The following is a 71,406-nucleotide window of genomic DNA, read 5'->3' on the forward strand; positions in this document are numbered from 1 at the left end:
TTACAGTTGGTAGATCCATTCTTGAGTTCCCAGTTTACAGTTGATGGATCCACTCTCGAGTTCCCAGTTTACAGTTCATAGATCCACTCTCGATTCCCCAGTTTACAGTTTGTAGATCCACTCTCAAGCTCACAGTTTGCAGTTGGTAGATCCACTCTCGAATCGCTCAGTTTACAGTTGGTAGATCCACTCTCAAGATCACAGTTTACAACCAGTAGATCAACTCCCGAGATTCCAATTTTCAGTTGGTGGATCCACTCCCAAGATCACAGTTTACAGTTGGTAGATCCACTCTCAGGATCACAGTTTACATTTGGTAGATCCACTCTCGAGGTCTCAGTTTACAGTTGGTAGATCCACTCTCAAGATCATAGTTTACAGTTGGTAGATCCACTCTCAAGATCACAGTTTACAGTTGGTAGATCCACTCTCAAGATCATAGTTTACAGTTGATAGATCTACTCTCAAGATCACAGTTTACAGTTGGTAGATCCACTCTCAAATCCCCAGTTTACAGTTGGTAGATCCACTCTCAAGATCATAGTTTACAGATGGTAGATCCACTCTCAAGCTCACAGTTTGCAGTTGGTAGATCCATTCGTGAATCCCCATAGGTCCACTCTCGAGTTCCCAGTTTATAGTTCGTAGATCCACTCTCGATTCCCCAGTTTACAGTTTGTCAGTCCACTCTCAAGATCTCAGTTTACAGTTGGTCGATCCACTCTCAAGCTCACAGTTTGCAGTTGGTAGATCCACTCGTGAATCCCCATAGGTCCACTCTCGAGTTCCCAGTTTATAGTTCGTAGATCCACTCTCGATTCCCCAGTTTACAGTTTGTCAGTCCACTCCCAAGATCTCATTTTACAGTTGGTAGATCCACTCACAGGATCACAGTTTACAGTTGGTAGATCCACTCTCAAGGTCACAGTTTACAGTTGGTAGATCCAATCTCAAATCCCCAGTTTATAGTTGGTAGATCCACTCTGAAGATCACAGTTTACAGTTAGTTGACCCACTCTCAAGATCATAGTTTGCAGTTGGTAGATCCACTCGTGAATCCCCATAGATCCACTCCCGAGATCCCAGTTTACAGTTGGTAGATCCACTCTGAAGATCACAGTTTGCAGTTGTTAGATCCACTCTCAAATCCCCAGTTTACAGTTGGTAGATCCACTCTCAAGATCATAGTTTACAGTTGGTAGATCCACTCTCAAGCTCACAGTTTGCAGTTGGTAGATCCACTCGTGAATCCCCATAGGTCCACTCTCGAGTTCCCAGTTTATAGTTTGTAGATCCACTCTCGATTCCCCAGTTTACAGTTTGTCAGTCCACTCCCAAGATCTCAGTTTACAGTTGGTAGATCCACTTCCAAGCTCACAGTTTGTAGTTGGTAGATCCACTCGTGAATCCACGTAGCTCCACTCCCAAGTTCCCAGTTTACAGTTGGTAGATCCACTCTCGATTCCCCAGTTTACAGTTTGTACATCCACTCTCGAGACCCAGTTTGCAGTGGGTAGGTCCACTCTTGAGAACCTAGTTTACAGTTGGTAGATCCATTCTTGAGTTCCCAGTTTACAGTTGGTAGATCCACTCTGAAGATCTTAGTTTACAGTTGGTAGATCCACTCTCAAGGTCACAGTTGACAGCTAGTAGATCCACTCACAAGATCCCAGTCTACAGTTGGTAGATCCACTTTCGAAACCTCAGTTAACAGTTGGTGGATCCTCTCTCGATTCCCCAGTCTGCAGTTGGTAGATCCACTCTCAATTCCCCAGTTTACAGTTGGTGGATCCACTCTCGAGTTCCCAGTTTATAGTTGGTAGATCCACTCTCGTGATCCCAGTTTACAGTTGGTAGATGCATTTTCGATTCCACAGTCTGCAGTTGGTAGATCCACTTTCAAGGTCACGGTTGACAGCTGGTGGATCCACTCTCAAGATCCCGTTTGCAGGTGGTAGATCCACTCTCAAGATCACAGTTTACAGTTGTAGATCGACTCTCAAGATCCCAATTTTTAGTTGGTAGATCCACTCACAGGATCACCGTTTACAGTTGGTAGATCCACTCTCAACGTCACAGTTTACAGTTGGTAGATCCAATCTCGAATCCCCAGTTTATAGTTGGTAGATCCACTCTGAAGATCACAGTTTACAGTTAGTAGACCCACTCTCAAGATCATAGTTTGCAGTTGGTAGATCCACTCGTGAATCCCCATAGATCCACTCCCGAGATCCCAGTTTACAGTTGGTAGATCCACTCTCAAGGTCACAGTTGACAGCTGGTAGATCCACTCTCAATATCCCAGTCTACAGTTGGTAGATCCACTCTCAAGACCAAGTTTGCAGTTGGTAGATCCACTCTCGAGATCATAGTTCACAGTTGATAGATCCATTCTTGAGTTCCCAGTTTACAGTTGGTGGATGCCCTCTCGAATCCCCAGTTTATAGTTGGTAGATCCACTCTCAAGATCATAGTTTACAGTTGGTAGATCAACTCTCAAGCTCACAGTCTGCAGTTGGTAGATCCACTCGTGAATCCCCATAGATCCACTCTCGAGTTCCCAGTTCACAGTTCGTAGATCCACTCTCGATTCCCCAGTTTACAGTTTGTCGGTCCACTCCCGAGATCCCAGTCTACAGTTGGTAGATCCACTTTCGAAACCTCAGTTAACAGTTGGTGGATCCACTCTCGATTCCCCAGTCTGCAGTTGGTAGATCCACTCTCAATTCCCCAGTTTACAGTTGGTGGATCCACTCTCGAGTTCCCAGTTTATAGTTGGTAGATCCACTCTCGTGATCCCAGTTTACAGTTGGTAGATGCATTTTCGATTCCACAGTCTGCAGTTGGTAGATCCACTTTCAAGGTCACGGTTGACAGCTGGTGGATCCACTCTCAAGATCCCGTTTGCAGGTGGTAGATCCACTCTCAAGATCACAGTTTACAGTTGTAGATCGACTCTCAAGATCCCAATTTTTAGTTGGTAGATCCACTCACAGGATCACAGTTTACAGTTGGTAGATCCACTCTCAACGTCACAGTTTACAGTTGGTAGATCCAATCTCGAATCCCCAGTTTATAGTTGGTAGATCCACTCTGAAGATCACAGTTTACAGTTAGTAGACCCACTCTCAAGATCATAGTTTGCAGTTGGTAGATCCACTCGTGAATCCCCATAGATCCACTCCCGAGATCCCAGTTTACAGTTGGTAGATCCACTCTCAAGGTCACAGTTGACAGCTGGTAGATCCACTCTCAATATCCCAGTCTACAGTTGGTAGATCCACTCTCAAAATTGCAGTTTACAGCTGGTAGATCCACTCTCAAGCTCACAGTTTACAATTGGTAGATCCACTCTCAAGCTCACAGTTTACAGTTGGTCGATCCACTCATGAATCCCCAGTAGATCCACTCCCAATATCCTAGTTTACAGTTGGTAGATACACCCTTGATTCCCCAGTTTACAGTTGATAGATCCACTCTCGAGATCCCAGTTAACTGTTGGTAGATCCACTCTTGAGATCCTAATTTACAGTTGGTAGATCCACTCTTGAGATCCTAGTTTACAGTTGGTAGATCCACTCTCGAATCCCCACTTTACAGTTGGTAGATCCACTCGTGAGATCCCAGTTTACAGTTGGTAGATCCACTCTTGAGATCCCAGTTTACAGTTGGTGGATCCACTCTTGAGATCCCAGTTTACAGTTGGTAGATCCACCCTCGATTCCCCAGTTTACAGTTGGTAGATCCAAGATCACAGTTGACAGTTGGTAGATCCACTCTCGTGAGCTCAGTTTGCAGTTGGTGGATCCACTCTTGAGATCCCAGTTTACAGTTGGTAGATCCACTCTCGAATCCCCACTTTACAGTTGTTAGATCCACTCGTGAGATCCCAGTTTACAGTTGGTAGATCCACTCTCAAGTCCCCAGTTTACAGTTGGCAGAACCCCTCTCTAATCCCCACTTTACAGTTGGTAGATCCACTCTTGCGATCTCAGTTTACAGTTAGTAGATGCACTCTTGAGATCCCAGTTTACGGTTGGTGGATCCACTCTTGAATCCGCAGTTTACAGTTGGTGGATCCACTCGCTAGATTCTAGTTTACTGTTAGTAGATCAACTCTCGAATATCCAGTTTACAGTTGGTAGATCCACTCTCGAGATCGCAGTTTACAGTTGGTAGATCCACTCCAAATCCCCAGTTTACAGTTAGTAGATCCACTCTCAAGATCCCAGTTTACAGTGAGAGGATCCACTCTCAAAACCCCAGTTTACAGTTGGTGGCTCCACTCCTGAGATCAAAGTTTAGAGTTGATAGATCCACTCTTTGAGACCTCAGTTTACAGTTGGTAGATACACTCTCAAATTCCCAATTTATGGTTGGTAGATCCACTCTCGATTCCCCAGTTTACTGTTGGTATATCCACTCTCAAGATCACAGTTTACAGTTGGTAGATCCACTCTCGAGGTCCCAGTTTACAGTTGGTAGATCCAATCTCGAATCCCCAGTTTATAGTTGGTAGATCCACTCTGAAGATCACAGTTTACAGTTGGTAGATCCACTCTCAAGATCATAGTTTACAGTTGGTAGATCCACTCTCAAGCTCACAGTTTGCAGTTGGTAGGTCCACTGGTGAATCCCCATAGGTCCACTCTGGAGTTCCCCGTTTACAGTTCGTAGATCCACTCTCGATTCCCCAGTTTACAGTTTGTCGGTCCACTCCCGAGATCTCAGTTTACAGTTGGTAGATCCACACTCAAGATCACAGTTTACAGTTGGTAGATCCACTCTTGAGATCCTAGTTTACAGTTGGTAGATCCACTCTCAAGACCCCAGTTCACCAGTTGGTAGATCCACGCTCGAGATCCCAGTTTACAGTTGGTAGATCCACTCTCAAGACCCCAGTTCACCAGTTGGTAGATCCACTCTCGAGATGCTTGTATCGATGCTGTCTGGGCTTTTGCAGAATTTAATACACAGTAACTTGCACCTGCTAGTTTCTGCCTCTGTTGGCTGAATTTCCCTGCAGCCTTTGCTGTTCTCCATTTTGCGTAGGGAGTTGGCCAACCCAGGTGGCTACAGGAAGCGCTGCAACCGAGGCCTCATGTCATTAAGGTCCTTGTGGATAATGTGGACCAGGGGCCTGTGATCCATCTCGACTGTGAATGTCGGCAGGCCGTAGGCATAGTCACGAAACTTGAGAATGCCAGTGAGAAGGCCCAGGTAATCCTTCTTGATTTGTGCATACCTTTGTTCGGTGGGCGTCATTGCCCTTGATGCGTAGGCAACCGGTGCCCAGGATGAGGTGTCATCGCATTGCAGCAGGACCGCACTGATGCCATCCTGGCTCGCAACTGTCGAGATTTTTGTTTCCCTGTCTGGGTCACAAAATTCCAAAGCGGGTGTGGTGGTGATCTTGGCTTTCAGCTCCAACCATTCTGCCTGATGGGCCGCCTTCCACTCGAAGGCAGTGGACTTCTTCACTGGGTTTTGTAGGTCTGTGGTGTGTGAGGCCATGTTTGGGATGAACTTGCCCAGAAAATTGACCATGCCCAGGAAGCGCAATACGGCCTTTTTGTCTTCCGGTACCTTCATGGCTGCGATGGCCTTGACCTTGTCTGTGTCGGGGCACACGCCCTGCTGACAGATCTGATTGCCAAAGCAACATTTGGCTCTGTTCAGCTTCAGGCCATTGGCGTGGACACGGCGGAATACCTGCTGGAGATGGGAAACATGCTCCTCAGGGGTCGTGGACCATATGATGATGTCGTCCACGTACACACAAATCCCTTCAATGCCCTCCATCGTCTGCTCCATGATGCGATGAAATATCTCCGATGCCGAGACGATGCCGAACGGCATATGGTTATAGCAGTACCTGCCAAATGGTGTGTTGAAGGTGCAGAGCCTTCCGCTGACTCATCCAGCCGGATTTGCCAAAATCCATGTGACGCATCTAACTTCATGAAAAACCTTGCGTGTGCCATCTCACTGGTGAGCTCCTCCCACTTTGGGATGGGGTAGTGTTCACGCATTATATTCTTATTGAGATCCTTGGGATCAATGCAGGTGAGCAGGTCTCCAGAGGGTTTTTAAACCACCACCATCGAGCTGACCCAGTCAGTCGGTTCGGTTACCCTGGAAATGATCCCCTGCTGCTGCAGCTCCTTGAGCTGTTCCTTCAGGCGCTCCGGGATCCGGCGTGGTGCATGGACCACTGGCTTGGCATCAGGTCGCAGTAAGATCTTGTACCGATATGGCAAAGTGCCTATCCCGTTAAACACATCTGGATACTGAGCAAGGATGTCGGCAATGCCAGCTTGAAGATCCACATTGGAGGATGTCGTTGAATAAACCCGCTGCACCAGGTTTAGCTTTTTGCAGGCATGCGCGCACAGTAGGAATGCCCTGTCCGGCTTGACAATTTCAAACCTTAGCCATGCGTGGGTGCTCCGGTTGGAGACGAGTAGATGGCAGGACCCCAGTGCCGTGATGGCATTACCGTTATAGTCCAGGAGCTGGCAGACTGCTGGAAGGACCTTGGGGGGCTTCTTGATGCGTTTGAAGTCTGCCTGTAAGAGGAGGTTGGCAGGAGCACCTGTGTCCAGCTTGAACCGGGTAGAGCAGCGGTTGACCTGCATCACCGCACGCCATTCGTCCTCCGAATCCACAGCGAGGATGGACTGAATGCGCGATGAGTTAGGTGTGGCATGTTCACGTGTGGTAATGATGCCCACTCGGTAGGCGGACTCCAGGCACTCGTCCTCTGGATCCGTTGTACTGCCAGGATCAGAATCCTGTAATCGTCGTTGCACATTCTGAACGCGCCGTCGTCGGAATTGTGAGCGCTGGCCCCTGACTGGTGTTGCAGACCTGCACAAGGCTGCTTAGTGTCCAGGCTTCCCACAGTTTAAACATCGCCTGCCTCTTGCAGGGCAGTGTCCCTTTAAGTGGGCGTTGCCGCAGTTCGGGCACGTCATGACGTCGGCGTCGTGGCGCTGTGTCCGTTGTCGCACATGCACATTGCGGTCGGCAGACGTCTGCACCTACGCAGTGTGGGTGTCGGCCGCTTCGTTATCCCGTTCGCATCGCGTATGCGTGGGGCTCCGGGAAAAGCGCGTGAGATGGCCGCTGTCTTCAATGCTGAGGCGCTCCATCCGGGAGATGGCCTGCACACTCTCTGCCTCGTGGGAGGCAAGTTTCTCATTTTCAGCCGATTTATATTGGGAATACCGAATTTTTGCGTGCTTGTGCACTGTACATGTTTCAATCGCGACTGGCAGCGTCATATGCTTGATTTTTAAGAGCTGCTCTCTCAGAGGATCAGAGTGAACTCCAAACACGATTTGGTCTCTGATCATGGAGTTAGCAATAACACCAAAGTTGCAGGACCACGCTAGCAGGGGGAGGCGAGTTAAGAAGGCACTGAAAGATTCATCTTTACCTTGAAGACGTTGTTTGAATATGTAGCACTCAAAGATTTCATTGGTGTCCACTTCACAGTGGCATGTCCAGGATGGTCTGAAACTTTGTCTTGTCGTGGCCTTCGGTGAAGTTAAACGAGTTGAAGAGTTCGATGGCTTGATCACCCGCTGTTGAGAGGAGAAGCGCGATCTTTCTTGCATCAGACGCACCCTCGAGGTCTGAGGCTGCGATGTACAGCAGAAACTTTTGCTTGAATATCTGCCAGTTGGCACTGAGCTTGCCGGAGGTCCTGAGTTGGTGAGGAGCCTGAATCTTCTCCATGGTGCCGGGATACATTTGCTGGTTGTCACGGAATGGACTGAGGTAAGCCACCTTAAATTAGTAGTCTCCTGGCATCATGTCGTGTTAGGTACACTGGTCTAACACTGACTGCAGCTGGATGCAGCTTAGATCAAAAAGATACGCCAGACCTTGAAGTTAGTTCACCATTGTGAAACCTGATTGTTTATTGAACTAGTAGCACAGTTAGCACAGTTCTCTGTGAGTTCGACTCTCTGCTAACTTAAGTGTGGTTACTCTGTCTGACTGAACCAGACTAGCTCTCAGCCACATGGTGGGGGTGTGAGATTGTAACAACACCCTTGACTGACTCTCTAGATGTTCATCAGTGGAAAGAGGCGGAGTGTGAGTGCCTCGTGTCTTTTATAGTCAGATCCCACCCCTGAGTGTCCTGCCTGCTTATTCGTCATGTCCTGTTCTCTGTGTCCATTAGCTGCTTGTCTGTCTATCATTATGCGTATGACTGCATATCATGACAGCAACGAGATATTATAGCGCAGTTATCCACTGAGATAAAAGCAAAAGTCAAAGTGGAGCAAGAAAAACCAGATGAGGAGATGGAGGAGCCAAAGGAAATTCCAGAATTCTGCTTGACAGTCTTCAAAAATGAGGATTTACTCAGTGACATAAACAAGAGCATGATGAGCCTATCCTAAAGTATCTACAAGATGTAAACCCAAAATTTTCAGATCCTGGACCGCCAATGAGCTTTACTCTAGAGTTCAAGTTTGAGCCAAATGAGTATTTCACAAACGAGATAGTGACAAAAACATACCAGATGGAGTCGCAGCTTGATGAGTCAGACTTGTTCATCTTTGAAATCAAGGGCTGTACAGGGTGCCAGATCGACTGGAAGAAAGTAAAAAACATCACATTGAAAACCATTGAAACAAAGCAGAACCATAAGGGTGGGGGCAGTAGGAGAACAGTTACGTAAACTGTACCAAATGACTCTTTCTTCAATTCCTTCTGTCCTCCTGGAATTCCAGAGCATGCAGAGTTGAGTGAAGGTTCTGCAGCAAGATTCGCTGCTGACCTGGGAATTGTTCACTTCTTACATGAACACATAATTCCATGAGCAGTGTTATACTTCAAGGAAAATGCCATTGCAGGCGACAATGATGATTACGATGATGCTGATTACAATGATGATCAATACGACGACGATAATTACGACAACCATGATTACGATGAGGAAAGTGAAGACTCAGGTGATGAGCCAGAAGGGGGTGACTATGAAATGCTATTCAGTTGGTTTGGCGGCAGTGACGAGGTGATCACAAGGGGCACTCAATCTGCGCAAGACAACGATAAGTGTGAAAACTCTAAGATGACGTGTGTAGAGGCTGAAAGTGAGATTGCAGCAGCAGATACATCAGTTAAGAGCAAATTAACTGCACAGCCAATTGGTAACGGGAGACATAATCTCCATTTGGGGGAAATTGGCTCCAGAGCAGTATGGTGAACCTTTCTATGCCCACGGAATTGCTCCTGCAGTGGATTACCCAATATTTGAGGCCAGTCCACCAAGAGAGTTGAAGGAAGAACACATGGATACATCTTTGTCCAGTTCCCCAACGAAAGATGGAGCATGTATCGTTATATCAGATGAGGATGAGCCGCTAATTGAGGCTAACATACAAAATGAAGAAGCCATGCCTAATGTTGAGGACGTTGGTCCAGCTAAGACACCGGAATGCGAGGGTGTGCAGGTCATTCCTGACGTCGCAGACTTGCCTGCAACTGTGAAAGCGTCCAGAAATATGCGGACAGTGGATGCCTCACCAGTTGAAGGGCATGTAGCACAGTATTCGAGCGCAAGCACCATGAATCAACCAAACCTCCTCAATCCAGCAATGGCCCCAGAATCAGCTATTGTGACAGGAGAGCCAGAAACAACTCCAGCAGCAAGGAGGATGCCACTAGGGTCAGAAAGGAAATGAGACGCAATCAGTGAATCATTCAAATGAGAAGGAAGGGGAAGAAAAGAAGAGTTGAGGACACAGTTGGTCTACCGGGTAGCACCCGCGACAGTGAAGACACAAGCACTGGCAATACAGCTGATAAGCAAGAAAACACGCAGAGACGGAGTTGGAAGCATAGCTTCAAAGGGTTAAAAAAGCTGGTAACGCAAAAAAGACCAGCCAGAAAACCGGTCTTCCGAAAATTGAAGCGAGACCGAGTATCTATTCAAGGTTCAGAAGACCAACGGGACGATGTCGTTTCGAACGTGTAATAAGCTGTGCACAAGGAACACGTTTAAAATTTTCAGGCACATAATGTTTTATAAAGCACAGTTACATTTGTACATCTGACCTATTTGAAACTATTACCCAGATCATATTTTGTAAAGCACAGTTACATTCGTATGTAAATTTTTAACACTTCCAAAGGAAGGGGAATGTGGTGATGAGCTTGTGCACAGTTTTGTATTTAGTTGTCGACCAATGTATATAGTTATCGATGCAACCTCCACCCAGCTGGTTGCGATAGAGATCTCGAGACATCCGGCAGTTGGTAGTAAGTCGTACAAGGGGGTAGTCACACTCGAAGTAGCTTCAGGAGAATTTACTGAATTCATTTATTCGTTACTGTTTGTATCATAGTCCGTTAGTTGTCTTTCCACGTGATCATCGTATTAATAAATCATCCTCAATTCCGGGTCGCGGCGATGCGGAGCTAAGCCGCGTGAGTCGGCAGCTCCCGCAGAAACGGACTTTTGGGCCCGCTAACGGAGCCCCAACGGACCTGTAAAAAAAAAAAGCAACCCGTGGGGAAGAACGGAGGAAGCCCCCTACAGCCCTGCATGGACCGGACCCGCAGTGAAATGGCAAGGAAAGCGGCCCTGGAGCAGCGGGAGAAGAAAGAAGAAAAAAACAAAATGGCGGCGCCCACGGACAGAGAGGAGATGAAAGAGTTCATCAAGTGCTGCTTCGAGGAGCTGCGTAAGGAGATTGTGGCGCCTATACTGGCAATGGTGGAAAAACTTGGAGCAACCCAGAAAGCCCAAGAGGTGAAGATTCAGGAGATCCAGGAAAAAGTGAGTGAGAACGGCGACGAGCTCGTGGGTCTGGCGGAGAGAGTGGAGCGGCACGAGGCGCTGCACAAGACGTGGGCGGGAAGACTCGAAGACCTGGAGAACAGATCAAGGAGAAACAACTTGAGGATCCTGGGTCTCCCAGAAGGAGTGGAGGGGGCCGATGCCGCGGCATATGCGGGCACAATGACCGGGACGCTGATGGGCGCGGAGGCAGGTGTCAGCTGACTTACGAGAGGGATATGGGGGGAGCAAAAAAGCTAGACGGGGATCTAGCGGGAGGGGGGGGAAGGGGGGGAGAGGAGGGAGGGGGGGAGAGGAGAGAGATGGGGAAGGGGGGGGGGGGAAAGGGTTGCTGCTGCACTGGCCGAAAGAGAACGGGACACAGAAGAGGTGGCTGGGACGGGGGTCCCCCAGCTGGGGGACTGGAGAGTGAGGGAGACGCGGACAAGGGACTGGCCCGGAAAACGGGGGGGTGAGAGTCCCTCCAATCCGGCTGATAACGTGGAACGTGAGGGGCCTGAATGGGCCGGTGAAGAGGGCTCGCGTGTTCGCGCACTTGAAGGGACTGAAGGCAGATGTGGCAATGCTCCAAGAGACACACCTGAAGGTGTCGGACCAGGTCAGGTTAAGAAACGGATGGGTAGGACAGGTATTTCACTCGGGATTGGACGCAAAAAATAGAGGGGTGGCAATTCTGGTGGGAAAGCATGTGTCATTTGAGGCCAAGACTATCGTAGCGGATAATGGAGGGAGGTATGTGATAGTGAGCGGTAGGTTGCAGGGGACGTGGGTGGTGTTGGTAAATGTATACGCCCCGAACTGGGATGATGCAGGATTCATGAAGCGCATGTTGGGGCGCATTCCGGACCTGGAGATAGGAGGACTAATAATGGGAGGGGACTTCAATACAGTGTTGGACCCAGCACTGGACCGCTCCAGATCAAGGGCGGGAAAGAGGCCGGCGGCGGCCAAGGTACTTAGCGGGTTTATGGATCAGATGGGGGGAGTGGACCCATGGAGGTTTGCAAGGCCGCAGGCCAGGGAATTTTCTTTTTTCTCCCACGTGCATAAGGCTTACTCCCGGATAGATTTCTTTGTTCTGGGCAGGGTGCTCATCCCGAGGGTGGAGGGGACGGAGTATTCGGCCATAGCCGTTTCGGACCATGCCCCGCACTGGGTGGAACTGGAGCTGGGAGAGGAGAGGGACCAACGCCCGCTGTGGCGGCTGGATGTGGGACTGCTGGCGGACGAGGTGGTGTGTGGGAAGGTGAGGGGGTGTATCGAAAGGTACTGGGAGGCCAACGACAACGGGGAGGTGCGAGTGGGGGTGGTATGGGAGGCGTTGAAGGCGGTGATCAGGGGAGAGCTGATCTCCGTCAGGGCTCATAGGGAGAAGATAGAGGGAATGGAAAGGGAGAGGTTAGTGGGGGAAATCTTGCGAGTGGACAGGAGATACACAGAGGCCCCGGAGGAAAGATTAATTGGGGAAAGGCGACGGCTCCAGGTGGAGTTTGACCTGCTGACCACGGGCAAGGTGGAGGCACAGTGGAGGAAGGCGCAAGGGGCGACTTACGAGTACGGGGAAAAGGCTAGTCGGATGCTGGCGCACCAGCTCCGTAAGAGGGCGGCAGCGAGGGAAATAGGGGGAATCAAAGATGGAAGGGGAGCCACGGTTCGAAGTGCAACGAAAATAAATAATGTATTTAAGGACTTTTATGAAGAGCTGTTGGGGGGGAAGGGGGGATGAGGCGATTCCTGGACCAGCTAGGGTTCCTGAGGGTGGAGGAGCAGGAGGCGGTTGGTTTGGGGGCACCAATTGGGCTGGAGGAGTTGAGTAAGGGTTTGAGGAGCATGCAGGCGGGGAAGGCCCCGGGGCCAGACGGGTTCCCGGTAGAATTCTACAGAAAATGTGTGGACCTGCTGACCCCGCTACTAGTGAGGACCTTCAACGAGGCAAGAGAGGAGGGGACCCTGCCCCAGACAATGTCGGAGGCGACAATCTCCCTGATCCTAAAGCGAGACAAGGATCCACTGCAATGTGGATCGTACAGGCCGATTTCGCTCCTCAATGTGGATGCTAAGCTATTGGCGAAGGTACTGGCCACTAGGATTGAGGACTGTGTCCCGGGGGTGATTCACGAGGACCAAACGGGATTCATAAATGGCAGGCAGTTAAATACCAATGTGCGGCGGCTCTTAAACGTGATAACGATGACATCGGAGGAGGGAGAGGCGGAGATAGTGGCAGCTATGGACGCGGAAAAAGCCTTTGACCGAGTAGAGTGGGAGTACCTCTGGGAGGTATTGCGCAGGTTTGGGTTCGGGGGAGGGTTTATTAGATGGGTTAAGCTCCTTTACAGCGCCCCGGTGGCGAGTGTAGTGACGAACCGGCGGAGGTCGGAGTACTTTCGGCTGTACCGAGGAACGAGGCAGGGGTGCCCCCTGTCCCCCCTGTTGTTTGCATTGGCGATCAAACCCTTGGCCATATCACTTAGGGAGTCTAATAAATGGAGGGGGATAGTCCACGGGGGAGAAGAGCATCGGGTATCGCTATATGCGGATGACCTGCTGCTATACGTGGCGGAACCAATGGAGGGAATGGTGGAGGTCATGCAGACTCTGAAGGAGTTTGGAGAGTTTCCGGGCTACAAGCTTAATGTAGGGAAGAGCGAGCTTTTTGTATTACAGGCAGGGGACCAAGAAAGAGGGATAGGGGACCTACCGCTGAGGAGGGCGGAGAGGAGTTTTCGGTATCTGGGGATCCAGATAGCCAGAAGTTGGGGGGCCCTACATAAACTGAATTTGACGAGGGTGGTGGAGCAAATGGAGGAGGATTTTAAAAGATGGGACATGCTCCCGCTCTCGTTGGCGGGTAGGGTGCAGTCGGTCAAAATGGTGGTCCTTCCGAGGTTTTTGTTTGTGTTTCAGTGCCTCCCCATCGTGATCACCAAGGGCTTTTTCAAGAGAGTAGTAGGAGTATTATGGGGTATGTGTGGGCAAATAAGACCCCGAGGGTTAGGAGAAGGTTCTTGGAACGCAACAGGGACCGAGGAGGGTTGGCTTTGCCAAACCTAGAGAGTTACTACTGGGCAGCAAATGTGGCGATGATCCGTAAGTGGGTTATGGAATGAGAGGGGGCAGCATGGTAGAGGATGGAGATGGCGTCCTGTAAAGGAACGAGCCTGGGGGGCGTTGGTAACGGCACCGCTGCTGCTCTCGCCGACAAAATACACCACAAGCCCGGTGGTAGCGGCAACACTAAAGATCTGGGGCCAGTGGAGAAGACACAGGGGTGCAATGGGAGCATCGGTGTGGTCCCCGATCAGGGGTAACCACCGGTTTGTCCCGGAGAAGATGGACGGGGGGTTCCAAGGCTGGCATCGGGCGGGGATAAGAAGAATGGGGGACCTGTTCATTGACGGGACATTTGCGAGCCTAGGGGCACTGGAGGAGACATTTGAGTTACCCCCGGGAAATGCATTTAGATATATGCAGGTGAGGGCTTTTGTGAGGCGACAGGTGAGAGAATTTCCGTTCCTCCCGGCACAAGAAGTTCAAGATAGGGTGATCTCGGGGGTATGGGTCGGGGAGGGCAAGGTATCGGAAATATACCAAGAGATGAAAGAAGAGGGGGAAGCGCTAGTAGAAGAACTGAAAGGTAAATGGGAGGAGGAGCTGGGGGAGGAGATTGAGGAAGGGCTATGGGTCGACGCCCTGGGTAGGGCTAATACCTCCTCCTCGTATGCCAGGCTCAGTCTGATACAATTTAAGGTGGTTCACAGAGCGCATCTGACGAGGGCGAGGCTGAGTAGGTTCTTTGGGGTAGAGGACAGATGTGAAAGATGTTCAGGGAGCCCGGCGAACCATGTCCATATGTTTTGGTCATGCCCGGCATTGGAGGGGTTCTGGAGAGGAGTGGCGGGAGTAATATCCCAGGTGGTGAAAGTCCGGGTCAAGCCAAGCTGGGGACTAGCAATATTTGGAGTAGTGGATGAGCCGGGAGTGCAGGAGGCGAAAGAGGCCGGCATTCTGGCCTTTGCGTCCCTAGTAGCCCGGCGAAGGGTCTTGCTATTGTGGAAGGAGGCGAAGCCCCCTAGCCTGGAGGCCTGGATTAACGACATGGCGGGGTTCATAAAATTGGAGAGAATTAAGTTTGCTTTGAGAGGGTCTGCACAGGGGTTTTACAGGCGGTGGCAACCGTTCCTAGAATATCTCGCGGAGCGTTAGAAGAAGGTCGATCAGCAACAGCAACCCTGTGGGGGGGGGAAACGAGAGACTGTCTGAGGGGATGGTCGAGCGGGAGATAGCATGGAGGGTGGGGGGAAACGGTACGCGCGGCCAAGAGCCAGTGTATAAAGCTATGTAAATATACCATCTTGCCATGTATATATCTTGCTCAGGGAGAATTTGCGTTATTTTGTTACAGGGGGGGGGTTATTGTTTGTAAGGGGAAAAAATTGTGTTGTTAAAAAACCTTAATAAAAATATTTTTTTTTAAAAATTAATAAATCATCTTGCTAGTCAAAGAACGAGATGTTCTGTGTTGATCTTTACCACGGCTATAACACAGAACATAACTACTCAGTGTGGCTTTTATGGAGTTTGATACTACTTCCCTTTTCGCACTCACAATTCCTCATACCAACCCAATTCCTCAACTGTGACTAATGTTGCAGAAAAGTTCGAACCGGCAAAAGGGAGTTTCCCCATTTGCGGAATTGAATAAAACTGAGCTGCAGTTCTATGAGATTCATAAATTGAATCTCGAGTCCAGGGAGTTTTCCAGAACGATACTTCTCCAGGGACTGCTCCAGACAGACTGCTCCAGAGAGAGACTGCTCCAGACAGACTGCTCCAGAGAGACTGCTCCAGACAGATTGTTCCAGACAGATTGCTCCAGACAGAGACTGCTCCAGAGAGAGACTGCTCCAGAGAGAGACTGCTCCAGAGAGAGACTGCTCCAGACCGACTTCTCCAGACAGAGACTGCTCCAGAGAGACTGATCCAGAGAGACTGCTCCAGAGAGAGACTGCTCCAGAGAGAGACTGCTCCAGACCGACTTCTCCAGACAGAGACTGCTCCAGAGAGACTGATCCAGAGAGACTGCTCCAGACAGACTGCTCCAGACAGACTGCTCCAGACAGAGACTGATCCAGAGAGATTGCTCCAGAGAGAGACTGCTCCAGACAGAGACTGCTCCAGACAGAGACTACACCAGACAGAGACTGTACCAGACAGAGACTGCTCCGGACAGAGATTCAACCAGACAGAGACTGATCCAGACAGACTGCTCCTGACAGAGACTGCTCCAGACAGACTGCTCCAGACAGCGACTGCTCCAGACAGAGACTGCTCCATAGAGACTGCTCCAGACAGACTGCTCCAGACAGAGACTGCTCCAGACAGACTGCTCCAGACAGAGACTGCTCCAGACAGCGACTGTTCCAGAGAGAGACTGCTCCAGACAGAGACTGCTCCAGACAGAGACTACACCAGACAGAGACTGCACCAGACAGAGACTGCTCCAGACAGAGATTCAACCAGACAGACTGCTCCTGACAGAGACTGCTCCAGACAGACTGCTCCAGACAGCGACTGCTCCAGACAGAGACTGCTCCAGACAGCGACTGCTCCAGACAGAGACTGCTCCAGAGAGACTGCTCCAGAGAGACTGCTCCAGACAGACTGCTCCAGACAGAGACTGCTCCAGACAGAGACTGCTCCAGAGAGACTGCTGCAGACAGACTGCTCCAGACAGAGACTGCTCCAGACAGACTGCTCCAGACAGAGACTGCTCTTGACAGACTGCTCCAGACAGTGGTGGCATGGATATTCTGTTGAGCTATGTCGAGCCAGTGGTAATTGTGACCAACGTGGCCAATGCTCTCTTCGACACAGCACTGTTAATGGTGGTGTACGACCGGTTAAATGGGACAACATCAGGCAACAGTGACCAGGCCCAGAAGGAAATAGCCCGGTTTTACATGATCTACAATATGATCTACTCATTGGCCCCCTTACTGACGACAGTGCTGTTGGGAAGGTGGGCAGATCGCCGCGGCCAGAAGGTTCTGCTGGTGGTCCCATTACTGGGGTATTTCCTGGGAAGACTCCTCCTGCTCTTCACCGACATTTTCCAGCTGCCTGTCAGTGTGATGTATGGATCAGCTGTGATCAATGGACTGACTGGAGGTTTCCCAGCTTATTGGAGTGGGATTAATGCCATCACTGCCTTGAGGTCAGAAGCAGCAAGGCGCAGTCTGAGGTTAAATATTTTGGAGGTAGCGTCAGGGATGGCTGGATTGCTGGGGAGTGTGGTATCTGGTCACTTCTTTCTGGTGAAAATTAACAATCAGCATGGGCTCCTGCTGATCTGTCTCTGTCTGACTCTGTATTTACTCAGTCTGCTGTACTCAGCCTTCATCCTTCGATACCCAACAGTTTGTCCACAAAGACGGCTTCCCACAGAGGCGAGTAATCTTAGCCTGAGGAGATATAGCACCGAGATGATTCTGCTCTTTACCTGTTACCTCCTGTATGATTTGGGAGTAACCGGTGGGGAGAATATCATCTCAATCTTCGTACTGAAGCCCCCATTGAGCTGGGATGCAGTCTGGGTGGGCTATGGAAAGGCAGCCTGCTACATCATGTTTCTGACCAGCTTCCTCGGAGTTCTGAACCTCTCTAGGTGTCTAGGTGACAGCTCCCTGGTGCTGATGGGAATCATCTCCAACACGGCTGGATTCACCACCATGGCCTTTGTCAGGCAAAACTCCTTGTATTTCATTGGTAAGTGACTAACTCCATTCTGATACAAGTAAAATAAACTCTGTCTTGATGAAGAGGTTCTGCACAAGTCCAGGAGTTGCAACGATTTTGGCATTGCACGTGATTCTCTGCCGAATCGCATTTCCAGATTCCGGGTCAGCCGATGGAGAATCCCGCCCAACCTATTTGACATGGTTGGCTTTTAATTTCCTTGAGGTATTACAGGGGAGCCAATGGGAGCTGGCCTCTTCCCTATTATCACATTCTGAGAATAAAGACAGGTTTGACGTCACAAGTTCAAATATCTGTCAGATATTCATCACCGAGTTATTATCTTGGCTGATGTTTCGGGATTTCAAGAGGTCTTACGTAGATTAATTTCTTGCAGAGGTTAGCTCCACATTGCTGAAACAGTCACAAATCAGAGCCCTGTAAATGTAAGGAATGAGGAAACTCATGTTGTAAAATCTCAAACGCTCTGCTCACTGTTCTGAGGTTGTTTTGTGTTGGAATTTTGAATGATTTCCACCCAAACCTTACAAAACAAATCTTTTAAAAAAACTTTTCTCCCTTATTAAATATCCTGTCAAACTATTTTGGGGAGATGATGGTGTAGTGGTGATGGCACTTTGCTAGTAATCCAGAGGCCCACGGGGATGTGGGTTCAAACCCCACCACAGCAGCTGGTGGAGTTTAAATTCAATAATGAATAAATCTGGAATTGAAAACTAGTCTCAGTAATGATGACCATAAACCATCAGCCCATTTGGTTCACTAATTCCCGTTGGAGAAGGAAATCTGCCGTCGTTACCTGGTCTGGCCTACATGTGACTCCAGACCCATAGCAATGCCCTCTGAAATGGCCAAGCAAGTCAATCAGTTCAGGGGCGATTCGGGATGGGCATTTAGAGGTGGGTCTTGCCAGTGTTTGAAGAAATAAATTCCCCTGGTTATTGACTTTGCTAAGTGACTGACTCGTAGCCACTCTACCTAGGCCCCTCGCCATTTTATACAATTGGATAAACTGTGACATTGTAAAACAAAAGTAGCCAGGGTCACAAGAGGTGAATTTAATGAGAAAGATGCAGGTTGTTAATATTCAACTGTAAATTGAATAGAGACAAAGATCCGAGACAGTGAAAGGAAACATAAATTGTTTGAAGGTGGAATACTGTGCTCAGATCCTTATATTATTACAGTCCAAATGAAGATATGCGCCTGCATTTAAATACCATTATAACCTTATAATAAAGGGACCTCGAGGGAAGAGTGATCATAATTTGTTTTGATAATTGATTGAACTCTTTGAGGAGGTAACTAAGTGTGTAGATGAAGGTAGAGCAGTTGATGTCGTATACATGGATTTCAGTAAGGCGTTTGATAAGGTTCCCCATGGATTGGCTCATGAAGAAAGTAAGGAGGTGTGGGATAGAGGAAAATTTAGCCAATTGGTTAAGTAACTGGCTACCACATAGAAGACAGAGGGTGGTGGTGGATGGAAAATTTTCAGACTGGAGACCAGTTACCAGCGGTGTACCACAGGGATCAGTGCTGGGTCCTCTGCTATTTGTGATTTTTATCAATGACTTGGAGGAGGGGGCTGAAGGTTGGGTCAGTAAATTTGCTGATGATACCAAGATTGGTGGAGTAGTGGATGAGGCGGAGGGCTGTTGTAGGCTGCAAAGAGACATTGATAGGATGCAGAGCTGGGCCGAAAAATGGTAGATGGAGTTTAACCCTGATAAGTGCGAGGTGATTCATTTTGGTCGGACAAATTTTAATGCGGATTACAGGGTCAATGGCAGGGTTCTGAGGAATGTGGAGGAACAGAGAGATCTTGGGGTTCATGTCCACAGATCTCTGAAGGTTGCCACTCAAGTGGATAGAGCTGTGAAGAAGGCCTATAGTGTGTTAGAGTTTATAAACAGGGGGCTTGAGTTTAAGAGCCGTGGGGTTATGCTGCAACTGTACAGGACCGTGGTGAGACCACATTTGGAGTATTGTATGCAGTTCTGGTCACCTCATTATAGGAAGGATGTGGAAGCATTGGAAAGGGTGCAAAGGAGATTTACCAGGATGCTGCCTGGATTGGAGGGTAGGTCTTATGAGGAAAGTTTAAGGGAGCTAAGGCTTTTCTCATTGGAGCGAAGGAGGATGAGAGGCAACTTAATAGAGGTTTATAAGATGATGAGGGGGATAGATAGAGTGGACGTTCGGAGACTATTTCCTCGGGTGGATGTAGCTGTTACAAGGGGGCATAACTATAAGATTCAGGGTGGGAGATACAGGAGGGATGTCCGAGGAAGGTTCTTTACTCAGAGAGTGGTTAGGGTGTGGAATGGACTGCCTGCTGTGATAGTGGAGTCGGACACTTTAGGAACTTTCAAGCGGTTATTGGATAGGCACATGGAGCACACCAGAATGACAGGGAGTGGGATAGCTTGATCTTGGTTTCGGACTAAGCTCGGCACAACATCGAGGGCCGAAGGGCCTGTTCTGTGCTGTACTGTTCAATGTTCTACGTTCTATAATATCAAATTGGTTTATATTGAATTTGAAAGTGATGTGGTTAAGCCCAAAACCAGGGTGGTAAATTGAAACCAAGGCAACTATGGAGGTACGAAGGGTGAGTTGGTGAAGGTAGATTGGGTAACTATATTAAAAGAAATGATACAAATATTTAAATAACTAATTCATTCAGTTGCAGCAAATAATAATAATAATCTTTATTGTCACAAGTAGGCTTACATCAACACTGCAATGAAGTTACTGTGAAAGCCCCTAGTCGCCACATTCCGGCACCTGTTCGGGTACACAGAGGGAGAATTCAGAATGTCCAAATTACCTAACGGGACTTGTGGGAGGAAACCGGAGCACCCGGAGGAAACCCATGCAGACCCAGGGAGAATGTGCAGACTCCACACAGACAGTGACCCAAGCTGGGAATTGAACCTGGGACCCTGGAGCTGTGAAGCACCAGTGATAACCACTGTGCTGCCGTGCTGCCCTCCAAATACCTTCCCTTCAGAAATAAAAACACAATGGAAAAAGTGGTCTAAATAAATAATCATAAATAAAAATCTTTATTGTCACAAGTAGGCTTACACTAACACTGCAATGAAGTTACTGTGAAAAGCCCCTAGTCGCCACATTCCAGCGCCTGTCCGAGTCTAACCATGGCTAACAAAAGGAGTTAAAGATAGTATTACATTACTGGGGTAACTTGAAGCCACAAAGCTGGTAGTTGAGGGCGTTGTTTAAACAAAGGAATTTCTTTATGTAAATAAATAACAAATGCTAACCTTAACAACAGGTCTTGCTCACAGGTCACTTCTCTCAGACTGCAATAACCCACCCAAAGTCCACGCATGCTCAGAACCCTCAACAGATGTCAGCAAAAACAATTACATAGGAGAAAGAGCATTGAACTCAAAATGACATTCTGTAACAATTATAATATTGCCAAATAGAGTAATAACCCTAAGGGTAAGAAGGATATTAGAATTCCACAGAGAGAACCAGAAAGAGCCTTTGATACTAGAATAGTGAGAGACATAAAAGCAGTTTGTAAACATTTCTGTAGAAATGTCAATAGGAGGAGACTAGTAAAAATAACCATGCAAGGCAGAGACAGGGGAAGTGGAGAGTATGGAAATTGCAGCGAAATTAAACAAATACTTTACATGTGTCTTCATGGGTGAAAAACAATTCAGAAATGATGGACCATAAGGTCGACCGAGAAAGAGGAAATTAATATTTATTTTTTAAAACTGGACAAATTAATGGGAATAAAAGATAACGGGCGGGATTCTCCATTGGCTGACGCCGAAATCACGAAACGCGATTGGGCGGTATATAGGTCCCGATGCCAAAATCACGGTGGGCGCTGATTTGACGGCAAATTGCAATTCTCCGTCACCTCGACAGCGCCGTCAATACGTTCCGGAACGCACGTACAGTAAATACTGTTTGCATATCATTTACTGGCCCGACCCGTTATTCCCCAGGAACTCCGCAATTCTCCACCTCCAATGGACCGAGATCCCAACGGTGCAGTTCACTTGTGCTTTTAAAAATCATGAAACTGGTGTCGTGGCTGATGAGGGAGAGAGAGGTGGTAAGACACAGAGAGGAGCGACCGTGGACTACTGGGCCAGTCACTGGCCGGGCTGGGGAAGGCTCTGTCAGGACCGGGGGAATGAGGCACGTGGCCGGGGTGACCCCCCAAGGGACTGGGGCACAGACCGCCATTACCACGGGCTGCAAGGCAGCCATCTTGTTGCCCACCCCACTGACCATTCACCTTGGCCCTGGTTCTGCAAAGTGACACCGGCCATCTGAGTGCCCCACCCACATACCCCACTCTCCGCTATACCACCCCCCCACCCACCTGCCACCCGCTGGCGAGGCATCAGGCGGCCCACCCAAGGGGAATGCTGGGCAGGGGCCGCTGTGCTTGCCGCTGGCAAGGGCAGCGGCAGCTGACGGTACTCCTGGCAGCAGGGGTGGGCGCTAGGACCAGTGGCCACCACGGTGTCAGACAACGACAGGGCCAGGGGTGAGGAAATAGTTGGGGGGGGGGGGAATTTCGGGGCCGAACCCAGATTGCCAACCAGGGCCACCATGTAGCCCGGCGGACCTGGTTGGGCACAGGGGTACGCATCATGCCAACATGTCGGCCAATCACCCCTTGCAGCCAATGGATATTGGAATTCAACCAGCAATGGTGGACTACTTGCTCGTCGCTGCAGCCCTGGGGGATGCCCTGCGGCTGTACGATTTGGCGCTGCTTGAGGAGGAGGAAGCTGCAGCAGTGGAGTGTGCAGCAGTAGAGTGTGCCACAGAGGAACATGTGGCAGCTGCTTGGGATGGAGAACTGGCCGACCAACAGGTCGAGTAGGAGAAGTTGCCAAGGAAGCGCCTCATGAGGCCTCGCGTGTACCAGCAGCATCTGTCATTCAAGGACCTGCCAGACCGGGCATGCCGTTGAAGACTCCAGCTGAGCAGCGAGACAGTCAACATATCTGCCAGATCATGGCGCACCTGGCACTGTGTGGGTATGGAGGAGGACACCTGCTCCCGGTGGCCATCAAGGGGGCAGTCGCCCTGAACCTCGACGTAACGGGTTCCTTCCAGCCACCAAGTGGGGACCTGTCCGTGGTCTCACAGACCTAGGTGCAGAGGTGCATCCACGCTGTCACGGAAGCCCTATATGCCCAGGCGGCTGAATACATCCATTTCAATGTGGACCGAGCCCACCAGGATGCCCGGGCAGCAGGTTCGTCGCCATCGCCGACATGCCCAGGGTCCACGGGGTGATCGACGGGATGCATGCCATTCTACGAGCACCTGCAGATGACAGGCTGCTCTATTGAAAGGGATTCCACTCGATTATCGTGCAGCTGGTATGTGACCATCAGCTGCGCATCATACACGTCTGCATCCGATACCCGGGCAGTGTGCACGGCGCCTTCATCCTGGCACACTCAACGATTGCTGACATGTTCGAGACACCCCCGTCGACGTGGTCGTGGCTGATGACACCAATCCGGAGGCCACAGACTGACGCAGAGACCCGCTACAATGACGCCCATACAGAGACCAGGAGCATGATTGACCGGGGATGAAGATGCAGTTCAGGTGCCTGCCAGGATGGTGCCCGTCTGCTGTGCCCTCCACATCATCGAGCAGCAGAGAGGCAATGTGCTGGAGGAGGGGCTGGAACTTCGACAAGGAGGATGTGTGGGAGGGCAAGGATGGGCAGGACATAGAGCCCAGGCAGGCAAGGGTGGCCGAACAACGTGTCCCCACCCTCCGTCTGCAACCCCCTCCGCGCAACCAACATATCTGCTGCACTACAGGGTGCGCGCCCTGGTTGGCAGTAACACCGGGTCTGGTCGATGGGATGAAGGATGATGACAACCCGCTCTGCGATGAGCTCTGGTTCTCCGCATCGTTTGATGTCTGGCTCCTGCCCACGGTAGCACTTTCCACCGTCCGCCTGGGAGATCCCTGCATGCGAGCTGGACACTCCATCACACGGGCCCATCGAATCCCTGGGGTGACGGTGGTGGGGGCGGTCGGGAGGGGGGGGGCAGTGGTGGGAGCACACACCCCCCCCCCCCCCCCCCTCCCCCAGTGTCCGCCCTTTCCACCCCCCTTCTCTTCTCTGGCCAGCCTTGGCCAGCCCACCCCTCAAACCAATCTGCCAGAGCACCGAGACAGGTTGTAACAGAGTGAACAGGTGTTTCACGTGACAACATTTGTGCCCTAGCCCCTATCACTAAACTGTGCCCTTCACCCGTGCCAACTCAACTGTTGTCTAACATTCTGGCCTTATGGGTCCTAACGCTACGTCTTAGTGGATCCCCAGACGGTCCAGCAGGAATGAAGGCGGCCTGCTGTGATTCCTGCTCTGCGACCTGGGTCCCCTTTGGCGGGCGTCTTCTGGGGCAATCCTTACATCGCTGGTACAGTCCCATCTTTGTGCAGACCTCTCGTCATTTTGAGCACCGCGATTAAATCTTCTCTCAACCGTCTCTTCCCCAAGGAAATCTGTTTTGGGATTGAGTGAAGTTCAGGGATTATGACAGGCATGGTGCTGTTGCCATGGCACACAACTTTACATGCCCCCCACCCTCACAGGAAGCTCCTTCCCAGTATGTAGAATTCCACCCAAAGGATGGAGAGGAGTGAAAGCAGAGTCAGCAGTGGGAATGAGCACTGTGCAAGATGCCAGAGATTGGGGGACGAGGTTTAAACACAAGGATAAAACATCAACAATTTACATTTACAAAGTACCTGCAACCCAGGAATCATCCTGCCAGGGCAAGGTGGGGGTGGGGCGATAGGGGGAGGTGGCGGGGGGGGAGCTTCTTCCCTTTAATATCATTAAGACGTCTTACAACACCAGGTTTAAGTCCAACAGGTTTGTTTCGAATCACTAGCTTTCGGAGCACTGCTCCTGCCTCAGGTGAATGAAGAGGTAGGTTCCAGAAACATACATATATATAGACAAAGTCAAAGATGCAAGACAATACTTTGCATGTGAGTCTTTGCGGGTAATTAAGTCTTTACGGGTCTAAACGGAGCAACTGGAGAGAGGGATAATCACAGATTAAAGAGGTGCGAATTGCCTCAAGCCAGGACAGTTAGTAGGAATTCGCAAGCCCAGGCCAGATGGTGGGGAGTGAATCCAAGGTCCCGGTTGAGGCCGTGCTCATGTGTGCGGAACTTGGCTATAAGTTTCTGCTCGGCGATTCTGCGTTGTCACGTGTCCTGAAGGCCGCTTTGGAGAACGCTTACCCGGAGATCCGAGGCTGAATGCCCTTGACTGCTGAAGTGATCCCCGACTGGAAGGGAACATTCCTGCCTGCCGATTGTCACGCGATGTCCATTCATCCGTTGTCACAGTGTCTGCATGGTCTCGCCAATGTACCATGCTTCGGGACATCCTTTCCTGCAGCGTATGAGGTAGACAACGTTGGCCGAGTCACACGAGTATGTACCATGTACCTGTGGGTGGTGTTCTCAAGTGTAATGGTGGCACCCATGTCGATGATCTGGCACGTCTTGCAGAGATTGCCTTGGCAGGGTTGTGTGGTGTCGTGGTCACTGTTCTGAAGGCTGGGTAGTTTGCTGCAAACAATTGTTTGTTTGAGGTTGCGCGGTTGTTTGAAGGCAAGTAGTGGGGTGTGGGGATGACCTTGGCAAGATGCTCGTCTTCATCGATGATGTGTTGAAGACTGTGAAGAAGATGTCATAGTTTCTCCGCTCCGAGGGAGTACTGGACGACAAAGGATACTCTGTTGGTTGTGTCCCATGTTTGTCTTCTGAAGAGGTTGCGTGGTTTTTTGCTGTGTCACGTTGGAACTGTCGATCGATTAGTCGAGCACCATAACTCATGCATACAAGGGCATCTTTCAGTGTCTGTAGATGTCTGTAATGCTCCTCCTCGGCTGAGCAGATCCTGTGTACACGGAGAGCTTGTCCATAGGGGATGGCTTCTTTAATGTGTTTAGGGTGGAAGCTGGAGAAGTGGAGCATCGTGAGGTTATCCGTGGGTTTGCGGTGAAGCGAAGTGCTGAGGTGACCGTCCTTGATTGAGATGAGTGTGTCCAAGAATGCAACCGATTCTGGATTTCTTGGTGTGCATATAGGTGGCGTAGTATCGTTGTCTCATCTGTTTGGCGGTGTTCCGAAGCTGGTCTGCTGTGTCCTGAGCGCAAGTTGAGAATATGGCCTCTATCTTGGTTTCCAGGTTGCGTTGTCTGCTGTAGAGCTGGCGGACGAGGTGGTTTAAGAGTGTGAGAGAGGTGCGACGGCAGAGTCTCTCAGTGTAGTCTGTGTTGTAGGTCGACTTGAGTGGGTTGCATTTCTGGAACCTACCTCTTCATTCACCTGAGGAAGAAGCAGTTCACCGAGAGCTAGTGATTCGAAACAAACCTGTTGGACTTTAACCTGGTGTTGTAAGACTTCTTACTGTGCTCACCTCAGTCCAACACCGGCATCTCCACATCATGCCTTTAATATCAGTTTAATAAACGTCGCTGCGAGGTCCTTCTGACTCAATCATGGCTGCAGTGTGATTGGGAGCGAGTGTGAGTGAGAGAGTGAGTGAGTGAATGTGAGCGTAAGGGTGTGTGTGTGAGTGTATGTGTGTGTGAGGGTGTGTGTGTCAGGGTGTGTATGAGAGGGTGTGTGTGTGTCAGGAAGTGTGCCGGGGTATGTGTCAGGGTGCGTGTGAGAGCCCCTGAGGGCGTGTGCGAGGGAGGGGTATGTAAGGGTATATATGGGAGGGGTGGGGTGTGAGGGTATGTGTCGGGGTGTGTGAGGGGGTATGTCAGGGTGTGTGTGAGGTTGGGTGTGAGGGCATGTGTCAGTGTGTGTGTGAGGGTATGTGTCAGTGTGTGTGTGAGGATGTGTTTCTGTCCGTGTGGGAGGGTATGTATCAGTGTGTGTGTGAGGTTGGGTGTGAAGGTGTGTGTCAGTTTGTGTGAGGGTATGTGTCAGGGTATACATGTGAATATGTGTGCGGGTGTGTGTGCAAGGGTATGTGTGAGAGTGTCTGTGAGGGTACGGATGAGGGTATGTGGGAGGGGATGTGTGAGAGTGCATGTGAGGGTTTGTGTGAAAGTGTGTCAGGGTTTGTGTGAGGTTGTGTGTGAGGGTGTGTTTCTGTGAGTGTGGGAGGGTATGTGTCAGTATATGTGCGAAGGTGTGTGTCAGTATGTGTGTGAGGTTATGTGTCAGGGTTTGTGTGAGGTTGTGTGTGAGGCTGTGTGTCAGTGCGCGTGTGAGGGTCTGTGTCAGAGTGTGCCTAACGGTATGTGTGAGGGTATGTGTGAGGGTATTTGTCAGGTTGTATGTGAGGGTGTATGTGAGGGTGAGCTTGAGGGTATGTTACAGGGTGTGTATGAAGTTGAGTCCGAAGTATGTGTCAGGGAGTGCATGAGGATATGTGTGAGGTTGCGTGTCAGTGTGTGTGAGGGTATGTGTGAGAGTGTGCTGTGTGGGAGTGTATGTGAGGGCAGGTATGAGAATGCTTGTGAGGGTGTGTGTGAGAGTATGTGTCAGGGTGTGTGTGAAGTTGTGTGTCAGTATGTGTGTGAAGGTATGTGTCAGGGTGTGTATGAGGTTGTGTGTGAGGCTGTGTGTCAGTGTGTGTGAGGGTATGACTCAGAGTGTGCATAAGGGTATGTGTGAGGGTATGTGTTATGTCTGTGAGGGTATGTGTGAGGGTGTATGTGAGGATATGTGTCAGGGTAGTGAGGTGTGCATGAAGGTATGTGTCAGGGTGTGTGTGAGGGTGGGTGCGAGCGTATGGGTCAGGGCATGAGTCACTGTAATTGGTCTCTGTATTTCAAGCTGTTTCCCTGTGCTCTGTCTCGATACCCCCCCCCCGCACTCAGGGGGGGACAGACTGCCTCATTTCCATTCTTCCACAGGATGGATGTATTAAATGATCCAAATGACAAGGCCATGTTCTCATCAAACCGGCTCCCCTCAAATCCCAAATGCCCAATTCCGCTAATTAGCATGTGAAAAACGCAATCAAAGACTCTTAATCGCAAATAAAACATCACCTTGAAAACATTCAAGCCTTATCTAAGCTTAAATGTTGGAATTACTGATTTGGTATTACTGTTTCAACCTGCGGTTAAGGGAAGGGTTGTTACTATGGTTAGCAATCGACTAATGTCATAACATTGCACTGTTACCGTGACAGCAGTTATAAAAACATAAATGTGAACAATGTCAGGATTGCAGTCAATCCAGTCCTCCATCCACCTGGCCTTGACCTCAGGCAGCAGGAGGATGGCCTGTAACGTAAGAGAGTAATTTTCCTTTTATAAAATCACTTGAATATGGTCTTGGGTTTGAACAGGAGTGTGTGTGTAAATGCAGTTTCTGTCCCTGCTGTTATAGTGAGTCCCATCCTCATTCAGTGCCCTTAACATGAGGCTGGCACCTGGCCTGGATCACAGCCCCATCCTGCGGAAACTTGACATGGGATAGCTCAGTCACTGAGTCATTGACATCAGACCCAGAGTGTGAGAGAGTGAGCGTATGAGAGTGAGTGTATGAGAATGTGAGTGTGAGTGCGTGTGAGTCTGTGTGAGTGTATGAGAGTGTGTGTACACACGGTGTGGTTGGAGTATATGTACACACGGTGAGGGTACAGACTGTGTACACACTGAAGGTATAGTCTGTGTACACATGATGAGGATGCAGTCTGTGTACACATGGTGAGGGTTCATTCTGTATACACACAGTACACACAGTAAGGGTACAATCTGTGTACACACAGCGAGGGTGCAGTCGTGTACAGACTGTGAGGGTGCAGCGTTGTGTACACACAGTGAGGATGCAGTCTGTGTACACACAGTGAGGGTGCAGTCTGCGTACACATAGTGAGGGTGCAGTCTGTGTACACACAGTGAGGTTGCAATCATGTACAGACAGTATGGGTATAATCTGTGTACATACAGTAAAGGTGCAGTCTGTGTACACACAGTGAAGGTACAGTCTGTGTACACATGATGAGGGTGCAGTCTCTGCACACATGGTGAGGGTGCAATCTGTGTACACACAATGAGGGTGCAGTCTGTATACACACAGTGAGTGCAGTCTGTGTACACATGGTGAGGGTGCAGTCTGTGTACACACAGTGAGGGTGCAGTCTGTGTACACACAGTGAGGGGGCAGTCTGTGTACACACAGTGAGGGTGCAGTTGTTGTGCACAGTGAGGATGCAATCTGTGTACACATGGCAAGGTTGCAGTGTTGTATACACATAATGAGAATGCAATTTGTGTACACATGGTGAGGATGTAGTCTGTGTACACACGGCAAGGGTAGAATTTCTGTACACGCAGTAAGGATACAGTCTGTATACACATGGTGAGGATGCAGTCTGTGTACATACGGTTAGGGTAGAGTTTGTGTACACACGGTGAGGATGCAGTCTGTGTACACACAGTGAAGATGCAGTCTGTGTACACACAGTGAGGATGCAGTCTGTGTACACACAGTGAGGATGCAGTCTGTGTACACACAGGAGGATGCAGTCTGTGTACACACAGTGAGGATGCAGTTTGTGTACACACGGTGAGGGTAGAGTTTGTGTATACACGGTGAGGGTGAAGTCGTTGTGCACAGTGAGGGTGCAATCTGTGTACACACGGTGAGGGTGCAGTCTGTGTACACACGGCAAGGTTGTAATGTTGTCTACACATAATGAGAATGCAATTTGTGTACACATGGTGGTCTGTGTACACACAGTGAGGATGCAGTCTGTGAACACGTGGTGAAGATAGAGTTTGTGTACACACAGTGAGGATGCAGTCTGTGTACACACAGTGGTTGTACAGTGTTGTGGCTTTATGTTTTCTATTTTGTGTTTTATAGCTCGCTCTATGATGTTGTTCTCCTGTATTCCAATGCCCACGATTCGAGCTCAGTTGTCCAAGCAGATGGAAGAGGCTTCCTATGGTAAGGAATCACTACCCTGACACACAGTGACTGATTGTTCAAAGCTCCATCATCAAAGTTGCCTGCAATTCTGACTTTTTGGGCACGATTTTACGGCCATGCTGCGTCCAAAAAGCTGTGTGCCGTGGCGTAACGTGGCCGATAGAAGCTGGGAGACTCCGCTCCAGAGATCTATCTGGTTTGCAAGCCCTTGCAAGGTCTAACACGATCTTGCGAGATACTGCGATGTAAATCCTGCCCATTGTGGGCGGGATAACATTTTAGCAACTCTGCATATTAAAGCTAGTCTCACTTTAATATGCAGATTCGCGAGGTGCTCGAGGCATGGGCTCTATCGCCTTCTATCATGGGTGACCGCCGTTGAGCACTGGTTGGCATTTTTTGCACGGTGGCAATTAGGCGGTGGGGTGCCCTGCGCAGGTGTTTGGGAGAGGGGACCGACCGGAGAGGGGGGGGGGTAACCCACCTGGGGGACCCTCCCATAGTGTGTTGGGGCTTTGGGGGGGTCAGGGTCGCTTCAGGGGCTCCAGAGATCGGGATGCCATTTTCTTTTTTTTAACTAATATTTTATTAAGGTATTTGAAAATTTTTATAACAGTAACATAAACAATGACATCAACATGGGAAAATAAACATTTTCCCCCAGCCCAATCTTCACGCACCGCAACCATACAACAACAATCCACCCCCCCCCCCCCTCCCCATCCTGCCCCGCTTTGGAATACTGCATCCGCTGACATTTTAATTTTCCCCGAGAAAGTCGAGGAACGGCTGCCACCTCCGGGTGAACCCGACCATTGACCCTCTCAAGGCAAACTTTTCTCAAGACTGAGAAACCCAGCCATGTCGCTGACCCAGGTCTCTACATTCGGGGCTTCGAGTCCCTCCACAATAACAAGATCTGTCTCCGGGCTACTAGGGAGGCAAAGGCCAAGACGTCGGCCTCTTTCGCCCCCTGAACTCTCGGAGCTTCCGACACTCCAAAGATCACTACCTCCGGCCTCGGCACCACCCATGTTTTTAGCACCGTGTGTTGTGTTCTGCTTCTTCATGTAGCAGAAGCTGCTTCCTTGATGTATACTCTGACAAAGGAAGGTTCAGACTTGGAGATAGGTTTAACACATTTATTAAACAGGCGGGTGTGATGCTTCCTGATCTGCCCCTGTCTCTCTGAGTGTCGCCTGTGGAAAAGAGACAGAGCATGTGTGCCCTGTCCTTTTATATGGGTTGCCCCCTTGTGGTAGTGTCACCTTTGGTCGTGTCCTATCTTACTGACCTATTGGTTGAATGTCTATGTGTCATGATGTCTCTGGTGCACCCTCTAGTGTTTACTTAGTCCCAGTGTATTTACATTAACCCCTTGTGTACCTACAGTGATGCATATCACCACATCCCCCCTTTTTTGTGTTACATATTTTCTGTACTTTGTTAAAGAAAATTGAACAAAATAGGTAGATAAGTGATGACATGTACAAATCATGATGACAGGGATGATTATACAATACCAAATAATATGTATGAGTCCAAAATTTATGAATTGGTATGGTCGAGTGGCTTTCTTCTTTTGTTGATGAAGTGGCGATGTTGATGTTGATGTCATCATTGCTTTGTGAACGCCGTCAGTGTCCCTGTGCTTAAGGAACCAAGAAGTCATCAGGAGGTGTTCAAATGGTCAAATCACTTCGTTGTCTGATTTGGACTTTTTTTCTATGCTTGTGGAGAGGCTCGAGTAGACGAGGTTTGAATTAACGTGGTGTCACTGGAGTCACTAGTAAACTCACTTTGATCGTCGAGTGCCTCTGTACATACTAGCTGAGGTCTAGTCCAAAGACGTGCAGGTTAGGTGGATTGGCCATGCTAAATTGCCCTTAGTCTCCAGGATTGCCCTTAGTGTTTGGTGGGGTTGCTGGGTTGAGGGAATGGGGTGGACGTGTGGGCTTGGGTAGGGTGCTCTGTCTGAGGGCCGGTGCAGACTCGATGGGCCGGGTGGCCTCCTTCTGCACTGTAAATTCTGTGTCTGTCAGTCTCGCTGAGATGTTGCACATCCTGTATGGGAATTGTGAAGCTTTCGTCACTTGTCGCACATACAGTGTGTTGACCTTCAGTGTCTGCTTGTTGGTTAAATGAGCTGGGTAGACTGTCAGAGTCTTCTTCTGGTGGCTCAAATAATCTGGATGGACTGTCATAGTCACTTTGTTGTTCACGTGAGCATGGTAGACTGTCATAGTCTTCTTGCTGTTCACTTGAGCATGGCATCGTCTGCTGCTGGCTGCTCAGATAAGGTTGCTAGACCTTCATGGTCTTGTTCATGTAAGGACTGCACTCTGGAGTCTTGCGTTGCTTCCATCGTGGAGTCTGTCAACAAGCTCGCTGTGGAGGCTTGTCCCGCTCTCTCTGTGGAGTCTGGCATCGTTCCTTGCATGGAGTCATGCAGTGGTCTCGCTGTGGAATCGATCTGTGCACTCTCAACGGAGTCATCCAGTGGTCTCGCTGTGGAGACATTCTGTGTTCTCTGTGTGGAGACATGCAATGGTCTCACTGTGGAGTCTGTCATCGCTCTCTGTGCGGAGCCGGGGACTCTTTGTGGTGCGTGGACCACTCTCTGTGTGGCATCGGGGACTCTTCGTGGTGCGTGGCCCACTCTCTGTGTGGCATCGGGGACTCTTCGTGGTGCGTGGCCCACTCTCTGGGTGGAGTCGGGGACTCTTCGTGGTGCGTGGCCCACTCTCTGGGTGGAGTCGGGGACTCTTCGTGATGCGTGGACCACTCTCTGGGTGGAGTCGGGGACTCTTCGTGATGCGTGGACCACTCTCTGGGTGGAGTCGGGGACTCTTCGTGGTGCGTGGCCCACTCTCTGGGTGGAGTCGGGGACTCTTCGTGATGCGTGGACCACTCTCTGGGTGGAGTCGGAGACTCTTTGTGGTGCGTGGACCACTGTTCGTGGTGGGTGGACCACTGGTGTGGCGTCAGGCCGCTCTCTGTGGGCTTGTACCGCTCTCTGTCTCTTGGTGTCAGGCCGCAGCAGAATCCTGTACTTCTGGGTTAGGATGTCGTCTATGCTGGGCTGAGGATCCTCAAATCCAAAGAACTCATCCATGTCTGTGTCGGATTCTTCAATGTACAACACATCTCGTTGCGGTTCGGATTTGGTACAGAGGCTGCCACGTCCAATGATGAAATCATCATCTGAGTCGCAGTCTTCAAGGACCATATCATCACTTTTTCTGTCGGAGCTGTCATTGTGCTCGCGATGTCCAAAGAAGTAATCAACGTCTGAGTTGTAGTCTTCAAGGACCAAATCATTTCTTTGGGCAGTGCTAACAGCTTGTTGCAGGGTTCTGCGGAGGTTACTTTCAGCTACTGGTCGAAGTTCAGGCATTGTGCTGTCGTTCCAGGTGAAAGAATTGTGTTTTCCGGCATTAGAATTTTTTTCACTATTTTGGGACATTTCCCCTTTAAGTGGGCGTGGTCCGGGCCTCTGACGTCATGACGCTTGTGAAGTAGAGTGTAGGAATGGATCGCGCATGCGCAGATCGCTTTTCCTTTACGCTCTTTGAACAACTGTGCATGCGTGGCTTCTCGCGCATGCGCAAACGGACCTTCCTTTTCTGTGCACTCTTTGCGCAACTGCACATGTGCGGCTCCTTTCTCAAGAAGGCTGCCAATCAAAACTGTCCTGTATCCCCTGTGGCGGTAGCCGCGGAAAGGCCGGTACTAAAAACACGGGTAGTGCCGAGTCCGGAGGTAGCGATTTTTGGAGTGTCAGAAGATCCGGGAGTTCAGGGGGCGAAAGAGACCGACGTCGTGGCCTTTGCCTCCCTGGTAGCCCGGAGACGGATCTTATTAATGTGGAGGGACTCGAAGCCCCCGATATAGAGACCTGCGTTAGTCACATGGCTGGGTTTCTCAGTCTCGAGAAAATAAAGTTTGCCTGTTTTCTCAGGAAGGGGATGCCATTTTCAATTGGCGTCTCAATCTCTCGCTTCACTGAGGAATTGTGACGAGCGGAGCTCCTCGGTGCATAAAACTGGGCTGAGTGCAGCCTTGGCTGCGTTTTCCCCGCTGAGGCCCCCTATCGCAAGTGCTGTTTTATAGCTTGTTTCTCAGCAATGCAAGCTTCAGTAAATACGCAGCTAAACCCGCTCGCTATGGGACCGTGTTCCTATTTAGTTAACTCCCGCCCATTAATTAAAGGTAATCTGTGAGTGTGTCAACTCAGAGAGGAATGAAAGATTTACATTGAGATAGAACCTTTCCCATCCTCAGAATTTCCCAAAGTCGTTTCACATGTTTAGAATTTGAAAGAAATTGATGAGGTTCATAGAGAGAGTAACTAAGACATGGTCAGCCTCTCAGAATCCGAGCCAGAATGTCCAGGATGGAAAAAAATTAAGGTTAAATACTACAGATGCTGGAACGCTGAAATAAAAACAGGAAATGCTGGAAAGTCTCAGCTGGTCTGGCAGCCTCTGTGGGGCCAGAATAAGCAGAGTTCTGAAGAACAGTCAAACAGACTCGAAACATTAACAAAAGTAATGATTGCGGATGCTGGAATCTGAAACTCTCTCCCAACAGACGCTTCCAGACTGGCTGGGTTTAATCTAGAACTTTTTGTTTTTATTTTGGGAGGGAAGGCCACACAAATGGTGCTTGAAATGTACTGAACTCCCCAAAAAGAAGTAATGCCACTCAATGCAGTAGCTTCAATCTGTGTTCACCTCGGGATCAAGGGTTTTTGGGGTCAAGGTGTAGGTGGAGTTCAGATACAGGTCGGTCACGATATGATTTGATGGTGGGATAGGCTCAAGGGGCTGAATGGGCCTCATGCAGTTCCGTTGAAGGAAGATTTGCATTTATAATATCGCCTTTCACAGACTCTGGATGTCCCAAACTGTCTTCCAGTAATTCAATTTTAGTAACTGAGGAAGCCAGCAGTAGTAGAACAAAGATTTATTGAACTATGTACAATACTCTGCCCAGAGCAGTAACTCTCTCCAATCCAGTCCTTGTTGGGACAGCAGCTCCAGGCCCTGCTTGGGCCGGCTTTCAATGTCGTCTAACGAGTTCCAGCTGGGTGACTCCGCCCCCTACCTTGGGAAGTTTGTAGCCATGGGTGGGATTCTCCCGGATCCCCCGATGGCCCGACGCCGGCGTAAAGAAATGGCGCGAACCACTCCAGTGTCGGGCCAACCGGAATCCTCCGCACTTCATGGGGCTAGGCTGGCGCCGCGCCAACTGGCAGCGAAGGGCCGGCGCGAGTTAGCGCACGCGCAGAACCGCCTGGTGTATTCTTGTGCGTGCGCAGGGGGGTGTCTTCTCTGCGCCGGCCATGGCGGGAACCCTACAGAGGCCGGCGCGGAAGGAAGGAGTGCCCCCACGGCACAAGGCTCGCCCGCAGATAGGTGAGACCTAATCGCGGGCCAGGCCACCGTGGGGGCCCCGGGCCCCATGACCAGATCGCCCCGCGCCCCCCGCCCCCCCCCCCCCCCCCCCCCCCCCCCCCCCCCACACCGAGGACCGCACCAGCCGGCCTACCAGCCAGGTCCCGCCGTGTGGGACCATGTCCAATCCACGCCGGCAGGACTGGCCAGAAAACCGACGGCCGCTCGGCCCATCGGGGCCCGGAGAATTGCTGGGGGCCGCTGCCGACGGCCCCCCGACTGGCGTGACGTGATCCTCGCCCCCGCCGCTGAAAACCGGCGGCGGAGAATACGGCAACCGGCGTCGAAGCGGCGGGGCGGGATTCACGCCACCCCCCCGGGATTCTCCGACCTGGCAGGGGGTCGGAGAAATCCCGCTGCATGAGTCCCACGTGGAGATCAACAATGGTTCTACCGTGGTCTTTGCGGGGCTTACGACATCAATAACTATTTCAATTCCTATTTGAATGTTGGAAAGATGACAGCCAATTTATACACAGGAATCTCTCACAAACGGCCGTGTGTGTAAAGAACCAGGAGCGAAATTCTCCATCCCGCCCCGCCACATTTCTGCCCCGGCCCGCCAGCGGGATGCTCCGTAACACCGGCCGGTCAATGGGGTTTCCCATTGTGGGGCAGCCCCACGGCGTCGGGAAACCCCCGGGCGCCGGCAAAACGGAGACTCCCGCCGGCGGAGAATGACGCCCCAGATCACTTGTTGGGTCATGGCTGAGGGATAGGAATCATCCAGAATGTGGAGAGAACTCCTCTGTTGTCCAAATTGTTTGATAGCTGCCATAATCCTGCCAGGTTGTAGAGGAATCCAATCCAGATCATTGGCTCAAACTCTGCCCTCAGGAGGCCCAGAAGGTCCTTGTTGCTGGGCAGCTTTTCCCCCCGATTTCCTTTCATGGGATGTGGGTGCTGCTGGCTGGATCAGCATTTGTTACCCATTCTTAATTACCCCTGAATGAGTGGCTTGCTCGGCCACTTCAGGGCCAGTTAAGAGTCAACCACATTGCTGTGGGTCTGGAGTCACAGACCAGGTAAGGACGGCCGAGTTCCCTCCCTAAAGGGCATTAGTAAACCAGATGGGTTTTTACAACAATCAACAATGGTTTCATGCTCACCATGATTGATGGTGTCTCATTGCTGAGACTAGCCTTTCAATTTCAGATTCTTTATTAATTGCATTTACATTCTACGCCACGGTCGGATTTGAACCTACATCTCTGAGCATTAGGCTGGACCTCTGGATTACTCCAGTCACATTACTACTACATTACCATCTTCCTTGTGTGTATTGAACTGTGGTATTAGGGTGTATAGGCCGAGTTCAACGGGGGGGGGGGGGGGGGGGGGGGGGTGTATGCATGGCTAGGGAACTGGGAATGTTCATGAAGCAGATGGGGGCAGTGGACCCATCACACTTTCTGCACCCAGGTGAGAATGAATTCTTGTTCTTCTCGAATATACCCATATCGACTTCTTTGCAGTGGGGAAATCGGCATTTCCAGAAAAAGTTAGAGCAGAATACTCCACGAGAGTCATCTCCGACCAAGCTCCAAATGACATGGATGTGAGATTGGAGGCGGTCCGTACCCAATGCCCCTCATGAGAGTGTGAGAGAATGAGAGTACAGGAAATGAGATAGAGAATCTGGTGAACTAGTGCGATGACAATAATCTCTCCCTCAATGTCAACAAAACGAAGGAGATTGTCATTGATTTCAGGAAGCGTAGTGAACATGCCCCTATCTACATCAATGGGAACGAAGTAGAAAGGGTCAAGAACTTCAAGTATTTAGGTGTACAGATCACCAACAGCCTGTCCTGGTCCCCCCATGCCGACACTATAGTTAAGAAAGCCCACCAACCACTCTACTTTATCAGAAGAATAAGGAAATTTGGCATGTCAGCTACGACTCACCAACTTCTACAGATGCACCATAGAATGCATTCTTTCTGGTTGTATCACAGCTTGGTAGGGATCCTGCTCTGCCCGAGACCGCAGGAAACTACAAAAGGTTGTGAACGTAGCCCAATCCATCACGCAAACCAGCCTCCCGTCCATTGACTCTGTCTATAATTCCCGTTGCCTCGGAAAGGCAGCCAGCATAATTAAAGACCCCACGCACCCCGGACATACTCTCTTCCATTTTCTCACGTCAGGAAAAAGATACACAAGTTTGCGGTCACGTAACAACTGACTCAAGAACAACTTCTTCCCTGCTGCCATCAGACTTTTGAATGGACCTACCTCGTATTAAGTTGATCTTTTCTCAACATCCTAGTTATGACTGTAACATTACATTCTGTAGTCTCTCCTTCCTTACCTATGTACGGTATGCATTGTCTGTATAGCATGCAAGAAACAATACTTTTCACTGTATACTAATACATGTGACAATAATAAATCAAATCAAATCAAACATGGAGGTTGGACACGGACCTCTTGGCCAACGAGGTCTTCTGCCAGAAAACATTATAGGCTATAGGCGAGTAAACTCAGAATGGAGAAGTCTCACCTTCCACGATCTGGGAGGCACTGAAGGCGGTGATTGGGGGAGAGATTATAGCTTACAAGGCACGGAGAGACAGGGAAGAGAGGACGGCCAGGCAGCAACTGATGGTCTCCAGCCTGGAGGTCGACAGCAGATGCTCCGAGGCCCTGACCGTAGAGCTTCTGCCGGACAGGAAAAAGCGACAAATGGACTTTAACCTGCTATCCACCAGGAAAGCAGTGCACCAACTCCGCCAGACACGGAAGATCTTTTCTGAACAAGGAGAGAAGGCTAGCCACCTGCTGGCTCACCAGCTGAGAAAGCAGGCAGCCATGAGGGAGATGGCCCAGGTAAAGGACCATAGAGATGGACTGGTAGCCAAACCAAAAAAGGTCAACAAAGTATTTGAGGCCTTCTACCGAGGGCTGTACACCACTGAGCCCCCCGACGGGGACTTGGGGATGAAACGGTTCCTCGGTGGACTGGACATGCCAGTCATGGGGATGATAGACAGAGGGAGCTGGAAAAACCAAGAGGACATGGAAATGTCATGGAGAGTATCAGCTCCATGCAGGCAGGGAAGGCGCCAGGACCAGATGGATTCCCGGCGGACGTCTTCAAACAATTTGCCCCAGCCCTGGCCCGGCACCTACAGATGTTCACAGACTCGCTAGCGAGGGGTACCTTGCCTCCAATGCTAACACAGGCCACCATATCGCTGATACCCAAAAAAGACAAAGGCCCGATGGAATGCAGATCATATTGATCCATATCACTGCTTAACATAGATGCGAGAATACTCGCAAAAGTCCTGGCCAAAAGACTGGAGAACTGCGTACCAGAAGTGGTCGCAGAGGACCAGACGGGCTTTGTCAAGGGTAGACAGCTAACTGCGAATATCAGACAGCTGCTGAATGTGATACTGACCCCATTCGGGAGAGAACACCAGATGTCATCACCTTCCTGGATGCAGAAAAGGCTTTCGACAGAGTCGAATGGAAGTACCTCATCGAGGTACTGAAGTGGTTTGGGCTAGGGACAGGGTTCACCTCATGGGTGAAACTCCTGTACAACACCCCCAAAGCGAGCGTTCAGACCAACACCACCAGCTCTGAATACTTTCAGTTGCACAGAGGCACCAGGAAGGGATGCCCTCTATCCCCGCTATTGTTCGTCCTGACAATCAAACCCGTGGTGATCGCTCTGCGAGGCGCGAGAGACTGGAAGGGCATCTGAAGAGGAGGCAATGGGCACAGAGTCTCACTCTATGCGGATGACCTACTCCTGTACATCTCGCAGCCGCAGAACGGCTTGAAATTAACCATAAAGCTCCTGAAAGAGTTCGGGACCTTCTCAGGCTACAAACTCAACCTGGGCAAAAGTGAGGTTTTCCCGGTGAACCCGAATGGGGGAGGGATGGAGCTGGAGAGTCTCCCATTTAAAATAGCCCAAAACAAATTCCGCTATCTGAGGATCCAGATAGCCCACAGCTGGACATGGACCCACAAGTGGAATCTGACCAGTCTGGGGGAGGAAGTTAAAAAGGACCTACAGAGGTGGGATGCACTCCCGCTCTCCCTGGCAGGGAGGGTGCAGACGATCAAGATGAACGTACTGTCAAGGTTTTTCTTCCTGTTAGATTCATACCGATCTTCATCCCCAAAGCCATTTTCCAAGGAATAGATAAAATGATCATGCCGTTTCTGTGGGGGGGGGAGGGGAGGGGGGGAAGAATCCAAGAATCCCTCAGACAGCACTGCAGAGGAGAAGAAACATGGGCGGCCCAGCCCTTCCAAACTTGCAATACTATCATTGGGCAGCCACAGCCGAGAGAGTGAGAAGATGGGTAAGGGAGCTAAACATGGAAGGGGTGAGGTTGGAGGAGACCTCCTGCATGGGAACGACACTCCGAGCCCTCACCACGACAGCATTCCCATCCCCGCTGGCAAAACACACATCCAGCCCAGTGGTAGTAGCCGCTAAGATACCAGACAGTAAGGTCCCACAAGCAGCAATGAGTTAATAATCAGATATCTAGAACCAGATGAGACAATACTTTGGTTTACCCAACCCCATCTGCAGCAACCACAGGTTCCCACCAGCCATGCTAGACGCCACCTTTAAGAAGTGGAGACAGGGACATTAAAGATCAGGGGCGGGATTCTCCCTTACCCGGCGGGGCGGGGGGGGGGGGGCGGCGGGATGGAGTGGCGGGAACCACTCCGGCGTCGGGCGGCACCTTTACGGGCCAAGCCCTCACCTTGAGGGGCTAGGCCCACGCCAGAGTGATTGGCGCGCCGCTGGCCAGCGGGAAAGGCCTTTGCGCCACGCCAGCCGGGGCCGAAAGGTCTTCACTGGCCGGCGGAAGTCCGCGCACGCGCTGGAGCATCAGCGGCTGCTGATGTCATCCCCGCGCATGCGTAGGGGGGTGTCCTTTCCGCATCGGCCATGGTGAAAACTGTGGCCGAGGCGGAGGGAAAAGAGTGCCCCCACGGCACAGGCCCGCCCGCCGATCAGTGGGCCCCGATCACGGGCCAGGCCATTGTGGGGCAACCCCTAGGGCCAAATCGCCCCGCGCCCCCCCCCCCCCCAGGACCCCGGAGCCCACTCCCGCTGCCTTGTCCCGCCGGTAAGAAAGGTGGTTTAATCCACGCCAGCAGGACAGGCATTCCAGCAGCGGGACTTCGGCCAGAGAATCGCCGGGGAGGGCCCGACGACCGGCGCGGCGCGATTCTCGCCCCCACCGAATATCCGTTGCCAGAGAATTCAGCAACCGGCAGGGGCGGGATTCACGCCAGCCCCCGGTGATTCTCCGACCCGGCGGGGGGTCGGAGCATCCCGCCTCAGATCACTAAAGATCAGTGGCAGGGCAGCACGGTAGCATGGTGGTTAGCACAATTGCTTCACAGCTCCAGGGTCCCAGGTTCGATTCCCGGCTTGGGTCACTGTCTGTGCGGAGTCTGCACGTTCTCCCCGTGTGTGCATGGGTTTCTTCCGGGTACTCCGATTTCCTCCCACAATCCAAAGATGTGCAGGTTAGGTGGATTGGCCTTCCTAAATTGCCCTTAGTGTCTAAAATTGCCCTTAGTGTTGGGTGGGGTTACTGGGTTATGCGGTTGGGGTGGAGGTGTGGGGTTGGGTATGGTGCTCTTTCAATGAGCCAGTGCAGACTCGATGGGCTGAATGGCCTCCTTCTGCACTGTACATTCTATGACTCTCTGACTTTTACGTGGGGACAAACTCCTGACTTTAGAAGAGTTCATGGAGAGATTGAAATTACCGAACGGACAGGAACTCTGACATTTACAAGTCAAAACCGTACCCCACAAGGAGACAAGGAGGTACCCTAGAACCCCGAGAGACACGATGTTGGAGGAGCTAATAGACGTGGATAGTATGGAAAAGGGGAATTACGGAAACATACAGACAACTTCTAGAAAGAGCGAGAGCACCACGAGTCCGGTGGTGGCGGCAACGCTAAAGATCTGGGGGCAGTGGAGACGACACAAGGGTGCGATGGGAGCCTCGGTGTGGTCCCCGATCAGAGATAACCATCGGTTTGTCCCAGGAAGGATGGACGGGGGTTTTCAGAGCTGGCATCGGGCAGGGATTAGAAGAATGGGGGACCTGTTCATCGATGGGACGTTTGCGAGCTTAGGGGCGCTAGAGGAGAAGTTTGGGCTACCCCCGGGAAACGCTTTCAGGTACATGCAAGTAGGGCGTTTGTGAGGCGGCAGGTGAGGGAATTCCCGTTGCTCCCGGCACAGGGGATTCAGGACAGGATGATTTTGGGTGTATGGGTCGGAGAGGGCAAGGTGTCGGCGATATGTCAGGAGATGAAAGAAGAGGAGGAGGCTCTGGTAGAGGAGCTGAAGGGCAAGTGGGAGGAGGAATTGGGGGAGGAGATTGAAGAGGGTTTGTGGGCTGATGCCCTGAGTAGGGTTAATTCCTCTTCCTCGTGTGCCAGGCTCAGCCTGATACAGTTTAAGGTTATTCACAGAGCGCATATGACAGGGGCAAGGCTGAGTAGGTTCTTTCGGGTGGAGGACAGAGGTGGGAGGTGCTCAGGAGGCCCGGCTAATCACACCCATATGTTCTGGTCGTGCCCGGCACTGGATGGGTTCTGGAGGGGTGTTGCGAGGAGTATGTCCAAGGTGGTGAAAGTCCAGGTCAAGCCGAGCTGGGGGTTGGCACTATTTGGAGTGGCGGACGAGCCGTGAGTTCAGGAGGCGAAAAAGGCCGGTATCCTGGCCTTTGCGTCCCTGGTAGCCCGGCGGAGGATCTTGCTAATGTGGAAAGATGTGAAGCCCCCCAGTGTGGAAGCCTGGATAAATGACATGGCAGGGTTCATCAAACTGGAGAGGATAAAGTTCGCCTTGAGAGGGTCTGCGCAGGGGTTCTTCAGGCGGTGGCAACCGTTCCTAGACTATCTCGCGGAGCGCTAGAATGAAGGTCGGTCAGCAGCAGCAGCAACCCAGGGGGGGAGGGGGGAGGGGGGACGTTTCATTCGGGGGGGGGGTAGAAGGGTGGGCGGGGAAGGTTTTTTTTCCTAGGGGCACTTGAGAAAGGAAATACATGGAAGGGGGGACGGGGAAGGGGTTTTTTTCTGAGGGGCACTTGAGCAAGAAAATACATACATGATCCGGAAAGTTGATATGTACGGGAGGAATCCAATGTACAAAGTTCTGTATTATATTGATTTGCCATGTTTATGTCTTGCTATGCGAGTTTTCCTTTCTTTTTGTTACGGGGGGGGGGAGGTTGTATGGTTGAAAATTTTGTTGAAAAATTCTTAATATACATTTTTTTTTAAAAGTGAAAGGAAATACATAAACATGTGGGAAAGTCGATATGTGGGGGAGGAACCCATTGTACAAAGTTCTGTATTATGTTGAATTGGTATTTTTATGTCTTGCTATGCGACTTTTCTTTTCTTTTTTTGTTACGGGGGGGGGGGGGGGCGGTTTGAATGGTTGGAAATTTTTGTTGAAAAATTCTGATAAACAGAAAGAGCGAGAGCACCGCTGGACGAAGCAAGGCAGAAGTGGGAGGAAATCCTAGGGATGGAAGTAGGGTGGGGATTCTGAGTGAAGCACTGTGCAGCGCCAACTCCACCTCCTCATGCAATTTAAAGTGGTGAACAGAGCGCACCGAACCAGAACCCGAATGAACAGGTTCTTCCCGGAGGTGGAGGACAAGTATTAACGGTGCCAGGGAGGCCCGGCCAATCAAGGCCACATGTTCTGGGCCAACCCCAGACTTGTTGGGTTTTGGACAGCATTCTTCGAGGCGATGTTCAAGGTTGTGGGGGTGAGGGTGGTGCCCTACCCGAGGGTGGCAGTCTTTGGGGTATCAGACCAGCCAGAACTTCATAGGGGGAAAGGGCCGACGCCCTGGCTTTTGCTTCCTTAATCGCCCGCCGGAGAATCCTGTTCGGCAGCACCCCACACGGCTGCAGACTGGCAGACAGACCTGTCAGAATTTCTCCAAATGGAGAAAATCAAATACACATCCGCGGGTCGGATGAGGGCTTCCTCAAAGGGAGGGGGGCCTATTCATCAGCCGGTTCCAGGACCTGTTTGAAGCCAATAACGGATAGAAAGGGTGGGGGGGGGGGATGTATCGGAACCACCAGGGCCAAAGAAAGCAGACAGGAACAGGGGGGGGTTCAATGGGGGAGAGAGACCCAAGGAAATGTCAGGAGGATGGCAGGGAGAGACCGACGTAGGGGCCAGGCCCCCCTCCCAGGCCCCCCCCCCCCCCCCCCACCCCCAACAAAGTCATAGGAGCAAAATAAGCAACAAATAAACAATCTACGGCAGAGTTAAGGGCCTAAGACAGGGCCCAAAAATACTAGAGAAAGGGAGGGGGGGAGGAACAAAGGGGGGGAGAGGGGTGCCAAAAAGGAACAGCACATAAATTATAAGTCATAACCATTTCAATCATCAGCTGCACAGTGAAAAATGTAAACTTCAATAAAATTATTCATTAAAAATATATAAATCAGAAAAAAGCCTTTCTGTAGCATCTTTCAAGACATTGGAAATATTTTTGCAAAATATACTCAATGCTACAGGTAGTGAAGCAGCCAGTAGCCACACAGTAAGATCCCACAAGCAGCAATGAGTTAATAATCAGGGGCGAAATTCTCCGTGATTGGCGCGACGTCCGCCGACCGGCGCCAAATCTGTTTAGTTAGTTCAGGGATAAATGTTATGGACACCCGGGCCTGCTCTTCAAGTGATGCTGCGGGAGCTTTCTTTGCATCGCCAGAGAGAGCACTTTAATGTCACATCTCAAAAACAGGCACTGTGAACATAGAATCCCTACAGTGCAGAAGATGGCCATTTGGCCCATCAAGTCTACACAAACCCTCTGAAAGCGCACCCTAACGAGGCCCTCAGTCCTGAATCTCTGACAGTGCAGCACTCCCTCAGTCCTGAATCTCTGACAGTGCAGCGCTCCCTCAGTCCTGAATCTCTGACAGTGCAGCACTCCCTCAGTCCTGAATCTCTGACAGTGCAGCTCTCCCTCAGTCCTGAATCTCTGACAGTGCAGCACTCCCTCAGTACTGATCCCCTGACAGTGCAGCGCACCCTCAGTACTGTCCCTCTGACAGTACAGCACTCCCTCAGTACTGATCCCCTGACAGTGCAGCACTCCCTCAGTACTGACCCTCTGACAGTGCAGCACGCCCTCAGTACTGACCCTCTGACAGTGCAGCACTCCCTCAGTACTGACCCTCTGACAGTGCAGCGCTCCCTCAGTACTGACCCTCTGACAGTGCAGCACTCCCTCAGTACTGACCCTCTGACAGTGCAGCACTCCCTCAGTACTGATCCCCTGACAGTGCAGCACTCCCTCAGTACTGTCTCTCTGACAGTACAGCACTCCCTCAGTACTGATCCCCTGACAGTGCAGCACTCCCTCAGTACTGACCCTCTGACAGTGCAGCACTCCCTCAGTACTGACCCTCTGACAGTGCAACGCTCTCTCAGTACTGACCCTCTGACAGTGCAGCACTCCCTCAGTACTGACCCTCTGACAGTGCAGCACTCCCTCAGTACTGATCCCCTGACAGTGCAGCACTCCCTCAGTACCGACCCTCTGACAGTGCAGCGCTCCCTCAGTACTGACCCTCTGACAGTGCATCACTCCCTCAGTACTGATCCTCTGACAGTGCAGCACTCCCTCAGCACTGACCCTCTGACAGTGTAACACTCCCTCAGTACTGACCCTCTGACAGCGCAACGCTCTCTCAGTACTGACCCTCTGACAGTGCAGCACTCCCTCAGTACTGATCCCCTGACAGTGCAGCACTCCCTCAGTACTGACCCTCTGACAATGCAGCACTCCCTCAGTACTGATCCCCTGACAGTGCAGCACTCCCTCAGCACTGACCCTCTGACAGTGCAACGCTCTCTCAGTACTGACCCCCTGACAGTGCAGCACTCCCTCAGTACTGACCCTCTGACAGTGCAGCGCTCCCTCAGTACTGACCCTCTGACAGTGCAGCACTCCCTCAGTACTGACCCTCTGACAGTGCAGCACTCCCTCAGTACTGATCCCCTGACAGTGCAGCACTCCCTCAGTACTGACCCTCTGACAGTGCAGCACTCCCTCAGTCCTGAATCTTTGACAGTGCAGCACTCCCTCAGTCCTGAATCTCTGACAGTGCAGCGCTCCCTCAGTCCTGAATCTCTGACAGTGCAGCACTCCCTCAGTACTGATCCCCTGACAGTGCAGCGCACCCTCAGTACTGTCCCTCTGACAGTACAGCACTCCCTCAGTACTGATCCCCTGACAGTGCAGCACTCCCTCAGTACTGACCCTCTGACAGTGCAGCACTCCCTCAGTACTGACCCTCTGACAGTGCAACGCTCTCTCAGTACTGACCCTCTGACAGTGCAGCACTCCCTCAGTACTGACCCTCTGACAGTGCAGCACTCCCTCAGTACTGATCCCCTGACAGTGCAGCACTCCCGCAGTACTGACCCTCTGACAGTGCAGCACTCCCTCAGTACTGACCCTCTGACAGTGCAGAACTCCCTCAGTACTGACCCTCTGACAGTGCAGCACTCCCTCAGTACTGATCCCCTGACAGTGCAGCACTCCCTCAGTACTGATCCCCTGACAGTGCAGCACTCCCTCAGTACTGACCCTCTGACAGTGCAGCACTCCCTCAGTACTGACCCTCTGACAGTGCAACGCTCTCTCAGTACTGACCCTCTGACAGTGCAGCACTCCCTCAGTACTGACCCTCTGACAGTGCAGCACTCCCTCAGTACTGATCCCCTGACAGTGCAGCACTCCCGCAGTACTGACCCTCTGACAGTGCAGCACTCCCTCAGTACTGACCCTCTGACAGTGCAGAACTCCCTCAGTCCTGAATCTTTGACAGTGCAGCACTCCCTCAGTCCTGAATCTCTGACAGTGCAGCGCTCCCTCAGTCCTGAATCTCTGACAGTGCAGCACTCCCTCAGTACTGATCCCCTGACAGTGCAGCGCACCCTCAGTACTGTCCCTCTGACAGTACAGCACTCCCTCAGTACTGATCCCCTGACAGTGCAGCACTCCCTCAGTACTGACCCTCTGACAGTGCAGCACTCCCTCAGTACTGACCCTCTGACAGTGCAACGCTCTCTCAGTACTGACCCTCTGACAGTGCAGCACTCCCTCAGTACTGACCCTCTGACAGTGCAGCACTCCCTCAGTACTGATCCCCTGACAGTGCAGCACTCCCGCAGTACTGACCCTCTGACAGTGCAGCACTCCCTCAGTACTGACCCTCTGACAGTGCAGAACTCCCTCAGTACTGACCCTCTGACAGTGCAGCACTCCCTCAGTACTGATCCCCTGACAGTGCAGCACTCCCTCAGTACTGACCCTCTGACAGTGCAGCACTCCCTCAGTACTGACCCTCTGACAGTGCAGCGCTCTCTCAGTACTGACCCTCTGACAGTGCAGCACTCCCTCAGTACTGACCCTTTGACAGTGCAGCACTCCCTCAGTACTGATCCCCTGACAGTGCAGCGCTCCCTCAGTACTGTCCCTCTGACAGTACAGCGCTCCCTCAGTACTGATCCCCTGACAGTGCAGCACTCCCTCAGTACTGACCCTCTGACAGTGCAGCACTCCCTCAGTACTGACCCTCTGACAGTGCAACGCACTCTCAGTACTGACCCTCTGACAGTGCAGCACTCCCTCAGTACTGATCCCCTGACAGTGCAGCACTCCCTCAGTACTGACCCTCTGACAGTGCAGCGCTCCCTCAGTACTGACCCTCTGACAGTGCAGCACTCCCTCAGTACTGATCCCCTGACAGTGCAGCACTCCCTCAGTACTGACCCTCTGACAGTGCAGCACTCCCTCAGTACTGACCCTCTGACAGTGCAACGCTCTCTCAGTACTGACCCTCTGACAGTGCAGCACTCCCTCAGTACTGATCCCCTGACAGTGCAGCACTCCCTCAGTACTGATCCCCTGACAGTGCAGCACTCCCTCAGCACTGACCCTCTGACAGTGCAACGCTCTCTCAGTACTGACCCTCTGACAGTGCAGCGCTCCCTCAGTCCTGAATCTCTGACAGTGCAGCGCTCCCTCAGTCCTGAATCTCTGACAGTGCAGCACCACCAGTACTGTGGTGTCATTCTGAATTGTATTCAAGTCTCTGGAGCAGATTCTGAATGTAAAATTTTCATGAGCCAAAGAGATGGTTACTCACTGAGTAGTTGTTGAGACCCACTCAGCAGATTGCAAATTATGGGAAGAATAAAGTGAGGAATCTGAGAATGGACCGCAGGAAAAACAGGTTCATTAGAAACAGAGAAAGGGAGAAGATTCTGGGGCAGAGTTCACATTGTCCTGTTTCTGCAGCACTCTCTCTACTGCTGATTACATAAGCCACATTATTGGAGAGATTGTGGGCATGTTTATTTTTCGAATTCCTTGTTGGCAAACTGACAATGACCAAAGACAAAAACAACTTACATTTAGAACGCACCCTAACAGAGTCAAAAATCCAAAGGTGTGACGCAGGAGTGTTGCTGAGGAACCGACAAAGACATTTGGAATGGGGGTGAGGAATTAGTTAGAGGAAGACGGACAGCTGAGGGTAATGGTGGTTAGAGAGAGAGAGAAGCTTGAGGTGGGGGGGGGGGGGGGGGATTTGAAGACAGGATTGTGGTGATTTTTATTCTCAGGATGGATGTTGTAGTGTTCACAAAGACCACATAAACTAAGTTCATCGACAAAGCTAACATTTATTTACACTACTTAATTAAAGCTCAACCAATTACTCCGATAGTAAACAATAGTCTAGTAATCTACACTCAACTAACACTATCGATAACTGTCCTCTCTATCACTGCTCTCTCTAACTCTCCTCCAGCTCTCTCTAGCCTTCTCCCAGAAGCCTGTGAGTCAGTGCTTTATATAGTTCTGCATCTTGCTCCATCTAGTGGTTAATTATGATATGGCATTAACCCTTTGTATTCTGAACATCCCATTATGTCACAAGGATGAAAAATGTGAAACTGTGGCACCATCAGACTCTGTCTACTGAGCGCGGACACAGTGGTGTGTGAACAGGACATGGTGTCAGCTCAGGAAGGGGCAGCAGTGGTATGAGCTGGGAGTGTGAGCAGGAGTGTGCTGGAATAGTTCATTGTGTGTGTGTATACACCTGGACATGTCTGAATCCTGTTTAAGTCAATGAATTCCTTGTCTATCATACAGATCAGTATTGTTCATCTCTGCAGCTCCCACAGTCTCTGACATTCACTGTTTTCTCTCAGGTTCAATTTTCGCTTGGCTACAATCTGCTGTCGCTTTAACTGACGTGATTGCCACTGTCGTGTTTAACAATCTATATGCTGCCTCCCTGCAATGGTCCAGCAACATCTCTCTGCTCCTGGCTGCAGCAGTGTGTTGCTTCAGCACAATACCTATCGTGTGAGTACATATCTCTGTCTAGACTGCCCTTGCTTCCCATGGTATTCCTGTTTGGTAAACGTCATTTCATGTTTCCACCCATCTTCTCTCATTGTTGGACTTTCCTCTCTTCGCTCCATACCTTCTGTTATTTCCCAAAATGTCCTCGCACAGTCTCCTGGCTCTTTCCCAGAGTGTTTACCCCTCCCTGTTCTCAAGTCCAGGCCTGACAGAGCACAGCACGAGCAGAGAGCATTGCATCACCACAAAATATTCACTTCAAACCCCAACTCGTACACATGCTCCTGTATAATCACATCCTGCCTAGCCTCACCCTCCTCCAATTACATCCTGCCTCCTCTCCTCCAATTACATCCTGCCTCCTCTCCTCCAATCACATCCTGCCTCCTCTCATCTAATCACATCCCGCCTCGATTCCACTCTCCTCCAATCACATAACCCATTGGCTTTCTTCTGCAATTAAATAGCCTATAGTCTGCCTGGATTACACATTGTCGGAGATGGTAACTGTAGCTGGGCAGTCTCGGGAAATAGTGCTAATACCATTGGACCAGTAATCCAGAGGCCAAGCCTAATGCTCTGAGGACACGGCTTCAAATCCACACCAACCGGTCTAATGATGACCATGAAACTAGTGTTGATTTTCATTAAAAACTCATCTGGTTCAGGGAAGAAAATGTGCCGCCCTTACCCGGTCAGGCCTACCTGTGGCTCCAGACCCACGGCAAAGTGGTTGACTCTTAATTGCCCTCTGAAAAGCTTGAGCGAGCCACTCAGTTCAAGAGCAACTAGGCATGGGCAATGAATGCTTATCCAGCCAGCGACACTCACATCAGTGAATTTGAAAACAGATTCTAGGAGAACCATTTAACAGTTGTTGGAGGAGGAGGCTGGAGGCACTGCAGCAATCTCCTGATGACCAATGAGAGCCATAACCCAGAGGGGGGCATCCCTGAGTACAGTAGGGCCCTGTGGAGTACGTGATTGTTGATTAGGAAAGGGGGAATGGAGTAAAAGAGCCCCATTAGTACAATCAGACAATCTATTTAACAATAACTGAGAACCCAAATAAATCATAGAAATCATAGAGACCCGACAGTGCAGAAGCAGGCCATTCGGCCCATCGAGTCTGCATCGACCCTCGGAAAGAGGACAAAAACAAGGCATACACCTATCCCTTAAACCTCACTGTGCGCTAATGGAGTCTCAGTGAGGGGACTGCGCTAATGGAGTCTCAGTGAGGGGACTGTGCGCTAATGGCATCTCGGTGAGGGGATTGTGCGTTAATGGAGTCACAGTGAGGGGACGGTGCGTTAATGGAGTCTCAGTGAGGTGACTGTGCACTAATGGCATCTCAGTGAGGGGTCTGTGCGTTAATGGAGTCACAGTGAGGGGACTGTGCGTTAATGGAGTCTCAGTGAGGGGACTGTGCGCTAATGAAGTCTCAGTGAGGGGACTGTGCGCTAATGGCATCTCAGTGAGGGGACTGTGCGTTAATGGAGTCACAGTGAGGGGACGGTGCGTTAATGGAGTCTCAGTGAGAGGACTGTGTGTTAATGGAGTCTAAGTGAGGGGACTGTGCGCTAATGGAGTGTCAGTGTGGGGACTGTGCAATAACGGAGTCTCAGTGCAGTGAGAGGACTGTGTGCTAATGGAGTCTCAGTGAGGGGACTGTGCGCTTCTGGAGTGTCAGTGTGGGGACTGTGCGTTAATAGAGTCTCAGTGAGGGGACGGTGCGTTAACGGAGTCTCAGTGAGGGGACTGTGTACTAATGGAGGCTCAGTGAGGGGACTGTGCGTTAATGGAGTCTCAGTGAGGGGACTGTGCGCTAATGGAGTCTCAGTGAGAGGACTGTGCAATAACGGAGCCTCAGTGAGGGGACTGTGCGCTAATGGAGTCTTAGTGAGGGGACTGTGCGCTAATGGAGTCTCAGTGAGAGGTCTGTGCGCTAATGGAGTCTCAGTGAGGGGACTGTGCGTTAATGGAGTCTCAGTGAGAGGACTGTGCGTTAATGGAGTCTCAGTGAGGGGACTGTGCGGTAATGGAGTCTCAGTGCAGTGAGAGGACTGTGTGCTAATGGAGTCTCAGTGAGAGGACTGTGTGCTAATGGAGTCTCAGTGAGTGGACTGTGCGTTAATGGAGTCTCAGTGAGAGGACTGTGCGTTAATGGAGTCTCAGTGAGGGGACTGTGCGTTAATGGAGTCTCAGTGCAGTGAGAGGACTGTGTGCTAATGGAGTCTCAGTGAGAGGACTGTGTGCTAATGGAGTCTCAGTGAGGGGCCTGTGCGCTAATGGAGTCTCAGTGAGGGGACTGTGTGCTAATGGAGTCTCAGTGAGAGGACTGTGTGCTAATGGAGTCTCAGTGAGGGGACTGTGCGTTAATGGAGTCTCAGTGTGGGGACTGTGCGTTAATGGAGTCTCAGTGAGGGGACTGTGTGTTAATGGAGTCTCAGTGAGGGGACTGTGCGCTAATGGAGTCTCAGTGAGGGGACTGTGCACTAATGGAGTCTCAGTGAGGGGACTGTGCGCTAATGGAGTCTCAGTGAGGGGACTGTGCGCTAATGGAGTCTCAGTGAGGGGACTGTGCGCTAATGGAGTCTCAGTGAGGGGAATGTGCGCTAATGGAGTCTCAGTGAGGGGACTGTGCGTTAATGGAGTCTCAGTGAGGGGACTGTGCACTAATGGAGTCTCAGTGTGGGGACTGTGAGCTAATGGAGTCTCAGTGAGGGGACTGTGCGCTAATGGAGTCTCAGTGAGGGGACTGTGAGCTAATGGAGTCTCAGTGAGGGGACTGTGCGCTAATGGAGTCTCAGTGAGGGGAATGTGCGCTAATGGAATCTCAGTGAGGGGACTGTGCGTTAATGAAGTCTCAGTGTGGGGACTGTGCGCTAATGGAGTCTCAGTGAGGGGACTGTGCGTTAATGGAGTCTCAGTGAGGGGACTTGGTGGGCTTTGGGGAGAATGCTTGGCAGTGGGATTAGATTGGGAGAGAGTTTGTTAGTTTTCATGTACAATGGACTGCGTGGCCCCTTTCTGTGCTGTAAGGGTGTGTAGAATCGACATTGACAATTGTTTAATATGTCTGTATTTTATTCTCCAGGGTTTACAGCTGGAGACTGAACAAGACTGATTACAGCCAGATTCCTGGCACCGACTGCGCACAGAGACTGGGCAGAGAGGAACTGAATGATTTCAGTGATGAGTGCTCTACATCGTCCATGTCAGATTAGGCTGCCACAACGAGCCTGTCACACGGACCATCACCCCAACGTAAATACACTCAACAGACCGATAAAAGAGGGTTAAAGGTCCAGAGAACAACAGGAGGCTGGATCAGTAGAAATTCTCAGTTCTAGGGCTCAAACTGAAAACGTTTGGAGCATTGACTCCAGCTCGAAGTGGATCCTAGAGGTTTGGGGACTTTTATAAATTGTGTTTTGGGAATGGGAATGTCATTGGAATACCAAATTCAGAGCAATTTGAATATATTTCTCCGCTAAAGGTTCCTGAATTATCAAGATGGGATCATTAAAAACAAACTTCAAGCGGTCAGATTTTCCTCAAACCCCAACAGATTCACAACAGTTGTTGAAGGTGGAAATCCTTACGCCGTCCACGCCGATATGTGACTCCTGAATGGTAGCAGAGTGCTAGAGTGACCTCACGAATGCTTCTGTTCCTTAAAACCACTCGCGAGCAACGAGGGAGCGGAGTAAATGGCAATTCTCGTCGGTGAGGCCCACATCCTGGGGAAGAAGATACCTCAGCCGGAGCGATAATAACATTTTGATGCACTGTTTGTGAACTTTCTCAAATATTACACTGAAGTGAAGTGAAGTGTGCTCACTTTGAAATTAATTCCCTTGTTTGCTCAATGGCTTTGATTGCTTCATATGACAGATAAATACTCCCAGATTTTGTAACAACAATTTGTGCCACTGAGTTCTCTTTACCCCCAACCTTGCAGTTCACATTCCAAGCATTGAGCTTACTGCGTAAACATGTTTGATTCTGGGCTGTTGGCCATGACCACATCCTTTTTGAAAACAGAAATTTTCACTCCCACTTCCTGGTCCCGTCCAGTAAAGTCAGAATTTCCCAGCAGAGTAATAGGAAACAGATCGAGCAGGCAATTCAGGAGGTTTCCGCACTGTAAGAGCATGCCAGTGGAATTGTCGCTTGTACTGTATATACTTCACATTGTGGGAGAGTAAAGACTGAGCCAGCTAACAATGTCACAGAAACATAGAGAATAGCCGCAGGAAGAGGCCACTCGGCCCTTCGAGCCTGCTCTGCCATTCATTATTATCATGGCTGATCATCCAACTCAACAGCCTGATGCCCCACATCCTTTGATAACCCTTCGGCCCCACGTACTCTTTCTAACTGCTTCTTGGTAACATCAGCGTTTTGAACTCAACTTCTTTCTGTAGTAGAGAATTCCACAGGCTCTCCCCATTCTCTGAGTGAAGGAATTTCTCCTCATCTTACTCCTAAATGGTTTATATCTTATCCTCAAACTGCCAACCTTGTGCCCTATTGGAGACCAATCCAGACACCGTACATTCCCAGGAATCGTCATTGTACAGAGCAGAGCAGTGTCAGACATGATCATTCTATTCTCATGCCACGGCACAGATCACCAGGCCATGTCCTCTCGCAGGTGGGATTTTCCTTCCACTGCGTGTTTTACGGCAGTGGAGGTGTCCCACCAGCAGCTGGTGTGATGACTGGAAGATTTTAGGAATATTGGATTCTCAATGATGGGCAATTTAAGGGGTGTGGTAGTCGGTATTAGGGGTATTACGGTACCCTGAATAATGCTGTAAGAAAATTGGTGTGGGAGGTACCTGAGACTGCTATTTCATTGGTGACGCCTGCCTGCTGGTTCTGCCCAGTAAGGCGGAGTATAAGAGCCTGTGTCTCCCCAGCAGCTGGGGGAAACATCTTGTACAATAAAGCCTTCAATTGTCTCCAATCTCGCTTCAGGAGTTATTGATCGAGCATCAAGGGTTAAGAATTAGCCATGATCGGATTGAATGACAGAGCAGGCTCGAAGGGCTGAATTGCCTTTTTCTGCTTTTAATTCCTATGTTTGTATGTTGAAAACCTGTAGTTAGAATGTGTTTGACTGCAGTGGTCATGTTTGTTTAAAAATAATTCTGTTTTGCGGGGCCTGGGTGCGTTTAGCAGCCAGAAGGTGAAATTGACAATGGAATATGATTTTCAATCTGGGCTAATGGACTTTGGTTTGACTGGGAAAGCCCCTGTGGAGTTAATGTGCTCTGCAGCCTGCAGAGATCATGGGCTAGATTCTCCGCAGCCCCGTACCGAAATTGCGTTTGGCGTGATGGCGGAGAATCGACTTTACGCCCGAATCAGGCCCGTCCCCGGAGAATCGCTTGTGTGAATTATACGCAGTGGCTGGGGGTCATTGCCAGAGGCCCTCCCAGCGATACTCCGGTTCCAACCAGCCAAATTCCCGACGGCGTGGTTTTAACCCCTCAGTCCGCGGCCCCCTGATGGGCGACGGGGAGTATCAAGCACCAGGGGGGCCTTATGGGCGGCCAGGGTGGCGATCAGGCGGGTCGGATGGAACTGCGCGGGGCAGATCGGCGGGACCTTGTTGGTCCTGGTCCGCCAGCTGAGTCTGCAATCGTGTGCGGCGTGGCCGCTGGAGGCTGCCGGCGTGCGCATGCGCGGACTCGGAACCGGAAGTGTGGGAGCCTGTATCCGCAGACAAAGCTACGTGAAGCTCCCCGGGCCCCTGCCAGCCCCCTACAGGTAGATGAACAGGTCTTTATTTTTGTTAGGAAAGTCTGGAGTGAAGCACTAGCGTTTTTATGCCGGCGTGGGGACATAGCCCCATTTTTGGAGAATCTAGCCCCATTTGTTTCTCAGCATGGGGAGATGAGAGGCGTCATTCTCCGACCCCCCAGAGGGTCGGAGAATGGCCGTTGGCCGCCGTGAATCCCGCTCTCGCCGGTTGCCGAAGTCTCCGAAGGGAGAAAAGTCGGCGTGGCGTTAATGTCGCCGCTGCCGCGGAGAATGTCACGGGTCTGCGCAAGGCAGCCAATTTTCGGCCTGCCGATATTCTCCCTTCCGGATGGGCCGAAGTCCCGTCGACGTGAACGGTCATCACGTCGACGTGAGGTAAATTAAACCTCCTTTTCAGCGTGGAGGTGAGTGACGGCCTGGGGGGTTGGCTCTGGGCAGGCGATGGCGTGGCCGCAGTCTGAATGTGTGGGGAGAGGTGTGTCTCGGCTTGTGTGTGTGTGTGTGCGGCGGGGGGTGGTTAGAGTGGGCTGGGCTCCGGGGGAGTGCCGGGAGGGGGTCCGTGCCGGGGAGGGGGATGGGGGGGGGGTCCGTGCCGGGGTGGAGGTTGGGGGGGGTCCGTGCCGGGGAGGGGGATGGGGGGTCTGTGCCGGGGTGGAGGTTGGGGGGGTCCGTGCCGGGGTGGAGGTTGGGGGGGGTCCGTGCCGGGGAGGGGGATGGGGGGTCCGTGCCGGGGTGGAGGTTGGGGTCCGTGCCGGGGTGGAGGTTGGGGGGGGGGGTCCGTGCCGGGGTGGAGGTTGGGGGGGGTCCGTGCCGGGGAGGGGGATGGGGGGTCCGTGCCGGGGTGGAGGTTGGGGTCCGTGCCGGGGTGGAGGTTGGGGGGGGGGGTCCGTGCCGGGGTGGAGGTTGGGGGGGGTCCGAGCCGGGGAGGGGGATGGGGGGTCCGTGCCGGGGTGGAGGTTGGGGGGGGTCCATGCCGGGGTGGAGGTTGGGGGGGGGTCCGTGCCGGGGAGAGGGATGGGGGGTCCGTGCCGGGGTGGAGGTTGGGGTCCGTGCCGGGGTGGAGGTTGGGGGGGGGTCCGTGCCGGGGTGGAGGTTGGGGGGGGTCCGTGCCGGGGAGGGGGATGGGGGGGTCCGTGCCGGGGAGGGGGATGGGGAGGGGGATGGGGGGGGGTCCGTGCCGGGGAGGGGGATGGGGGGGTCCGTGCCGGGGAGGGGGATGGGGGGGGTCCGTGTCGGGGAGGGGGATGGGGGGGGTCCGTGCCGGGGCGGGGGATGGGGGGGGTCCGTGCCGGGGAGGGGGATGGGGGGGTCCGTGCCGGGGAGGGGGATGGGGGGGTCCGTGCCGGGGAGGGGGATGGAGGGGGGTCCGTGCCGGGGAGGGGGATGGGGGGTCCGTGCCGGGCTGGAGGTTGGGGGGGGTCCGTGCCGGGGTGGAGGTTGGGGGGGGGGGGTCCGTGCCGGGGTGGAGATTGGGGGGGGGGGGTCCGTGCCAGGGAGGGGGATGCGAGGGCAAGTGAGTTGGTCCACCTGGCCAGGTGCCAGCCTCCAACAGTTGGACCCATGCGGTCCATGCCACCTGGCTGGGGGGAGGAGGGGATTTGGGCAATGATGACATGTCGCCATTCCCCTCCCCCCCACCAGGCCGTCATGTTTTCCGATCATCCAGCGATGTTGGCCGCCGTGGCGGCAGCCGCTAATGTCTATGTGCCCTGGATGAGGAGGAGGAGGAGGAGGAGGAGCGTGCCAGAGAGGCGGCGCAGGCTGCCGCAGAGGGACAGACGGCAGCCGCCCAGGCTGGAGGGACACCTGACCGACAGGACGAGGAGGGGGAGGAGGACGCCGCGGCCCCACGGCAACGGAGGCACCCGAGGGCGCCCCGTGTGTACCGGCCCCAGCAGTCATACCAGGACCTCACGGACCGGGAATGCAAGAGGAGACTCCGGATGAGGCGGGAAATCGTGGCACACATCTGCCACCTGCTGGCACACCTGTAACCGCGTGGCACTGGCGGGGGACACCCTCTCCCCGTGTCCGTCAAGGTTACGGTGGCCCTGAACTTTTATGCAACGGGTTATTCCAGGCACCGAGTGGGGACCTGTCCGGCATATCGCAGACATCGGTGCATCGGTGCATCCGGGCAGTGACAGATGCCCTATATGCCATGGCGCACCGCTGCATCCGCTTCCCCGTGGACCGGGCCAGCCAAGATGCCCGGGCCGTGGGCTTCTCTGCCGTGGCCGGGTTCCCCATGGTCCAGGGCGCGATCGATGGGATGCACGTCGCCGTGCGGCCACCTGCAGATAACAGGGCCGTGTTCACCAATAGGAAGGGGACCTATTCGATGAACATACAGGTGGTCTGCGACCACCGCATGATGATCCTGCACGTCTGCGCCCGTTACCCAGGCAGTGTACACGACTCATACGTGTTGTCGCGGTCATCCATCCCCGGCATGTACGAGGGACGCCATCCCCGGCTGAGGGGCTGGTTGCTGGGCGACAGGGGCTACCCATTGTGATCGTGGCTGATGACGCCTATACGGAGGCCACGCAATGAGGCGGAGAACTGCTACAATGATGCCCATGTAGCGACAAGGGGAGTGATAGAGAGGTGCTTTGGCGTGCTGAAGATGCGTTTCAAGTGCCTGGACCTCTCTGGGGGCACCCTCCAGTATCGGTCAGATAGGGTCGGCCGCATCATTGTGGTGTGCTGCGTCCTGCACAACATAGCCCAGCAGAGGGGCGATGTGCCGCAGGCAGAGGAGGGCGGAGTGGAGGAGCAGCAGGAAGAGGCGCAGTCCTCCCCAGATGAGGGGGATGGGGGTAATGGTCAGGGCAGACGGGGTAGACACAGGCGGGTGGCTGTCCACCGTTACCGGCTGGCCCAGCGGGCACGGGACAGACTGATAGCCGCCCGCTTCACTGACTAGATGGGCGTGGGAATCGGGTAGTATGGCCACAGACCGCACACCATGGCAACAGCCGACCACCCACGCCACCCACCCAGCACCCTCACCCCCCTCCCCAACCCCACCCACCCCACCCGCATGCACACCACCCCCCCCCCATTGCCGATCCACCTGCGGCACAATGGGCCGGGCTCACACAGTTGCGGGTGGATGCGTGTCTATTGCAGGCCATGGAGGATGATGACAACCCGCCCTGCGGTGAGCTCCTCGCTCTACATCGTTGGACTATGTCTGACCCATGGCCACAGTACCACCATCCACCCGGACCATCCCTGCATGCGGCTGTGACACTGCAGCGCACGGTCCCGCCCTCTGCCCGGGGGATGTTGATGGCGGCCCAGGGGGAAGGGGGCAGGCTCACCTGGGGCTGAGGTAAGACCACCCCTCACACACACACTTGCGCTCAACGTACATGACACCCCCGCACGCTTTGGACAGAGCACAAAGGCAGCTTCTGTAGGTGTAACATTGACTTTAATAACCAAAGGAGTTCATGCACGTGACCTAGCCCCTAAAACTCATCTGTGCCCTGCACCCGTGCAAACTTACTCAGTGTCTAATTGTTTGGCCTTACGGGCCCTTTGACTACGTCTACGTGGTTCCCCAGACGGTACAGCAGAACTGGAGATGGACTCCTGTGATTCCTGCCCTCTGACACTGGATCCCTTTGGCGGCCGTTTCCTGGGGCGTCCTGGCCTAGATGGGCCAGGCTGCAGCCCGGGCGACTGGGATGGCGAGCTGCCAGCCTGTCCTGCCCGTTGCCCACCCGATGCACCTGGGACGGAAGGGGGGGAGTCCGAGGTGTCGCGGTGTACCGGGACCTCCCCTACAGGGGGAGCCGGGACGGACCACACCACCTCCTCCTCCCTCAGGGTGCCCGATGGCCCCCAGGCCTCTACATGGGCAGGGGATGCGAACGGACTGGCCATCCGACGCCCCCCCGACATCTGGCGCTGCCAGTCCTGGAGGCCCGTGCTGGTATCGACAGGGTTCTGCAGGTTTGCAGCCATGGAGCCCAGGGGGTTGGCAAACCCTGTCTGTGACAGTGTGACGCCGGCTCGCACATGGCCACTGGCGCCGATGCCCTCAGCGATGGCCTGCAAAGACTGGGCCATGGCCTGCTGAGACTGGGCCATGGCCTGCTGAGACTGGGCCATGGCCTGCAGAGACTGGGCTATGGCATTGAGCGCCTCTGCCATCTGGCGCTGGCACTGGCTCATGGCCTCCTGTGAGAGGGCAGCCATGTCCTGGGCCACAGACGCCGCCTGCACGGAAGGCCCCAGGCCTCGCAAACCGTTCCCCATGTCTGACACCGTCGCACCCATTGCCTCCACCGCGGATGCCACCCGTGCGGTGTCAGCCTGGGTGGCACGCATGACCGGCACCACTCCCAGCTCCTGGATGTGGGTGGACTCCTCCACCTGCGACTGCAGCCGCCGCAAGCCGCCCGTCACCCTCTTCGCTCGTCTCCGGTTTGGTGGTTGCATCGGATCTATGGGTGGGTGTGGTAACTCCAGGAACCCGGGATCCATCTGGGCGGCAGATGTTCGCTTGGGCTGGGCTGCCCTCCGACCGCCCGGTCCCTCTGCTGCTCCTACCTCCACCTGCTGTACCGGGACGGCTGTGTTGTGCGCACCAGTGAGTGTACCAGACACCTCATCACTAAAGTGCCCAACCGAGGTGAGTGTTTCTGCGATGGTGGAGGGTGTTGGTGACAGCAGTGGCGTTGTGTCGTGCTCTTCGTCCCACTCTGAGTCCATGGCACTTTGGGGTGGGGGTTCGTCTCCACCCATCCACTCTGAGTCACTGTCCGGTATTTCGTCTTCCCGGGTAGTGCTGTCCCGGGTAGGGGTATCCCGGGTAGTGGTGTCCCGGGTAGTGGTGTCCCGGGTAGTGGTGTCCCGGGTAGTGGTGTCCCGGGTAGTGGTGTCCCGGGTAGTGGTGTCCCGGGTAGTGGTGTCCCGGGTAGTGGTGTCCTGGGTAGTGGTGTCCTGGCTCGGATGTGACGGGGGCCTGTGGCTGCCCCCCTCGTCGCTGGGTGGTCACTCCCGCACGTGACGGGGGTGTCGTCTCCCTGTTGCTCCAGGTCTCTCCGTCTCCCGTGGTGTGCGAGGGGCATCCTGCGGGCGTCGCATGCTGGAGGGTGCGGGTCTCTCCGTCTCCCGTGGCCTCCGAGGGGCATCCTGCGGGCGTCGCATGCTGGAGGGTTCGAATCTCTCCGTCTCCCGTGGCCTCCGAGGGGCATCCTGCGGGCGGTCTGCATCTGCGGGGATGGGTGCCTGGACGTTTGGTCCTGCGATACACAATGAAGCATGCATGGTTAGACATCAGGCAGTGATCAGGTGATATGGGGGAGGGGGATATAGGGGAGGGGGGATATGGGGACGGGCTGTCGGTGGCTCACTTGCTACTACGCCCCCGACCTCTGCATCAGCAACCTCCCGGTCGTCAGGTCCGCCAGCCAGTTCCAGGGCCTTTTCCTCGTGTTCGGTCAGTGGCCTCTCATCAGCGGGGCCTCCTCCAGTCCTCACATGCTCCCTATTGTTGTGTGCGCGCTTATCCTCTGGTGGGGTGGGTGGCAGGGGTAAAAGGCAACACTGTTAGGCAGGTATATGAATGCACGCCATCGGTTGCGCGTGCATTGCAGAGGTTAAGGTAGGGCTGGATTCACTTGGGGATATGGGGGAGGGGGGATATGGGGAGGGGGGGATATGGGGGAGGGGGGATGTGGGGGAGGGGGGACGTGGGGGAAGGGCGGATATGGGGAGGGGGATATGGGGGAGGGGGGATATGGGGGAGGGGGGATATGGGGGGGGATATGGGGGGGAAGGTGATATGGGGGAAGGGGGATATGGGGAGGGGGATATGGGGGAAGGGGGATATGGGGGGATATGGGGGAAGGGGGGATATGGGGGAAGGGGGGATATGGGGGAAGGGGGATATGGGGGAAGGGGGGATATGGGGAGGGGGGATATGGGGGAAGGGGGGATATGGGGGAGGGGGGATATGGGGGAGGGGGGATATGGGGAGGCTGGGATATGGGGGAGGGGGGATATGGGGAGGCTCACCCTGCCTGCTCTGACGAGGTTGTTCACCTTCTTGTGGCACTGGGTGCCTGTCCGTGGTGTTAGGGCCACAGCGGTGACGGCCTCTGCCACTTCCCTCCACAGATGCCGGCTGTGGCGTGGGGCAACTCTGCGGCCGTGCCCGGGATACAGGGCGTCCCTCCTCTGCTCCACCATGTCCAGGAGCGCCTCCACATCCCGTGACTCGAACCTCGGGGCTGAGCGGCAGCCAGCCATCCAGTCGGGTGTTCCGGTCGCGTGTTCCGGTCGGGTGGGGGGGAGCAGCGCGGCCTTATGAGCCGTCACGCCGTGCGGCGCGTATGACGCTGCACGGCGTGAACCACTGCGCAAAAACATGAAGGGCTTCTGTGGGGAGCCGAGGAAATGAGTAGCCATCTTTGCTCACAGGCAAAGAGCCCGGGGGTGCTGAGCTTGCCACCCCAGTGCTTGGTGGGGGTTGGGGGGCCCTTGGCCGGTGTTGGGGAACCCTCTGCTGGTGGGGGGGGGGACCTCCACAGGGGTGAGCCGCCATGGGAAGGTTGGGGGGGAGGCACTGGGGGGGGGCAACCACACGCGGTACCAGCATGCCAACCCGTGGATCGTGTGCACCTGTTCCTGGGGCAACCCTTTTCCCTGCCTGTCTGCCCACCAACCACTCATAACCCCCACCAACTGCCGAGACCTCTGGCCGTGCGGCTGAAGGCTATTGCTGATAGGGAATTGACAATCGTGGTTAAGTGAGCACTTGACACAACCCAAGTGGATTCCCGTGGGTGGGAGGGCCGTGTAGCATGTGGGAATTATTGCGTGGCATCCTAATTAGACCGTGATGCAGGGACACTGTGCCTGAACACTGCGGGAGGCAACACCACACATGCAGCATCCAACATCTGAGTCCCAGGGGCTGGGACACAGCTCCGGGGACATGTCCACGACCGGAGGCTGTGTGAGTGCAATGGGGAAGGGACCACCGCCTGGGTGTCAGGGGTAGAGGGTCTGGCATCCAGTGAGGGGGGCCTGCTGCGGCTATGTGGGAGTGTGGGCAAGGCGTTCCGATCGTGGGAGAGGGGGGATAAATGCTGGAATGGAGAGTCCTGGGGTGCTAGCCACCGCTGTTTGTCAATCTAACATCTTCTTCCAATTCCTCACAGATATTGAAAATGATGGACAGTATTTTGGACCCCACAGAAGCTGCCCCCTGGTGGTGGTGCTGCTAGGACGGGCGCCCAGATGGCGGAAGCGGCGGCAGCAGCAGTGTCTGCAGATGCTCGAGGCTACGGACCATGTGCCGGACCCCGCCCCACACCCAGAGGGCCCAGCCGCCCATCAGGTCAGGGTGCGACCCAGAGGGAGAGTCCCGCGACGGCCCAAGGTGTACAGGCGTCGCTGGTGCTTTGGACAGCGCGTGCGGCAGGAGGCTCCGCCTCAACAAGGAGATGGTGCAGCACCTGTGCCATGTCCTCACAGACTTGGCACCACGTGGAGGAGGAGGATACACGCTCCCGGTGGCCATCAAGGTCACTGTAGCCCTGAACTTTTACACCTCAGGATCAATCCAGGGCTCGATTAGGGACTTGCGTGGCCTCTGACAGGCCACTGCCCACAGGTGCATCCGACAGGTCACGGATGTTTGCCTGGGCGGGAAACTATCTAAACTTTGACATGGGCCAAGCCCAGCAGCATGACCAGGCAGCAGGATTCTCCACCATTGCTGGGATGCCCGAGATCCGGAGGCTGATAGACTGGATGCACGACTTGCTTTCACCGGGCTATCTGGGGGTGCCATGTGTTAACAGAAAGCAGCTCGTGTGCGATCACTAGATGAAGATCATGCACGTACGTGCATGCTTCCTGGGGAGTGTGCACGACAGCTACATCCTGGGGCAGGCCAGTCATCCCCGGCCTCTTCGAGGACCACCCCAGGATGGCTCTTGGGGATAGGGGGTACCCGCTGAGGCCAGTACGGAGGCCGGAGACCGAAGCAGAGATCTGGTACAACGAGGCCCATGTGGCCACTCGACTGTCATTGAGCGGTGCATCGGTCTGCTCAAAATGTGGTTCCGATGCCTCGACCATTCCGGTGGTGCCCTGCTGTACACCCCCCGGAGGGCCGCCCACTTTGTTGTGGTCTGCTGTGCCCTCCACAACCTGACAACGGGGTCTTTCCAGGTACAGAATGGGAACCTGTCTGGGATCTCTCTGAGATCAGTGCCCAGATGAATCCGCACCATCACGGAGGCCCTATATGCCCAGACGGTGCAATACATCCATTTCAACGTGGACCGAGCCCGCCAGGATGCCCAGGCTGCGGGGTTCACCGTCATCACCGATGTGCCCCGGGTTCAGGGTCTGATTGTCGGGATGCATGTCACCCTACGAGCACCTGCTGATGTCAGGCAGCTCTACACAAATCACTTGATGCAGCTGGTGTGTGACCATCAGACGCGCATCATGCAAGTCTGCGCCTAATACCCGGGCAGTGTGCACGATGCCTTCATCCTGGCACACGCGACGATTCCCAGCCTCTTCGAAGTGTCCCCCCGGGCTGAGGGTGGGCTCCTGGATGACAGAGGTTATCCACTGTGGCTGTGGCTGATGGCGCCTATCCAGAGGCCACAGAACGACGCGGAGGTCCGTACACGATGCCCATGCCACGACCAGGGGCGCGATCAAGCAGCACTTTGGCATCCTCAAGATGCGGTTCAGGTGCCTGGACCGCTCTGGAGGCGCCCTCCAGTGTGACACTGGGTGGGTTCCCCACATTATGGTGGCCTGCTACATCCTTCACAACATCATGCAGCAGAGGGGGCGATGTGGTGAAGGGGGAAGATGAACATCAGTCCTCGTCTGACGAGAGGGATGTGAGGGAGAGCAAGGCTGGACAAGACATGAGGCCCGGTCAGGCACAGGAGGCCGCACAATGTGTGCAGCAGGGCCGACGCACATGGGACGTTCTGTTCACCTCCAGGTTAATCGATTGGGGAGGGGACTGGCCAGGTGCACGGACAACGCATCCCACCCCATTGTTCCTGTACTGCGCCCTCCCCCCTCCCCACCATGCCTGCAACCCCTTCCGTGATATGTACCTGCCTCCCTCCGAGCTGGGGGACGTGGGTTGGCAGTAACAGCAGGCCTGCTCCATGGGATGGAGGATGATGACAACCCGCTCTGTGATGAGCTCTGGAACTCCGCATCATTCAGCAACATCTGCCTCCTGCCCACGGTAGCACTTTCCACCGTCCACCTGGGTGATCCCTGCATGCGAGCTGGCCATTCCATCACACGGTCCCTCCGAATCCCTCGGGTGGTGGAGTTGGGGACAGTGGGGAGGGGTGGTGAATTGAGATGGGACACCAGAAGAGTGAATGCTGGCTGAATTGCAATCCCTGAGCCAAACCCACCCCCAGGTCCATCCATTCCCCCCCCCCCCACCAAACACACACACACACACTCTGCAGCCAGCCCAGGCCAGCCCACCCCTCACACCCATTTGATAGGGCACCGAGGCAGGTTGTAACATTGTGCACAGGTGTTCAATGTGAAAGCATATAGACAGTTTTGTGCCCCAGCCCCTATCACTAAACTGTGCCCTGTACCCATGCCCACTTATAATAATAATAATAATGGACTTCCGGTGGCGCCCTCGAGGAAGCAGGTCGCAGGTCGGATCGCTCCCGCCCGTGATGGGCAAACGGACCTGTTTCGCAGGATTTTTTCGGGACCTGACGACCTGAATCGGTGGAGGAGACGAAACGAAGAGGTTTTCCCCCCGGGGTATGGACAGCTGGACCAGAAGTGGTCGAGTGGAGCAGCAAGGATCGAAGCAGGAGCAGCGGGGACCCCAGACCGGGCGGCGAAGCATGGCGGACGGCAGGGACCAGGGAGCGGAGGCTCCCTGGCCAAGGGAGCAACAGATGGAGTTTTTTAGGAACTGCTTCACCGAACTGAAGAGGGACACGTTGGACCCGATGAGGGCGGGTAATGGACCGAATGGCCGAGGCGCAGGCGGTCCAAGAGAAGGCGCTCAGGGAGGTCGAGGGGAAGCTCTCCAGCCAGGCGGACACGGTAACGGAGCTGGAGCACGAGGTGGAGGAGCTGAACTCCCACCAGAGGAGGATGCAGGAGCAGCTTGAAGAGCTGGGGAATAGAGCCAGGAGGCAGAACCTGAGGATCGTTGGCCTCCCCGAGGGCTGTGAGGGATCGGATGCGGGTGCATACGTGATGGGTATGCTCGGGGCGCTGATGGGGCCGGAGGCCTTCCCCCAACCCCTGGAGTTGGATGGGGCCCATAGAGCCCCCGCAAGGAAGCCCAGGACGGGCGACCGACCGAGGGCCTTGGTGGTTCGCTTTCACCGGCTTGTTGACAGGGAACGTGTGCTGCCATGGGCCAAGGCGGAGAGGAGCAGCAGATGGGAGAACTGCGAGGTGCGCATCTACCAGGACTTGGGAACGGAGCTGGGCAAGCGGCGTGCAGAATTCATCAAGGTAAAGGCAGCCCTCTACAAAAAGCAGGTGAGGTTTGGACTGCTGTATCCTGCGAAGCTTTGGGTTACATTTGAGGAACTCCATCACTACTTCGAGACACCAGAACAGGTTTGGGCTTTCATTAAAGAGAAGAAGCTGGATTTGAACTAACGGGCACTTAGTTTTTTCAGTGCTGTATAGTGGCGGCGGTCTGTTAACCTAGCTTGTTTTGACTAGGAATGGACTTTTATTAAAAGAAGAAGCTGGACTTGAACTAAAGGACTCTGGGCTCACAGAGCTTTTGTGTGGTGGCGGTCTGTTAAATTATCCTGTACTGTAATGTTTTATTTAAGATTGTTTTCAGCCGGGACAGAGAGCGGGGGCTGGAGGGCGCACTGCTTAGGGTGATTTTGGGAGATTGTAACGAGGGGGGGGGGGGGTGGAGAGAGAGGGGCCCTGCAAGGGGGGCCCTGCACTTGGTACCTTTTGGAGGGGAGATCGGGGCCTCTGATGGGGGGATGGGCTAGGGGCTGGTTAAGGGACTTGAAAGGGCACGGGGAGATACAATCAGGTTAATGGGTCCTTGGTGTGTGGGGGGAGGGCCCGAGCACACTTGGGCGGGAGACAGTCAGGCACCAAGGGCAGGGGTCAGCGTGGCTAGCGTAGGTCAGGGGGCACCAGGGAGAGTAGGAGAGGGGGCGGGCTAGGGCCAAGCGCAGGGCGGACCTGGCAGGTCAGGCCTCGGGGGGTCGGGGGGGGGGTGGGGGGCAGCTGGGCAGGAGAGCAGAGAAGACTTCAGTGGGCAAGGGGGGGGGGGGGTTATCAGGGCTCCCCCGGGGGAGAAAGTCGCTTGCAGGGAACAGAGTAGGAAACCGACAGCAGCAGCACCCGGGGGGGGGGGGGGGGGGGGGGGGGGGGGTTAGAGCCACATTAGTTTAGTTGAACACGTGGGGCATGAGCAAACAGCTGATAGGGAAAGTGCCTTATTAATAATAATAATAATCGCTTATTGTCACAAGTAGGCTTCAATAAAGTTACTGTGAAAAGGCCCTGGTCGTCACATTCCGCCGCCTGTTCGGGGAGGCCGTTACAGGAATTGAACCTGCGCTGCGGCCTTGTTCTGCATTACAAGCCAGCTGTTTAAGTCACTGTGCTAAACCAACCCCTTACCAGTAGACACTTAACCTGTGTCTACTTTTCTGGCCTTATGGGCCCTAACACCAGGTCTAGGTGGATCCCCAGACGTTATAAAAGGTGTGGGGGTGTTGCATTACTCGTTAAGGAGAATATTATAGCTGTACTGCGGGAGGACACCTTGGAGGGCTCATACAATGAGGCAATCAGGGTAGAGCTCAGGAACAGGAAGGGGACAATCACAATGTTGGGGGTTTATTACAGGCCCCCCAACTGCCAGCGAGAGATAGAGGAGCAGATAGGTAGAGAGATTTTGGATAGGTGCAAAAGTAACAGGGTTGTTGTGGTAGGGGATTTTAACTTCCCCTGTAATGACTGGTGCTCACTTAGTGCTAGGGGCTTGGATGAGGCAGAGTTTGTAAGGTGTATCCAGGAAGCCTTCTTGATGCAATATGTAGATCGTCCAACTAGGGAAGGAGCAATACTGGACCTGGTATTGGGGAATGAGCCTGGACAGGTGGTTGAGGTTTCAGGAGGGGAACATTTTGGGAGTAGTGACCACAACTCCGTAAGTTTTGGGGTACTTTTGGACAGGGATGAGGGTAACCCTCGCGTTAAGGTGCTAAACTGGGGAAAGGCAAATTATGATAACATTAGACAGGAATTGAAGAATTTGGATTGGGTGCGGCTGTTGGATAGGAAATCAACATCGGACATGTGGGAGTCTTTCAAGTGGCAATCGGACATGTGGGAGTCAATTAAGGGGCAACTTAGCGTGGCCAATCCACCTAACCTGCACAACTTTGGGTTGTGGGGGTGAAACCCACGCAGACACGGGAGGAATGTGCAAACTCCACACGGACAGTGACCAGGGCCGGGATTCGAACCCGGGTCCTCAGCTCCACAGTCCCAGTGCTAACCACTGCGCCACATGCCACCCCTTTCAAGCGACAGTTGATTTGGATTCAAGAAAGTCACATTCCTGAGAGAACGAAGGATAAATATGGGAATGTAGGATAACGAGGGATATTGTGAACCTCGCCAAAAAGAAAAAGGAGACTTCCGGTGGCGGCTATGAAGGAGTAAGTCGCACATTTGGTGGCTCCCGCTCTGGTCGGACTTTTGGACCTTTTCCCCCGATTTTCTACCGGACTTGAATTGTCAAGCTGATGATAGAGGCAATTGTGTACTGAATTCCCACATCGGTGCATGGAGAGAAGGACTAGAAGTGTTCATAAAGCAGAAAGAGAAAGACAGAGAAGGCTTGGGCTGAAGCTGCAGCGGGAGACAGCATGGCAGAGGACTGGACCTCTGGTTGAAGCAGCTGATGCAAGTTATTCAGGAAGGCTTTGCTAAGCAGAAACGGGACTGCTTGGACCCGATAAAAGAGTCAATTGATCGGCTGGAGCACAGATTGGACGCTCAGGATCGGGCGATCCAGAAGGTAGAGAAGGCGCTGACTGAGCAGGAGGAACATCAAACTGCGGTGGAGTTGGAGGTGGGGATGCTAAGATTAAGAAGAGGCTCCTGGAGAAGGTGGAGGACCTAGAGAATAGGTCCCGCCGGCAGAACTTGAGAGTCGGGCCCCCGGAGGGATCTGAGGAGCGGACGCTGGGACATACGTAGCGGGTATGTTTGAGAAGCTGCGGGGGGAGGGGGCATTCGCCCGGCCCTTGGAGGTGGACAGGGCTCACAGACCACTCGCGAGGAAGCCACGAATAGGAGACCCCCCCCCGAGGGCAATGGTGGTGAGATTCCACAGGTACTTGGATAAGGAACGCATTCTACAGTGGGCCAAGCAGACATGGAGCTGTAAATGGGACAATAGCATCCTGCGGGTTTACCAAGACCTGAGTGTGGAGGTGGCCAGGAGGACAGCAGGCATCAACCAGATTAGGTCGATCCTTTTTAAGAAAAAGATGAAGTTCGGACTGTTGTATCTGGCCCGTCTCTGGGTCACGCACGAGGAACAGCACTTTTATTTCGAGTCGCCTGAGGACGCGCTGGACTTCGCGAAAAGGAAAGAACTGGTGGTGGACTGAGGACTTTTGAACTTTGCTGCAACGTTCTTGTTTTGTTTTTTTTGTTTTTCTGTTCTTTTAAAAAAAGGTTTCTCGTTTTTCGTTTTGTGGAAGATGTTTGTGATGCCTTTTGCATTGATTTGGGACCAGCTGAGTGAGTTAAGGTTTTCATTTGCACTGTTGGGGGATGGAGGTGTGCTTGTTTAGATCTTGGTGTTTTTCTGTTGGGCAATTGTGTGGGGATTGTTTGATATTGGAGTATGTTTGTATGAGCGGGGGGGAGGGTGGGGAGAACAATAGGTGGGAGACTATCTGGCACCAGGGATGGGGCCACCAAGCTAGCTAGGCGGGCTAGTTCATGGAAGCGCAGTGTGGGGGGGGGGGGTGCATATGTTCGGTTTATTAATGGGGTTGGGTTACAGAGTGTTGTTACTAGGGGGGGAGGAGGGTAAATGTTCTGCTGATGAGGGAGGGACTTGGGCTAAGGGACAGAGAGGAGGTTGGGGGCGGAGGCTGCCTGGGGACGGACCGGTTGAGGGACGGAGCATGGGCTGGAGGCGGGCCCAAAAAAGGGGATGGCTGATCGGCGAAGTGGGGGGGGCAATGAGCCCCCTAACTAGGCTAATCACCTGGAATGTTCGAGAGCTAAATGGGCCGGTCTAGAGGGCACGTGTGTTTGTGCATCTTAAGGGACTGAAGGCGGACGTGGTAATGTTGCAGGAGACGTACCTTAGAGTAACTGACCAGATTAGATTGAGGAAATGCTGGGTCAGTCAGGTCTTTCACTCGGGACTAGACTCAAAGACTAGAGGGGCCGCGATCCTGATCAATAAGCGGGTGGTGTTTGAGGCGGGTAGAATAGTCTTGGATGCGGGAGGTCGGTACATTATGGTCAATGGGAAACTGGAGGGGATGCAGGTGGTATTAGTAAATGTGTATGAGCCAAATTGGGATGATGTGGAGTTTATAAAGAGGATGCTGGGGAAGATACCGGACCTGGACTCGCACAGGTTGGTCATGGGAGGGGACTTCAACACAGTTATTGACCCTGGCTTGGACCGGTCAAGCTCGTAAACGGGCAGGGTGCCAGCAATGGCAAAGGAACTAAAAGGATCCATGGAGATTTGGGCAGCCGAGGGTGAAGGAGTTCTCCTTCTACTCACACGTGCATAAAGTGTACTCCCGGATTGATTTCTTTATTTTGAGTAAGGCCTTACTGGCAGAGGTGGTGGACACGGGGTACTCGGTGATCACAATCTCAGACCATGCTCCGCACTGGGTTGACCTGCAGGTTAGTAAAGACAGTAACCAGCGCCCGCAATGGAGGTTAGATGTGGGACTTTTGGCTGACAAAGGGGTGTGCGAGCGGCTGAGGAAATGTAATCAGAACTACCTGCAGGTCAACGACACGGGGGAAATTTCGGCAGTGGTGGTCTGGGAAGCACTGAAGGCAGTGGTCAGAGGGGAACTGATCTCGATACGGGTCCATAGGGAGAAGGTGGACAGGGCAGAGACGGACTGACTGGTAAAGGAGATACTACAGATCGATAGGAGGTATGTGGAGACCCCAGAGGCAGGGCTTTTAAGGGAACGGCGGAGGCTACAGGCAGAGTTCGGCTTGTTAACCACAGGGAGGGCAGTGGAGCATCTGAGAAAGGCGAGGGGGGCGATCTATGAGCATGGAGAGAAGGCCAGCAGATTGTTGGCACAGCAGCTTAGAGAGAGGGAGGCAGCCAGGGAGATAGGGAAAGTAAAGGATGGAGATAGGAACCTGGTTGGTGATTCAGTCGGGGTGAATAAGGCGTTTAGGGATTTCTACAGCAGGCTGTACAGGTCGGAACCCCAGACGGGGCCGGAGGGGATGAGGCACTTCCTGGAGGGGCTGAATTTCCCAAAGGTGGACGGGGAGCTGGTAGAAGGGATGGTTAGAAGAGATAGTGGAGTGTCTGAAGGCCATACAGGCGGGTAAAGCCCCGGGGCCAGAAGGGTACCCAGTGGAGTTTTATAAAAAGTTCTCTGGGATATTGGGTCCGGTGTTGATGAGGCTGTTCAATGAGGCAAGGGAAAGAGGGGTGCTGCCCCCGACGATGTCACAGGCCACAATTTCACTGATTCTGAAGCGGGACAAGAACCCAGAGCTGTGTGGGTCCTACAGGCCGATATCCCTGTTGAATGTGGATGCCAAATTGCTGGCCAAAATTTTATCCTCCGGGATTGAGGAATGTGTTCCGGACGTTATTGGGGAGGACCAGACGGGGTTTGTTAAGGGTAGGCAGTTGGTGGCCAATGTAAGAAGGCTGTTAAACGTGATCATGATGCCCCCGGAAGGTAGGGAGGTGGAGGTAGTGATCGCAATGGATGCAGAAAAGGCTTTTGATCGGGTAGAATGGGATTATCTGTGGGAGGTACTGGGATGGTTCGGATTTGGGCGGGGCTTTATTGACTGGGTCAGGTTGATGTATCAGGCTCCTGTGGCAAGCGTACGGACGAAGAGGACAAAATCGGACTATTTTCGACTGCACCGGGGGACGAGACAGGGATGCCCCCTCTCCCCACTGTTGTTCGCGCTAGCTATAGAGCCGTTGGCAATTGCTCTGAGAGCCTCAAGAGGCTGGAGGGGCTGGTCTAGGAGCACAGAGTATCACTCTATGCAGACGACCTGCTTCTGTATGTATAGGACCCAATAGAGGGCATGGAAGAAATCATGAGGATTCTAAGGGAATTTGGCCGGTTTTCGGGGTATAAGCTAAATATGGGGAAAAGTGAGATGTTTGCGGTCCAGGCGAGGGGACAGGAAAGGCAATTGGGGGAGCTGCCGTTTAGATTACTAGGGGGAAGCTTTAGGTACCCAGGCATTCAAGTGGCGCGGGAATGGGACCGGCTGCATAAATTAAATCTGGCCCGACTGTAGACCAAATGAAGGACGATTTTCGGAGATGGGACGCGCTTCCGTTGTCTCTGGCTGAGAGGGTGTAGACGGTGAAGATGACAGTCCTCCCGAGATTCCTGTTTGTATTTCAGTGTCGCCCAATCTTTATTCCACGGTCCTTTTTTAAACGGGTCAATAAAGTGATCACTGGCTTCGTTTGGGCAGGCGAGACCCTGCGGGTAAGGAAAGTAATGCTTTTGCGGAGTCGGGAGTCAGCTGGCGCTGACAAATTTGAGTAACTATTACTGGGCGGCGAATATAGCCATGATCAGGAAGTGGGTGGTGGGGGAGGGGTTGGCATGGGAGCGTATGGAGGCAGCTTCATGCACGGGCACCAGTTTGGGGGCGTTGGTAACTGCGCCTCTGCCGTTCCCGCCGGCACGGTACTACACCAGCCCCGTGGTGGTGGCGGCCCTGTGAGTCTGGGGGCAATGGAGGAGACATGTGGGAGCAGTGGGAGCATCGGTCTGGGCCACAATCTGTAATAATCACCGGTTTGCCCGGGAAGTATGGATGGGGGGTTCCGGATATGGCGGAGAGCAGGGATTGAGAGGATGGGGGACTTGTTTGTAGAGGGGAGCTTTCCGAGTATGAGGGCCCTGGAGGAG

General features: G+C 52.9%; 1 protein-coding gene across 1 annotated transcript; it reads left to right on the forward strand.

The window, feature by feature from the left end:
• Positions 1-15,616: 15,616 nt before the first annotated feature.
• On the forward strand, positions 15,617-53,417 carry LOC140395299 (solute carrier family 46 member 2-like). The gene is made up of 4 exons (XM_072482896.1): positions 15,617-17,590; positions 29,480-29,563; positions 48,283-48,439; positions 51,540-53,417. The coding sequence occupies exons 1-4, from the start codon at positions 16,627-16,629 to the stop codon at positions 51,667-51,669; spliced, it is 1,335 nt and encodes a 444-aa protein (XP_072338997.1). The 5' UTR covers positions 15,617-16,626; the 3' UTR covers positions 51,670-53,417.
• Positions 53,418-71,406: the final 17,989 nt, after the last annotated feature.

The sequence above is a fragment of the Scyliorhinus torazame genome, chromosome 18 (genome assembly GCF_047496885.1).
Source record: "Scyliorhinus torazame isolate Kashiwa2021f chromosome 18, sScyTor2.1, whole genome shotgun sequence".
NCBI lineage: Eukaryota > Metazoa > Chordata > Chondrichthyes > Carcharhiniformes > Scyliorhinidae > Scyliorhinus > Scyliorhinus torazame.

Bases quoted from the DNA above. Each gene is read 5' to 3' on its own strand.
- LOC140395299 (XM_072482896.1), top strand. From the start codon at position 16,627: ATGGATATTCTGTTGAGCTATGTCGAGCCAGTGGTAATTGTGACCAAC. The intron at 17,591-29,479 runs GTAAGTGACTAA...TGTGTTTTATAG, and splicing joins AAACTCCTTGTATTTCATTG to CTCGCTCTATGATGTTGTTC. The intron at 29,564-48,282 runs GTAAGGAATCAC...GTTTTCTCTCAG, and splicing joins GATGGAAGAGGCTTCCTATG to GTTCAATTTTCGCTTGGCTA.